Source organism: Bidens hawaiensis, unplaced genomic scaffold (assembly GCF_021521415.1).
Source record: "Bidens hawaiensis isolate Kalapana, Puna unplaced genomic scaffold, B.hawaiensis_p1.1 tig00004474_1, whole genome shotgun sequence".
Classification (NCBI taxonomy): domain Eukaryota; kingdom Viridiplantae; phylum Streptophyta; class Magnoliopsida; order Asterales; family Asteraceae; genus Bidens; species Bidens hawaiensis.
The window spans coordinates 1,979,282-2,051,370 of record NW_027491269.1 but is presented as its reverse complement, the minus strand read 5'-3'; the positions used below and the strand labels follow the sequence as shown (position 1 = coordinate 2,051,370).

The following is a 72,089-nucleotide window of genomic DNA, read 5'->3' as shown; positions in this document are numbered from 1 at the left end:
CGTTAAAAATACACAATCATTATTAAGTATTCAACTTAGTATCAATATTATCAAATTTGTAGATATGATTTACTTCCTTTCTCTTTCCTCTCAAAGATGCTTGATATAGTTCACATAGATATGAAGGTGTGCGGCATGTCTTTGCCCAGTGATTAGTACTTCGACATCTAAAACATGAACCTCCATCATTACGGGACGTACCAACATAATTTTAAACTTATTTTGCTGGTTAGCGTGGTAATTAATAGCACTTTGGCTACGACCACTACCGCATCCACAAGTATTTTTCCATTTAAATGGGTGGTTGTAATCACTAAAATGGGTTCTATTAAAATTGCTTCGGCCACGCCCATGGCCTTATGCCATTTATGCTCATAATTCTTATGATCATTATTATATGCAATATTTTCTTTTGGCATGACTAATGATCCTGTGGGACGAGCTTGATGGTTTTTCGTCAATAGCGCATTGTTTTTCCTCTACTACAATGAGGTGTTTGCTCAGATCATAGTATGTTTGAAACTTTTGCAACCGATATTGTTGTTGTAAATTTATATTTGATACATGAAAAGTAGAGTAAGTTTTCTCTAACTTATCGTCCTCGGTAACAGGTTGACCACAAATTTAAGCATTGAACATATATTTAAATGATCAAATGTGTAATTATACACTTTTTTAAAATCTTAGAACCAAATATTATTCCATTTAGCTCTAGTAGTCGAGAGTACTGAATCCGTTTACTGATCAAATCTGCTTTTTAGTTCTGTCCATTGAACACTTGGAATATCATAATTAAAATACTTCAACTATAGTATTTCATCAATGTGTTTGTGGATAAAGACATCAATTGTTGCCATATTGTATTCATCTAATGGATTACTTCAAATAAATTGCCTCTAACACACTCATTGATATGAGGCGTCTTTTGACATTCGTTGTCCAGGGTATATAGTAATCACTAGAACTTTTGAGAGCCAAAAATTCAAGCTTTGCAATATTTATTATTTTATTACTAAACACAAATTAGATAAATATTAGAACCTATATATGAATTGAGATAAAATACATATGTAGAGCTATAAACAAATAAACAAATAAGAAGCAACCAAGATTTTTGGGTGGGTCACTATACATTAAAATTGAAAGCAATATTAGCATTATGGTGGCTAACATCAAAACTGGGTGAATCAACTTTCAAAAATATTATCTTGAGTAATCTTGAGAAGAATATGTTTATAGTGGAAATTTTATAGCCGTTTTATAATGGCTATATGACCGTTTATCAACGGTTATATACGTGTGTGTAGATACACACACACGTTATATATATGTGTGTGTATATATATTAATTTGGATTTAATAGAATAAAAGAAACATAAATGACATGTCATTAAATAAGATATAAAATTAGTATTCATAACAATAAGAATGAACATTTAATATACATAAATAAACGTTAGTGCATGGATGAAAGTTAATGTGGATATATAATTGTGATTTTGCAAAAATAAAAGTTAGTTGACACAAAATAAAGGTAAGATGCATAATTAAATGTTAGCTACGTAATTAAATGTTAGAGACATAAATAAATGTATGATATATAAATAAAAGTTAGAGAGTTAGGGGAACGTAGTGGGCAACCTGATACATAAATAAAAATAGGATGTTTTGGTATCCTTACAAGAAAGTGGCACGTAGTGACCAAATCGACACGAACTTGTGATTTACTTTCATTTCCTTTCCTCTCATAGATGCTTGATATAGTTCACTGATGTAACACAAAGTGCACACCTTTTAGCATCAAATTATCCTCTTATTTTGGTGAAAATCCATGAAAATTCGTTGTATTTAGTACTTATTTGAGTTATTTATAAATTGGTAGGTCCGAGCGCCCGCCCGAAGAAGAAACCAAAAAGATGGCGTTTTTCGGACAAAAATCAAGAATCTGCTAAAGGTGCATGACCATGCTAGGAAAGCGCATGACTATGCAGAGCAGGTGCATGACCATTCTAAGGAAGTGTATGACCATGCTGAGCAACTGCACCATCATGCACTTTATGGGTATGATGGTGCACCTTTATCGGAACCCATGCACATATGATACCGTGCCAAAAGTGCATGACCATGCGTAGAAAGTGCATGACCATGCTGAGAAATTGCACCATCATGCTCTTTATGTGTATGATGGCGCACCTTTATCGGAACCCGTGCACATCTACTATCGTGCCAAAAGTGAAACTGCACCATCATGAGTTATTTGTGCACCACCATGCACTTCCGAAGAGACGAGCCAGTACCGAGAACAAGACCCATCAACTAAGATAGTGCACTAGCTAATGCCGGTATTGCACGACCATGCACTTTAATTGCATGACCGTGCACTTTTTTGGAACCTGCAACTCTGAATAGCCGAAAGTGAAAGTTTGACTTACCCAATTTAGTGCACGACCATGCACTTTTTATGCATGATCGTGCACTTTTTCCAGAATCTTATAAACACTCATTTTAACTTCATTTTGGTGTTTGGAGCCTTGGTGATTCTCTCTCAACTCTTGAAAATTAGTTTATGTGTTCCTTGAGAGTTTGAAGGCTTCCACCATCCTCAAGATCCATCATTCCATTCTTCAATCCTTGCTTGATATTAGTTTTCATTCCTTTGTTCTTGAACATGTTTTGTAAGCTTATTTCTAGTTTGGTTGTAGTTGTATTAAGCCTTATGGGCTAATTACTTATGCTATCTAGACAATGTTGAAACTCTTATTAACATGATATATTATCTATGCATGATTTTGGTAAAGTGGTTTTCTTTCAAGAATATGGTTGAATTTATAAGTTGATATTGATGGTGTTCATGCTTGTTATAGTTACATAACCTTGTTACATTGGCAAATATTTACGCATTCATGTTGGAAAACTATGTTCTAGATGTTTGTTTGTAAACTTTGAATGTTCATGTAATCTTTGTTTATATTACTAAGTTAGGAATGACTTGTAAAAATTAACTTGGTTATATAATTATGGATGAATATGAAACCCTACACTTAATATTGAAAAATTAATGAGTGTTGTTATGATTCTTGACTTGGTGATGACTTTCTAGTTAAAGCTTCATGAGTTTATATTAATTTCATGAATTTAGCTACTTTAGTGTAATATTAGGTGATTAGAATGTTGTTCATGCTAGCTTTCCTTTGATTATGAGACTTTGTTGTTTTGACAAACAAGTTAGTCTATGTATATCTCTTGATTGAAAACCCATCATGATGATTATTTTCTAGTATTAGGTTGCTTTATTGAAATCTAGTATTTATGTTTAGATTCATGATGTTTTGCCATAACATAGCTATTTTGTCATGTTAATAGAGTGGATTCTTGTCTAGGTAGTTTGTTGGATTGATTGTTTTTCTTATATTTTTACTTGCTTTGTTTTTATTGTATGCTAGTTTAATTAGTTAAATATCTAAATCAACATTTATTTGTTCGGTTGGTCATTTACAAAGATTTAGTACTAGAAAGTTGCCGTGTCCATGGATTGATACTCGGTTCTTACCGACACTTCATTACAAACGATAGGTACACTTGTCTTTCGTGTGTGGTTTAGTTGTAGGTGAAAACCCATTTTAAAACCAGATTTGTGTGAAACTTTTACTTAAATTATATATATATATATATATATATATATATATATATATATATATATATTCACACACGTCAAGTTTTTGGCACCGGTTCCGGGGATACGGTGACTTTTCGAGAACGATCCAAGTATTCGATTTAGCCTTGTTTATATTTTCGATCTATTTTATTTTACTTTATTTCATTTTTATTCATCTTATTTTTATTTCAAATTTTAGCGTCTTTTACTTGTTTAGTTACCTTTTTTTATTTCCTTATTCATCCCAAATAACTTGGTTATTACAAAGTTTTACATTTTTCTTGCACGGTAAGGTCTGATTTGCCTTAGTACCAAATCTTGAGAAAAACCGACACCTAAAACCTAACCTTTATATCAAGCTCGTACCTTTTTGGGTTCCGATTCGGTTCGGATCTAGACCAACACGTGGATATAGACATGTTTCTTGTTTGTATATGGGAATCAGCTGCAAATCACCCTCTTTCTTGCTCGGATCTGGACCCGGGATGAAGGATAGTGTTTTGGTGTGTTTTTTTGAGTGTGTGCAGGTAAAGATGGAAATGTGGGTTAGGGTTTTAGGGAAGTTAAAAGGTGTTTAAATAACCCTAACCCATGGACCTAAGGCCCATCACCATCTTTTATTCCATCTTTTATTGTCCAAGTCCACACTCTATTATTATTTAACTCAACTCAATAATAACAAACCATTAAATAAACGATATTCTTTTATTAGTTATAATAAAAAATAGAATGTTACATTTTATCTTTCAAGGGATGATCATGTGTATTTTCAATTATCTTTTTCATCATTGTGGACCCTGGATGACCTAATCTATCATGCCAACAATTTACGATACCAGAATCACAACAGTTTTCTTTGACTGCCATATGTGCTTGAGGCACATTATGTATACTGCAAACCAGAACGTAGCATTGGTAATCTTTCCAATATATGATTTCTTTTTACAATATGTAAATAGTTTCATTGTCAGCAGTCCTCGGACTGGGTATCATATCCATTATGATTTATATTCTTGAAAATCAACAAATTTGTGGTTGATTTTGGGGAAAATAGAGCATTTTCTTAAAAAAGCTTTGTACCATTTAGTAATTCTAAATAGATTTCTCCCACTCATTCTATTATGTCTGAAGGACCTGATATTGTATTAATATTTCCCTATGGTGGTTTAAATTTATAAAAATATTTTTGAGATTTTAGGATAGTATGTGTAGCACATTATCCGCTATACATAAATCAGCATCATTTGAATGATTTTTTGCTCCAATGAAATTCATTTTAGTCTACAAATAAAAAGAAAAGAAGTAAGTGCATATATTATTCATTTATAATGTTATAACAAGAAACTTTTATTTTGCATGAAATTAAAAACTAATTGAATATTGTTAAAACATAAATACGAAAAGAAATACACAACCATTATTAAGTTTTAACATTATCACTTTCAAGGTTCTAGTTCGTTAAAAATACACAATCATTATTAAGTATTCAACTTAGTATCAATATTATCAAATTTGTAGATATGATTTACTTCCTTTCTCTTTCCTCTCAAAGATGCTTGATATAGTTCACATAGATATGAAGGTGTGCGGCATGTCTTTGCCCAGTGATTAGTACTTCGACATCTAAAACATGAACCTCCATCATTACGGGACGTACCAACATAATTTTAAACTTATTTTGCTGGTTAGCGTGGTAATTAATAGCACTTTGGCTATGACCACTACCGCATCCACAAGTATTTTTCCATTTAAATGGGTGGTTGTAATCACTAAAATGGGTTCTATTAAAATTGCTTCGGCCACGCCCATGGCCTTATGCCATTTATGCTCATAATTCTTATGATCATTATTATATGCAATATTTTCTTTTGGCATGACTAATGATCCTGTGGGACGAGCTTGATGGTTTTTCGTCAATAGCGCATTGTTTTTCCTCTACTACAATGAGGTGTTTGCTCAGATCATAGTATGTTTGAAACTTTTGCAACCGATATTGTTGTTGTAAATTTATATTTGATACATGAAAAGTAGAGTAAGTTTTCTCTAACTTATCGTCCTCGGTAACAGGTTGACCACAAATTTAAGCATTGAACATATATTTAAATGATCAAATTTGTAATTATTCACTTTTTCAAAATCTTAGAACCAAATATTATTCCATTTTGCTCTAGTAGTCGGGAGTACGTGTCACACCCCCAAACCGGGCCTGGGAGCATAACTGCCCGTTGGTACCTGTTTTGTAAATATATCAGAGTATAAGGTTTATTATAATGGAAGACTTCTTTTAATTAAAATAATGTTATATTCGTCTAACTTAATTCGGGAATGAACACCCAAACTTAAATTGTTTTACAAAACAAGTAATTTACATAACAAGGATTTCGTTTATTTTTATATATCAAAAATTGAGTCATTCTTCATGAATCTTCTAACGGTATGACTCTATCCTTGTTTAGCACATCTTTTCCTTACCTAAAATGTTAAGTAAATACATCAGCTATATTGGGTGAAACGTATTGACTTAATAAAACAGTTTTAACAATCTTTATAATACATAGAAAGTTTTCTTATTACTTAGCAGAAACGTCTCTTATTTCTGGGACCATAGCCACAGTAAAATACAACAAACTGACATGCCCTCGACAAATTATGTCCATATTAAGGAGATTAGTTTGACCAGCATGTAACAAACTATATAAATTCTCAGGACCGCTGCCCATACTGAGAAACTAGTTTAATCTACATGCAACAGCATGTTTGGATCCAGACACATGTACTGACTATCTAAGTACTTTATTATCTAACATGTATTATAAGTTTTAGAGATCCTGACATCTCATGTAAACATTCAAAAAAATTTGGGTCACATAATCCATTTGCTTTGACGGACTTGTCAAGTCAAACCCAATGTCTAACTTGCCAAGTTTCCAGTAAAAGGTTGTACGTATTCTCATTTCAAAATCGAGCTTTAACTTCTTTCGTTTAAGCTGGATGAACGGGATTGATCAGACCTATAGTTTGATAACAACCATGTATTAATACTAGATCACGTAATCTGGTTCCAGATCTTGCATCTGGTTTAATCTGGTTTAACCTTTTAAATCTTTTTGAATAAAACTCTTTTGTTTATTCTAGGGTGACGTTTTATATAGCATGCTTTGGCCTAATAGGTTCAATAGCACTCACTGAGTTTCTCCATGTAAGTAAACGGATCCCTCGGTTGATTGGTATTTATACGAATTACTTTCCTTAGACAAGAAACCGGGTATACCGGCGATATCCCCCTTCCAGTTACTACATGCTCGTCAAAATATAATTTTTATTTGGACATTACTTCATCTAGAAATAATATCCTTATGAAAACGTTTAATCGTATATCAAAACAAGGTTATATATGATACCCTTGACTAGGGTTTAGCATATATAGAGATAACTTAGTGCATAAGTCACCTTAGATAGGCTAGACAATTTGATAACAACTTGGACAGAGGTTCAATTCTTTGTTTTGATTGCTTACGAACTTCCTGACTTGCAGGGCTTTGTCATAGCGCTTAGCAGCGAACAATCAAGTGTTCGAAAGAGAGAAAGAAGTGATTTTGGTGTGGGTTTTAGCTTGAACCCAAAGTTCCTATTTATAGGCTAAGCTGGTTACCCATCACGATACGCGATGGGTTTTTAATGTACCCATCGCGTATCGCGATGGGTCATTAAACCGCCATTTGATTTAAAATAATTAGTCGACATATCAGATATTTTCACAAGGGGTCGCGATACGCGATGGCCATGTCCTTGGGCCCATCGCGTATCGCTAAGGGCTCTTGAGCCTTGTACTTTCTCGTTTCGCCATGCAAAAATACTAAGGCGGCCTTTAAGCGGCGAAGTGCAAAGTGCGCCATCAAAGCACCACATTGCGCCTATCGCCCGAGCCCGTGCGCGTACGCCTGCGCGTTCGGGTGCCTCGCACCCTCCGCTAGGACCACTGGGTGCATAAGGGCATATAAGAATATTACTATGGAATTTCATCTCCTTATAAGGAGCTCAACATTTTTATCCATTTCCAATGTAGGATGAGATTTGCACACTTTATTTATATCCATGTTCAAGGATTCCACTTTCTTTTTTCCACCAATGTGGGATGCACCCTTCTTATCTTATTTTCCTTTTTCATATTTTACAAAGTTTATCCATAACTTTTTGGATTGAAAATTTTAGTCCAAAATATTTATGGATTTTTATGGGATCTTACATCCTCCCCACCTTTGAATTAATCTCGTCCTCGAGATTATTGGAACAGATGAGGGTATTTCTTCATTTCAGATTCGAGTTCCCAAGTGTATTCGGGTGGTTGACGCGAATCCCATCTTACTTTGACAATCTTAAGACGCCTCTTTTTGTGGAACTTAACCATAGAATCTTCTATTTGAATTGGTTGTTCCACAAACTTAAGCTTGTCGTTGACTTGCACGTCTTTTAAAGGCATAGCCAGCGTTTCGTCGGCTAAACATTTGCGAAGATTCGAAACATGAAATATGTTATGTAGGCCTTTTATTTCTTCAGGGAGTTCGAGTTTATTGGCAACCGGTCCAATCTTTTCTAGGATTTTAAATGGTCCAACGAATCGGGGACTCAGTTTACATTTCTTACCGAAACGAACAACTCCCTTCCAAGGTGATACTTTCAATAAGACCTTATCACCTTCTTGGAATTCCAACGGTCTGCGGGGTATGTCAGCATAACTCTTTTGTCTATCCTAAGCCGCTTTTAGTCGATCCCTGATTACTTGTATTTGGTCAGTAGTGTTTTGAACCAGTTCGGGTCCAGACATTTATTTGTCTCCAATTTCTGACCAACATACCGGCATTCGGCACATGCGACCATATAAAGCTTCGAATGGTGCCATCTGTATACTCGTGTGGTAACTGTTGTTATAAGAAAACTCCATCAATGAGAGATGAGTATTCCAGCTACCACCAAGATCGATTACACAAGCATGAAGCATATCTTCCAATGTCTGAATCGTCATTTCTCTTTGCCCATCTGTCTGCGAATGATAAGCAGTGCTTAAGTTCAGACGGATTCCCATAGCTTTCTGGAAAGTTCTCCAGAAGTTTGATGTAAACCGAATATCTCGATCAGAGATGATTGATAGTGGTACACCATGCATTACTACGATCTTCTCTACATAGAGTTGGGCTAGTTTGTCCATTGAAAATGATTCCTGAATTGGAATAAAATGTGCAGATTTTGTCAATCTGTCTATGATAATCCAAATGGCATCGTTACCTCGAGTAATCTTTGGTAACTTTATTATAAAGTCCATGGTTATCATATCCCATTTCCAGATAGGGATTTCGGGTTATTGCAAGAGTCCTAGAGGTTTTTGGTGTTCCGCTTTGACTTTTGAGCAAGTTAGGCATTTGGCTACATATATTGCTATTCTTTCTTCATGCCTATACACCAGTAAACGTTCTTGAGGTTGTGATACATTTTATCACTCCCCGGATGCATCATATACTTGGATTTATGAGCTTCCTCAAGAATCGTATCTCTTAGATTACCAGTTGTTGGTACCCATATTCTTTTGTCAAGGAGGAGAATTTCGTCATCCCCCTTAACCAGTTGATCAATGGTACCGTTCTCTTTTTCTTCTTTAATGCTCCCTTCCTCTAGAGCTAACTTTTGTGCTTCACGAATTTGACTAGTTAAGTCAACCTTAAGGGTATGTTTGGATGAAAGGAATGGAATGAAGGGGGAATGGAATGGGAGAAAAAATGGAATGGACAAAGGAATGAAATGTATCATTACCATTCCTTTGTCTTGTTTGGTTAACATTTTGGAATTAAATGAATAATTAAATTATGTTTTTTGGTATCCGAAAAAAATTTTAGGAATGAAATAGAAATAATAAAAATATTCCTATACCAAAATATATATATTTAAAAAAAAAAACCTGAAATGGTGACAGTGGTGGTAGCTTCTGGAGATGAAAATGGTGGTGGCGGTGGCGACGGTGGTGGTGGTGGTGGTGGTGGCGGTCAGGCCACGGGGGTGGTGGTTGTGGTGGTGGTGGCCAGGCAGTGATAGTGGTGGTGGCGGTTATTGTCGGGTGGTGACGGTGACATTGGTTGTCGTGGTTATGGCGACGATGGTGGCGGTGGTAGCTTTGGTGGTAAGGTGGTGGTGACAGAGGTGGTGGTGGTCAGATGATGGTGGTGGCTATGATAGTGGTGGTGGTGGTGGTTGTTAGATGATGGTGTTGTTGAGAAAGTAGGTTGAAAGAGGAATGTAATGAAAAAAAATAATGGGGTGGGAAGGAATGGTTTTGATGGAATGGGATTCCATGTGTAATGGATGATTCCATTCCATTGTGCAACCAAACACCTTTTATTTCATTCCCACGTAATGAATCATTCCATTCCGCCTGTCATTACTGCATAACAAACGCTACCTAAGTTCTAGTCAAAGGGCTCGAACACGCTTAGGTATCTTGTGTTCTTTTCGACTCAACGCATCAGCTACCACGTTTCCTTTACCTTCGTGGTATTCAGTTTCACAATCATAATCACTAAGCATTTCCATCCATCTTCTTTGTCTCATATTTAATTCCTTTTGGTTAAATATATGCTTGAGACTTTTATGATCAGTGAAGATGGTGAACTTGACACCATAAAGATAATGTCGCCATAATTTCAAAGAAAAAATTATAGCTCCCAGTTCAAGATCATTAGTGGTGTAATTTTTCTCATGAGTTTTTAACTGACGTGAGGCATAGGCTATTACCTTGTCTTGTTTCATTAATATGCTACCCATTCCTATGTGCGAGGCATCACAGTATATGGTAAAGCCATCTAGTCCTTCAGGTAGGGCTAGTATGGGTGCATTTTTCAGTTTTTGTATCAGAGTTTCAAAGGCTTCTTCCTGCTTGGGTCCCCATTCGAATTTAACCGACTTTCGGGTAAGTGAGGTTAAAGGGACAGCAATACGAGAGAAGTCTTGAATAAATCTCCGATAATATCCCGCTAAACCAAGAAAACTCCTAACTTGGGTTGGAGATTTTGGTTTCTCCCATTTGGTTATGGCCTCGATTTTTGTTGGATTAACCTAGATTTCTTTGGCACTTACGACATGACCTGGGAATTGAACTTCTGAAAGCCAAAACTCACACTTAGAATACTTAGCATATAGTTTCTCGGTTCTAAGTACTTCGAGTATGGTTTTCAGATGGATTTGATTATCAGATTTGGACTTTGAATAGATAATAATATCATCAATGAATATGATAACGAATCGATCCAAGTATGGTTTACAGATTCGATTCATCATATCCATAAATGCAGCTAGTGCATTTGTTAACCCGAATAGCATAACGGTGAATTCAAAATGACCGTATCGGAATCTGAAAGTTGTTTTAGGAATATCATCATCCTGAACCTTCAATTGATGATACCCGGATCTAAGGTCGATTTTTGAAAAGTAACTGGCTCCTTGAAGTTGGTCGAACAGATCGTCAATACGGGGCAAAGGATATCGGTTCTTGATTGTTACTTTATTCAGCTCACAATAGTCAATGCACATCCGCATCAATACATCTTTCTTTTTGACAAATAACACTAGTGCTCCCCAAGGCGAAGAGCTTGGTCTAATAAATCCTTTCTCTAATAGTTCGCCTAACTGTTTCTTTAGTTCTTTCATTTCGGTCGGGGCCAGACGATATAGCGCTTTTGCTATTGGGTTAGTTCCAGGTAGTAATTCGATTTTAAATTCCACTTCCCTGTCAGGCGGGATACCTGGCAATTCATCGGGAAATACGTCTTGGAATCAGACACTACCAGAAATTCATTTATTTTCTTAGGTTCAGATTCCTTGGTTACGTAAACCATGAATTCAAGACATCCTTTTCCCAAGCATTGGTTGGCTTTGATTTTGGATATGATACTGATTTGACCAGCATCTTGATCTCCAGCGATTCTTACGGTTTTATTATCGGGTGTCCAGATATCGATTGATTTTTGTTTGCAGTTGATGTGAGCTTGGTTGGCTGATAACCAGTCCATACCAATCACAATATCGAAACCGGTTATAGACATTGGTAAAAGTCTAATAGGTATATTATACCCAGCTAAGGATATTTTACCTTTGTTAAAAACTTTAGTTATTTTAATCAGTTACCCGCTAGCCGTTTCTATATCGTAATATATGTATAGTTTTCTAAGGGTTCGTTTATTACTTCACAGAATTTATGATTTATAAAACTCTTGTTTGCACCTGAGTCGAATAAAACCCTAACATAAACATTATTTATAGAAAACGTACCGGTAATTACGTCCGGCACATATGCAGCCTCTTATGTGTTTAGAAAGAAGGCCCGAGTGTTCCCTTTCTTGGGTTCGTTCTTATTAATATTGCTCGGTCCTGCTGCTGTGGGTGTGGTGGTGGTGATCTTTTTCTTTATACATCCATAATTGAAATGTCCCGTTTCACCACAATTATAACACACAATCTATATTCATTGACAATTGGCCTCGACATGGCCTGGTTTCTTGCAGTAGTTGCAAGTATTATTGTTTCCTCCTCGGAAGTTGTTGATTGGGTTACAACTCCCGGTATGACGCCGGTTACATTTCTTACAGAATGGCCGATTAATCAGTCTCAGTCCATTCTTCTTCTTTTGTCCAGCAGGCTCCTTCTTCTCATCTTTCCCTTTCTTTTCCGTTCTGTTACGAATCATACCGCTTATCAGATAACCAGCTAACTCCATAGCTGATTCAATTGTCGTGGGCATACGAGCTCTCATGAGATCACGGATTTCGATAGGCAATCCGTAAATGTAACGGGTGATCTTGTTGCATTCCAGAGTAACAAGATGGGGTACTAATCGACAGTACTCCAAAAATTTCGTGTTGTACTCGTTTAGATTAGTCCCGAACACGTGATGGTTCCAGAGCTTGGTCTGGATTTGATCCATTTCGTGAATCGGACATAACTTCTGGATGACCAAATTTTTAAATGTCGCCCAGGTGATATCATAAAGGTTTTCTCTTCCCTTAACTTTGATCAAGGGGTTCCACCATTCAAGTGCTTCTCCTTTAAACATCTGACAAGTATAATGTACCTTTTTCTTCTTCAGTGCACTTGCTGATAATAACTATAGACTCCATCTCCTCGAGCCATCTCAACGTAACTCTGGCTCCCTTATCTTCCGTAAACTCTTTTGGAGAATAAACTTTGAAAACTTTAAAGTCACACACTTTATGATTTGTTTTTATTTTCTTTGTTAGAGGTGCCTCCTTAACATTTGAACTACCAAAACTTTCCTCTCCTTCGTTCTCATTATCATTTTTGGGCAATGATTGAGCTGAATCGTTTTTATTTCTTTTAAGTTTGTGAGAAGTAGCATGACTGCTATTTCCCGGTTGTTGATTCTTTATCATTTCAACTAGCGGATTAACCGCTCTTTAATCATGTTTTGAATACCAGTAATGTATTCAGGTGGTATAGCTTTCATGCTTTCCTGATTTTCGGGTGGATCTTGATTTACAATTTGATTTGACATACTGAAATGAAATAACACGAAGTTCAACAACTGTTATATACATTAGACGATCTTAACATCGAGTACACAAAGAAATATCTTACACATAGATATTTTACAAATACAAAGAAATATCTTACACAAAGATATTTACAAATACAAAGAAATATCTTACACAAAGATATTTTACGAACAACAAAGTGAACATGTTAAAACATTTAAACGAGTTCGGATTTTCCTAATCCTTTATGTACTTCTTGATCATCTTTTTCATCTTACTACATTTTTGTAGTAATTTATTTCCTACCTTCTTCTTTTCACTGTCACCCATTGCCACCTTGTTCCTTAGATCATCTGTCTCGTGCAAAGCACGGTCAAGATGTTCATCTTGTGACTGAGGTATCATGTTCGGATACCCATACTGTGGAGGCAAGTCACGATATTCCATCATTATTATGTCGTAATGAGTTTTTGGATACGGAGATGAAGGCTTTTCGAGTGGTAGGTTATATAGGGCCACGGCGGTAGCCGCATTCTCCCTTATTTTATTTGCCTGTTCCGAGATGGTAGAAACTGCACCCTGAAAAGATGGAAAATTGGGCGGACTTCTAACCTTATAACCATGAATTAACTCAATATATGGATCCCTGGGATCATAGCAGGGTCTCATATGGAAAAACGGGTGACGACACATCTTGTCGGGTGGATAATTGTACGAATGACAATCAGAACCATCATAAGTGTGAGAATCAGTGGGATTTTGGATTGGTGATTTGAAATGCCAATTGATTTCATCTGTGTTGCACCACATCCCACTTATAGAGTTGGATTCCTCTTCTGTGGCTATTTCTACTTCATTCTTATTGAGGTCTAGGGTTATCTTTTCCTAAGGTGGGGATGATTCTTACCCTAGGTCTTCTAGACGATCCTGCAAGAGAATTTGTTGTGGGTTCTATGGGTTTACAAGGAGGGACTTTAAAATACCATTTATTTTTGTCGAATTTGAAACTATTATTATTATATTCTTCATTTCCATAGTTTTCTTGAACAGGCTGGGTTTTGGTTGAGAGTTCCTCTTCATCCGGGGCTGGCCAATATGAACGTCCAGGGTCAAAACAATGACAGTCCGTGCCCGGTGGATGAGGACAACCGTTAGCAACCCTATATGCTGCTTCGTCTGCTTCGTTATATTCGGATGGGTCGGAATTCGTAGATCCCCAAGTACCGATTGTACTGGAATATTGGTTATGACTTACTGACATATCAGTATATCCAGTAGGACTATAGTTGTTGTAACTGGATTCCTTAATTGAACTTTCTTGGTTCCATTGGCCTAACAGGGAATGACTACTCATTCCATCAAACAAACTTGATAGCACAATTGGTTGGGATTGAGTACCAAAGAACGGTACGGGTTCAGGGCCGTTCTTTTTCCGACGTTTGTAGGTTTTCAAACGAGAACCGGAAGACATCTATTGAGATGAATCAATTTAATAAGGAATAAATATCCCATCTTATCCCTAGTGCAAATATAATATACAAATAATGGTTAAAGCCTAGGTACTAACAATTAATTCCTAATTTGCTGAAACCAACGCCTCTGATACCAACCTGTCACACCCCCAAACCGGGCCTGGGAGCGTGACTGCACGTTGGTACCTGTTTTGTAAATATATCAGAGTATAAGGTATATTTTAGGGAAGACTTCTTTTAATTAAAATAATGTTATATTCATCTAACTTAGTTCGGGAATAAACACCCAAACTTACATTATTTTACAAAACAAGTAATTTTCATAACAAGGATTTCGTTTATTATATCAAAAGTTTAGTCATTCTTCATGAAGCTTCTAACGGTATGACTCTATCATTGCTTAGCACATCTTTTCCTTACATGAAATGTTAAGTAAATACATCAGCGATATGCTGGTGAAACGTATTGACTTAATAAAGCAGTTTTAACAATCTTTATAATACATAGAAAGTTTTCTTATTACTTAGCAGAAACGTCTCTTATTTCTGGGACCATAGCCACAGTAAAATACAACAAACTAACATGCCCTCGACAAATGATGCCCATATTGAGGAGATTAGTTTGACCAGCATGTAACAAACTATATAAATTCTCGGGACCCGCTGCCAATACTGAGAAACTAGTTTAATCTACATGCAACAGTATGTTTGGATCCAAACACATGTACTGACTATCTAAGTACTTTATTATCTAACATGTATTATAAGTTTTAGAGATCCTGACATCTCATGTAAACATTCAACAAACTTTGGGTCACATAATCCATTTGCTTTGACGGACTTGTCAAGTCAAACCCACTGTCTAACTTGCCAAGTTTCGAATAAAAGGTTGTATGTATTCACATTTCAAAATCGAGCTTTAACTTCTTTCGTTTAAGCTGGATGAACGGGATTGATCAGACCTATAGTTTGATAACAACCACGTATTAATACTAGATCACGTAATCGGGTTCCAGATCTTGCATCTGGTTTAATCTGGTTTAACCTTTTAAATCTTTTTGAATAAAACTCTTTTGTTTATTCTAGGGTGACGTTTGATATAGCATGCTCTGGCCTAATAGGTTCAATCGCTCTCACTGAGTTTCTCCATTTAAGTAAACGGATCCCTCGGTTGATTGGGATTTATACGAATTACTTTCCTTAGACAAGAAACCTGGTATACCAGCGATATCCCCTTCCAGTTACTACATGCCCGTCAAAATATAAATTTAATTTGGACATTACTTCATCTAGAAATAATATCCTTATGAAAACGTTTAATCGTATATCAAAACAAGGTTATAGACGATACCCTTGACTAGGTTTTAGCATATATAGAGATAACTTAGTACATAAGTCACCTTAGATAGGATAGAAAATTTGATAACAACTTGGAAAGAAGTTCGATTCTTTGTTTTGATTGCTTATGAACTTCCTGACTTGCAGGGCTTTGTCATAGCGCTTAGCAGCGAACAATCAAGTGTTAGAAAGAGATAAAGAAGTGATTTTGGTGTGGGTTTTAGCTTGAACCCGAAGTTCCTATTTATAGGCTAAGCTGGTGACCCATCGCGATACGCGATGGGTTTTTTAATGTACTCATCGTGTATCGCGATGGGTCATTAAACCGCCATTTGATTTAAAATAATTAGCCGACATATCAGATATTTTCACAAGGGGTCGCGATACGCGATGGCCATGTCCTTGGGCCCATCGCGTATCGCTAAGGGCTTTCGAACCCTGTACTTTCTCGTTTCGCCATGCAAAAATACTAAGGCGGCCCTTAAACGGCGACGCGAGCGTGCGAAGTGCAAAGTGCGCCATCAAAGCGCCACATTGCGCCCGTCGCCCGAGCATGTGCGTGTTCGGGTGCTTCACACCCTCCCCTAGGACCACTGGGTGCATAAGGGCATATAAGAATATTAATATGGTATCTCCTTATAAGGAGCTCAACATTTTTATCCATTTTCAATGTGGGGTGAGATTTGCACTCCTTATTTATACCCATGTGCAAGGATTTCACATTTTTTCCTCCACCAATGTGGGATGCACCCTTCTTATCTTATTTTCAATTTTCATATTTTACAAAGTTTATCCATAACTTTTTAGATTGAAAATTTTAGTCCAAAATATTTATGGATTTTTATAGGATCTTACAGTACTGAATCCGTTTAATGATCAAATCTGCTATTTAGTTATGTCCATTGAACACTTGGATTATCATAATTAAAATACTTCAACTATAGTATTTCATCAATGTGTTTATGGACAAAGACATCAATTGTTGCTCTATTGTATTCATCTAATGGATTACTTCAAATAAATTCCCTCTAACATACTCATTGATATGGGGCGTCTTTTGACATTGTTGTCCAGGGTATATAGTAATTTCTAGAACTTTTGAGAGACAAAAATTCAAGCTTTGCAATATTTATTATTTTATTACTAAACACAAATTAGATAAATATTAGAACCTATATATGAATTGAGATAAAATACATATGTAGAGCTATAAACAAATAAAAAAATAAAAAGCAACCAAGATTTTTGGGTGGGTCACTATACAATAAAATTGAAAGCAATATTAGCATTATGGTGGCTAACATCAAAACTGGGTGAATCATCTTTCAAAAATATTATCTTGAGTAATCTTGAGAAGAAGAATGTTTATAGTGGAAATTTTATAACCATTTTATAATGGCTATATGACCGTTTATCAACGGTGATATACGTGTGTATATATATACACACACAAGTTATATGTGTGTGTGTGTGTATATATATATATAAATTTGGATTTAATAGAATAAAAGAAACATAAATGACATGTCACTAAATAAGATATAAAATTAGTATTCATAACAATAAGAATGAACATTTAATATACATAAATAAACGTTAGTGCATGGGTTAAAGTTAATGTGGATATATAAATGTTATTTTGCAAACATAAAAGTTAGTTGACACGAAATAAAGGTAAGATGCATAATTAAATGTTAGCTACGTAATTAAATGTTAGAGACATAAATAAATGTTTGATATATAAATAAAAGTTAGAGAGTTAGGGGAACGTAGTGGCCAACCTGATGCATAAATAAAAATAGGATGTGTTGGTTTCCTTAAAAGAAAGTGGCACGTAGTGACCAGATAGACATGAACTTGTGATTTACTTTCATTTCCTTTCCTCTCATAGATGCTTGATATAGTTCACTGATGTAACACAAAGTGCACACCTTTTAGCATCAAATTATCCTCTTATTTTGGTAAAAATCCATGAAAATTAGTTGTATTTAGTACTTATTTGAGTTATTTATAAATTGGTGGGTCCGGGCGCCCGCCCAAAGAAGAAACCGAAAAGATGGCGTTTTTCGGACAAAAATCAAGAATCTGCCACAGGTGCAAGACCATGCTAAGGAAGTGTATGACCATGCAGAGCAGGTGCATGACCATGCAAAGGAAGTGTATGACCATGCTGAGTAACTGCACCATCATGCACTTTATGGGTATGATGGTGCATCTTTATCGGAACCCGTGCACATATGATACTCGTGCCAAAAGTGCATGAGCATGCTTAGAAAGTGCATGACCATGCTGAGAAAATGCACCATCATGCTCTTTATGTGTATGATGGTGCACCTTTATTGGAACCCGTGCACATCTGCTATCGTGCCAAAAGTGAAACTGCACCATCATGCGCTTATTTGTGCACCACCATGCACTTCCGAAGAGACGAGCATGTGCCGAGAACAAGACAGATCAACTAAGATAGTGCACTAGCTAGTGTCGGTATTGCACGACCATGCACCGACCATGCACTTTTAGTGCATGACCGTGCACTTTTTTGGAACCTGCAACTCTGAATAGCCGAAAGTGAAAGTTTGACTTACCCAATTTAGTGCACAACCATGCACTTTTTATACATGACCGTGCACTTTTTCCAGAATCTTATAAACACTCATTTTAACTTCATTTTGGTGTGTGGAGCCTTGGTGATTCTCTTTCAACTCTTGAAAATTAGTTTATGTGTTCCTTGAGAGTTTGAAGGCTTCCACCATCCTCAAGATCCATCATTCCATTCTTCAATCCTTGATTGATCTTAGTTTTCATTTCTTTGTTCTTGAACATGTTTTGTAAGCTTATTTCTAGTTTGGTTGTAGTTGTATTAAGCCTTATGGGCTAATTACTTTTGCTATCTAGACAATGTTGAAACTCTTATTAATGTGATATATTATCTATGCATGATTTTGGTAAAGTGGTTTTCTTTCAAGAATATGGTTGAATTTTTAAGTTGATATTGATGGTGTTCATGCTTGTTATAGTTACATAACCTTGTTACTTTTGCAAATGTTTAGGCATTCATGTTGGAAAACTATGTTCTAGATGTTTGTTTGTAAACTTTGAATGTTCATGTAATCTTTGTTTACATTACTAAGTTAGGAATGACTAGTAAAAATTAACTTGGTTATATAATTATGGATGAATATGAAACCCTACATTTAATATTGAAAAATTGATGAGTGTTGTTATGATTCTTGACTTGGCGATGACTTGCTAGTTAAAGTTTCATGAGTTTATATCAATTTCATGAATTTAGCTACTTTAGTGTAATCTTAGGTGGTTAGAATGTTGTTCATGCTAGTTTTCCTTTGATTATGAGACTTTGTTGTTTTGACATCTCTTGATTGAAAACCCATCCTGATGATTATTTTCTCGTATTAGGTTGCTTTATTGAAATCTAGTATTTATGTTTAGATTCATGATGTTTTGTCATATCATTGCTAATTTGTCATGTTAGTAGAGTGTATTGTTGTCTAGGTAGTTTCTTGGATTGATTGTTTTTCTTGTATTTTAACTTGCTTTGTTTTCATTGTATGCTAGTTTAATTAGTTAAATATCTAAATCAAGATTTATTTGTTCGGTTGGTCATTTACAAAGATTTAGTACTAAAAAGTTGCCGTGTCCATGGATTGATACTCGGTTCTTACCGACACTTTATTACAAACGATAGGTACACTTGTCTTTCGTGTGTGGTTTAGTTGTAGGTGAAAACCCATTTTAAAACCCGATTTGTGTGGAACTTTTACTTAAATTTTATATATATATATATATATATATATTCACACACGTCAAGTTTTTGGCGTCGTTGCCGGGGATACGGTGACTTTTCGAGAACGATCCATGTATTCGATTTAGCCTTATTTATATTTTCGATCTATTTTATTTTACTTTATTTCGTTTTTATTCATCTTATTTTTATTTCAAATGCTAGCGTCTTTTACTTGTTTAGTTACCTTTTTTATTTCCGTAGCCACTTTGTGTATATGTGTAAATTAAGATGCAAAGTTAGTATTCATAACAATAAGACTGAATATAATATACATAAATAAATGTTAGTACATGGATAAAAGTTAATGTGCATATATAAATTTTAGTTTACAGAAATAAAAGTTAGTTAACGCAAAATAAAAGTTAGATGCGTAATTAAATGTTAGATCCGTAACTAAATGTTAGATTCATAAATAAAATTAGAGACATAAATAAAAGTTAAAGAGTTAGGGGCATGTAGTGGCCAACTTGATACATATTTAAAAATGGGATGTTTTAGTGTCACTAAAAGAAAGTGGCATGAAGTGGCCAACTCGGCACAAACTTGTGATTTACTTCCTTTCCCTTTCCTCTCAAAGATGCTTGATATATTTCACATAGATATGAAGGTGTACGATATGTCTTTGCCTAGTGATTAGGACTTCGACATCTAAAAATTAACCTCCATCATTCTGGGACGTGCCAGCATCATTTTAAACTTATTTTGTTGGTTAGCGTGGTAATTATTAGCTCTTTGATTACAGTCACGACCGAGTCCATGATTTCTGGGATGTACCAACATCATATATGGTCGCTGCCACCACTTTTCGGAAACAAAGACTTGCTATTTTTGTTTTAAAGTTTTACTTTATTTCATTACATTATTTCTATGTATTAGTTTTAGTTTAATTATTAACTAGGTATATTCCCGGCGCATTGCGCTGGGTTAATGTTATTAATAGTCGTACGACTTATTAAATTGTGTGTGCGGCTGCGAATTGAGATGAATTCAATCGATGCCGGGTTACGAAACAGGAAATAAACCTAAAAAAACTTTGTTAATGCCCAAATACAACAAATTAACAAAACAAAAAACGCGTGTTGTGTTGGCGAATCGATAGCACTTTGGTTGGTATCTTGTTATGGCGTCAAAAGTAAAGCGAAACATAAAGTCAACCACACCTAAATACAACTATTTAACACATTTAAGATATAAAAAATAGCTACAAACAAAAAAACATGTGCGTTGCAGTTGCGAACTAATACGATTTCTTTGATTCCAAAATCAACAGACAAAAAAACATGGTAAAAAAATCACGTATTGCGCATTCGAAAATTTATACGATTTTGGTCGAAATCGGTGTTGTCGCACTAAATCGTAAAAAAAATCGCTACGGTTTGTACTTTTATGCACATAAGAGCAAGGTTGTAACCTGGTTTTAGCTCAGGGGATTTTGGAAATTTCATCATAGACTCACGCACTCAACATCCAAATGCAAATATAAAAACGCTCGGTTATCCCTTAAAAATAAAATAATAATACACCCTAAGGCACTTAGCATTAGAAAACACATAATTATAAATCAAACCTATAGATTTTATTTGGTTTTTAACATTTTTTTTTCATCCAAACTTTTTTTTATTGGTTGTTTCAACCCTTCTTGTAAAATAATATCAATTAATCTTTTTTCTATAACATTAATTAACCCACCAAAAGAAGAGCAGAACTTTAAGTAATTTTACACCACCGCTTCGCCGCCGCTGTTCGTCTATTAGCATCGATGCCACTGTCACCATTACCGAACTGTACCATGGAGTTAGCATGGTTCCGACGAATAGCCGACAACGATGTGGTTTGAGTGCGGAATCGCCATGGCGGTCCCCAAGAGCGGCAATAGATGTCGTTTGGGTTGGTTGAACGTATCATCACTGTTAACTGGGAGTTGTGACGTCACCATAGATTGTGGTGGAGGCGTCGTAGATGATGCTAGTAATCCTAAATTGTTTAAACTTGCAGAAATCCTACATAAAATAATAATAAAACATTCAAGGGTCAGCAATTGTAACTTCAACCTCAACTCAAGGTTCAATGGTAATCGAGGTGATCTGCTTCACGACATCTGTTGGACCTTAAAAAAAGTTTTAATATATGCATTCACCGAAGCAAACATCACCTTAAGTGCACTCTCATTGTTCGTCCCCTGCACAAACGGTGGCACCGTAGTCTCTGAAATCGAATAGAACTTATAACAAATAGCAGCTCCAATTTCGTCATAATAAAGGGTAATTTTGGGATTGGGGTTTCGAGCAACAAAACCCATGTCCAATTTACCGGAAAATATATTTAAGTGGGTTAGCGTTAGGGTTTGGACATGGAATTGGGGGATTTGGGGATGTAGGATTAGCTAGATGATGATGCCGGTGATGAGGATGAAGTCGATGACGAAGGCGAAGAAGCGGTGAACGAAGGGGTTGGTGTTGGAGTATTATGGGTTTGTGGAGATGTGGAAGTATGTGGATTGGGGTTGTTGAGTGTAGGTGGTGGCGGTGGTGGGGTAAGATGGGTCGTCGGTGACGGCCGGGATTGATCGGACATTGATTGATATTATTATTATACTATATAATCACTTGGAAGAAGCCTTAAAAAATAATGAAATTACAAAAATGCCCCCGTTACTGTAGCAATACATTTTCCTTTAATATATAGTGTAATACTGTAATGTAATGTTTAAATATAATATATATATATATAAATTGTATTAAACAAAAAAAAATAGAAAAATGAAGAATGAGATGAATTATCATACCCTTAAGATACCGTGAGCCTAACCTAACTAGAAATTTAGAAGCGCACAAAACCGGTTCAATTAACGATGAAAGTGATTATGGTTGTAAAGTATCGATCATTATTATTGATAAACAATGACCCTATATATAGGGAAGAATACAACCAAGAAATAAGGAAAGGATATACACAATGAATACAATGATTATCTCTAAATAACTAACTACAATCTATTCATAATTTACATAATAATTGGCTGGCTAAGACACCCCCTCAGTTTGAGCGGGCGGAGGACAAACACTCAAGCTGGACCGAAATGATTGGAATAGTTCACGAGATAATCCTTTGGTAAGTATATCCGCATACTGCATAGAGGATGGGACGTGAAGAACTTTAATGTGCCCAAGACGAACCTTCTCTCTGACGAAGTGTATGTCAATCTCTATGTGTTTTGTCCTTTGATGTTGAACCGGATTATTGGACAAATAGACCGCTGAAACATTGTCACAAAAAACTAATGATGCCGCATTAAAGGAGTGTGAAGTTCTAGCAGCAGATTCCTAATCCAAGTCATTTCTGCAACCGCATTTGCAACTCCCCTATACTCAGCTTCCGCACTGGATCGTGAGACAGTAGGCTGACGTTTAGCAGACCAAGATATAAGATTGTCACCAAGGAAGACACAATAACCCGATGTCGAGCGTCTCGAATCTGGGCAACCGCCCCAATCAGCATCAGAATAGGCAACCAAGTCATGTGAATCAGATCTCATGATCCGTATACCATAGTCAATTGTTCCTTGCAAATAATGGATGATACGCTTCATAAAGGCAAAGTGAGGATCTCGAGGCTCATGCATGAAGAGACACACCTGTTGAACTGCATATGACAAATCTGGACGAGTAAAAGTTAAATATTGCAGTGCACCCGCCAGACTCCGATATAATGTCGGATCCGAAAATAGAGCTCCATCTGTAGCACTTAATTTAGATGAAGGATCAACCGGTGTTAAACAAGGTTTGCACGAGGACATGGAAGCGTGGGTGATTAGGTCTTTGGCATATTGGGTCTGTGACAAGAAAATACCATTCTTTTGCTGAGTAACCTTTATTCCCAAGAAATGATGTAGAGGACCCAAATCAGTCATGGAAAATTCCCTTGAGAGCGTGCCAATAATGTTGTTTAAGAGACGGTCATTAGAAGCTGTGAGGACTATATCATCAACATATAATAATAAATATGCAATATTAGACGGGTCCTGTTGATAAACAAATAAAGACTGATCACAGGTGCTGCTACGAAACCCCTTGGAGGTAATAAAATTAGAAAAACGGGTGTACCAAGCCCTCGGTGCCTGTTTAAGACCATACAGTGATTTCTTCAACCGACAAACGTGGTTAGGAAAACGTTTATCATAAAAACCGGGTGGTTGATGCATAAAAACCGTCTCATGTAGTTCCCCGTGTAAAAAAGCATTCTTTACATCAAGTTGATGAATAGGCCAAGTCCTTGACACAGCAAGAGACAAAACCGTGCGAATAGTGGCTGGTTTGACCACGGGACTAAATGTCTCATCACAATCGACACCAACTGTTTGTGAATTTCCATTAACCACCAACCTGGCCTTATAACGTTCCAATGATCCGTCCGATTTAAATTTATGCCGAAATAACCACATGCAACGAATCACGGGACGGTCATGTGGGCGTGGAACAAGCTCCCATGTTTCATTATCCTGTAATGTCGTATACTCGGTTTGCATTGCATGCAACCAATTTGGATCAGTTAGGGCTTTGGCATAGGAAGTAGGGACCGGGGAAAGGGAGATGGTGTTGTGTATAGATAAAGCGTTGGACTGGGATTTGGAACGAGTTGTCATGGGATGTTGGTTAGTAATCGGACCGGTTGGCTGGATAGGATGGGGCTGGGCTTGGGCCGAAGCTGGTATGGTGGTAGAGGGGTTGGTCAAAGGTGGTGCAAGACGAGGACGACGCGAGTATGTGAACGGGTATGGGGCCGTGACCGGGTTGGGTGTGGGCAGGTTAATGTTGGGTGTGGGCTGGTTAATGGGCCAATGGAATGTGAATCCAGGTGGGGTGGTGTCGTCCAAAAAATTGTATGAGGTAGGATGACGAGGAAGTGTAAACGGGAACACGTGCTCATCAAAGGTCACATGTCGGGAGATGTGTACCTTGCCTGTGGTAGGGTCGAAGCAACGGTATCCCCGAAAGTTAGGTGGATACCCTAGAAAAATACATCGGATGGACCGATGGTGAAGTTTATGAGGCTGAGTAGCTGATGTGTTAGGGTAACACGCACAGCCGAACACACGTAAGTGTTCGTAATCTGGGTGACGAAGATAAAGAGCAAATGTAGGTGTGTAAAAATTTAGGCGTTTGGTTGGTAATATATTGTGAAGATAAGTGGCGGTGTGTAGGGCTTCAACCCAAAACGAAGGAGGTAGATTCGCATGAATTAAGAGAGCCCGTATAATGTCGTTCAGGCGGCGAATCATACGTTCTGCCCTTCCATTTTGAGAGGATGTTTGAGGGCAAGAAAAACGGAAAAGCAAGCCGTTTTGTTAGGCAAAAGTTTTAAACGCTAAATTGACAAACTCACCCCCTAAGTCGCATTGAAAAGTTTTTATTTTGCGGTTAAATTGGGTGAAGATTAATTGATGGAATCTGGCTATTCCTAATTTACATAATAATTGGCTGGCTAAGAAACGATAGTGCACTGAAAACAGTTCGCTTACAGCACTGCCGGCGTCCTGCACTGCATGACCATCCCCATTGTTCGCTGCTACGGGTTTCAGTTTATTTATATGTCAGTGTTCAATTGGAACTATTAGGGTTTCAAACTATCTTGTTGATCAATTTATGGTATTTTCTTGATAGAATTAAATTCATATTTCAATTCCAATTCATTTGTCAACCAAACACATTTAACGAATTCTGCAACCAAGAGAAGGGTTTTACATTTCATTCCATAGAATTTCGCGAACCGAACGCTCCTAAATGTGGAAAAAGTATAGGCCTCATCTATTTCTACTCCTATCTGAGAGCCTGCAATTCTTTGTGATGGAATATGTGGTTCATGCAAGAAATAATTATATGGAATTTCGGTGTCGCAAATCAACCCTGTGTTAGGAACCATATGAATTACAGTACTTAAGGAAGTTATTACTTTTAGAGAATGAAAAGTGTTTTAAAATGATTTCAGTAGTTCATTCTTAAGGTTGAGTTTCTTAAGCCATTCAAAGGATATTGACTGCACATTCGCTTTTAAATAATTGGTTATCTTTAGCTCCTTTTGTTCCAAATGGCTCCGTATTCTGCGTATTTTGCTACGCTACTGAAAGCATAATGTGGTTTTGTATATGGTTAGTTTGTGATGATAATCTTACTTCTTTTGGTGTTTCAAACCTCTCTTATTAATTTGTCTTAAGTTTTTAAACAACTTGTGCCGGTTTCTACCTCTATCTCAATCTCAATCTCAATCTCAATCTCAATCATATAGTATCTTCTTTTGCAGCTTGGTTGCTCAATATGGGTTCTTTGTAAATTATGCTTTCTATCTCAATCTCAATAATATAGTAGCTTCTGTTAGCTATATGGCTTCTCTTTGTAAAATATGCTTTCTTTTAGGATCCAGAGATTCAATAACGGGCTATAGAGTATGTTGCTTCAGTTGAAAGTCCCTACATATGTGTACGGTTCGGTTTCATGTGTTATACAGGTCGGTTGAAACCATGGGTTGCTCACTCCCGCTTAGATTTTTTTCTGCAATTTTTTATGTCCAATTCCGATCAACCCGAAAATAATTGTTATATAGTCAAACATTTCCAACTATAAGACTTATAGGATAAAGTTAAAATAAAAAGGGAGATAAAAGTAAGAAGTATAAGGACTTGTGACCTAAAAAGAAATTTCAAGAAAAAATAATAAAAAAATCATAACTAAAAATATAAATCAAAATAAAAAAATAAAAAAACTAAAAATGTTTCTCACGTCTTTCTCGTAAAAAAACGAAATAGCCACAATGTCGAGAAACAAGATAGAATGATGAATATAGGGTTTGGATCAAATACAAATGAAACTAACGTGCTAATAGTGAGAATCACGTAGAGTAATTATATATACAAGTAGATAAATAATATAATTACATCATAGAGTAATAATGTAATTACATCTAATTACTCTATGATGTAATTACATTATTACTCTACTTGTATAACACCAGTTGATTCTCAAAATTAACACGTTAATTTCATTGTACGTTAACTTTCCCTGATGAATATAAACATTAAACACAATGATAAATAAAAAAAGGACACAATATAGCGTAAAATATAACACCATGCTGAGTAAAATATAACACAATGTTGAGTAATGTAATACATTGCCAAGAAAAAAAACACAATATTAAGCAAAAAGAGACAATTACTGACAAAAATAAACAAAAAAATACAATAATAAATAAAAAGACATATTTTTCCTTAACGTTGTGTCTATTTTTTATAACGGGGTAAACATTTTTGTTTCTTTTACTTTTTTCGTTTTTTTTCTTTTTTTAATTTTGAGTTATGATTTTTTTATTAAATTTTTAGAGATTTTTTTTTACTTATTATGTTTTGTAGAATAGCTTAACTCTCAGACTATATGGTAAAGTTAAAATACAAATAGAGACAAAAATGAGAAGTGTGAGAAGAATTTGTGACCACACAAAAAATCCCTTAAAAGTATTTTTAGAACGAGAAAGATGGTGGAAACATTTTTGTGTTTTTATTTTTTCGTTTTTTATTAAATTTTGAGTTATGATTTATTTATTTATAAAATTGTTTTGAGTGATTTTTTGTGTGATTAGAAATCCTTCTCATTTTTTTTCATCTTTGAAAAATAACTTAATTTGAAAAATAACTTAATCCCGGACTATAATAGTTGTTTTATACAAATTTAAAGGGTGTTTGGGCTTCCTTATTTTTACCTCCTTATAACTTATTAACTTATGTAAGTTAAAAGGGTGTTTGAGTAATGTAACTTTTTTAAGTTTTTAAAGAAGAAAAATAAGTTTTGATAAGCTAAAGAGTGTAACTTATCAAAAACTCTTTATATAAGTTAAAAGAAGGTGTACGTAAGGAATCCAAACATAGGCTTAGTAGACTTTTTAAATTAAGTTAAGATTCTAAAGTTTATAAAGCGTTACAGATACATTCATTCCAATATGTGGATGTGATTACCAAAACCCTTGGTCTCTTGTGACTGAAAACAAACAGTGCACCTTCAGATGCCGCTGCTACAGGTTTCAATTTCAACCCATTGCTTTTTACAATTCATATGCATGTGCGTACCTCATTTTGCGTTCAATCGAAACCATTAGGGTTTCAACTTATTTTGTTCTTCAAGTTGTAGCTCAAATAAACTTGACGCAATTGTCTAGAAATGCCTTCCTTTTTGCATTTTAGCATTTCTTCTCTATGTAGTATGTGAATAAAACAATTTAGTTATTTAAGATGCCTCCTTAAAAATATATATAATTTTTAGCCCGACTCATTTTGACCTGTTATCCAACCCACGTATGTATGTATGTATGTATGTATGCATGCATGCATGCATGCAGATTCACACTTTCCTGTTAAAATAAACCGCCACCAGTTGGCAATTAGGATCCAAATCATACAAGAACCAACAGTAGTTATTGGCCACTGTTGTCAGAATATGACAATCTATGAATCTAAAGCACGATCCTTATGGGCCTGCCATCAACGTTCCGTCTTTTTTAAGGAGTTTGCTGTTGTTTCAGTTTCAGTTTCTGCATACATCCCAACAGTTGACTTTGAAGGAATCAATTTCTTGACCATTGATTTGCTGTCAATGGCATTTCCGGTGTTAAAACAGCTTTTTTAAGAAATAAATACTAATAATCGAACTGCGCTCTAGAAATCAAACTTATTAACAAGCACAACAGCAATCTTCAACTCCGGATCATTGTTAACCTTCAAGGGGTGGCTGGTTTTTTGCATTGACCCCTTGAAGGCCATATCGCTTTACTTAGTTAGCAGGGTATTGGTGGGGCCCTTTGAGTTTTCCCTAAAGGATTCTCTTGGTCAACAACAAAAGCTTGAGATCATTGTGTATGTTAGATTAGGTCTTTTTAATAAGTTGTATAAAATCTGAATTTTGCATTTACAACTTTTGGTAGGCCTGTAAACGAACAAGAACGGAGCATGCTCATTTTAGTTTATTTAACTTTAACCAAACAGGGTTTTTTTTTGGTTCGTGTTCGTTAAGAAAATGAATGTGTTTGTGTTCGTTTGTTAACATTATGCTGTATAAACGAATGGTTCAATAACATTAACGAATGAACATAATTGAGCTAAAATGAATTAAAAGTAAATGTGAACATCAATGTGTTGGGCCTAAAACGTTATTAAAACTAGGCTACATTGTAATGGGCCTAAGTATTTAATTGAATACATTGATAACCGTAAACGAACAAACTTAAATAAATACAAACTAACAAACATAAATGAACATAAAAGAACGCAAACAAATGAGCGAACAAATATAAATAAACGAACGCTCACGAACATAAATGAACGAGAGAGATATGTGTTCATGTTCATTTGTTTAACTAGTTGTACAAAAAATTCTGTTCACGAACATAAACAAACCTCTCACTAAACGATCCATTGAACATTCGGTTCATTTACATGTCTACTTTTGGAGAACAATTTCTGTGGTTGGTTTGAGTAGTATGACTATTAATTAAACGCTAGCATTGAGTTTGTCTTTCATTTGTAACTTGTACATTTATCATACTCCATTCACTACATCATTCATTTCACCCTTTTGCAATAGATTAAAAAGGAGAAAATTTTTTGGCCATATTGCCCAACCAAACTTGTATTATTAATGATCGATTCTGACCTGTTCTTCAAAGTTTCCCTTAATAGGGTTTGTTATAGCAGATGATTATGTGCCTCTATTAATGTTTTTTAATCTTAACTTTGAAGGATCATTGTGTAGTTTTGATGATTTCTCAGCTTGTCTTTCATGACAACTACCAGACATTTTGGTAAGGGTATCTCAAATGGCACTATTTACCCGATCCACCATCCTAAACAACCACCTTTACATTCGTTTTTACGGGCAACCCGTTCGCACATTTGTCGACGCCCGAGTCAAATGGGTCCGAGACCCATACTTCGACTTCGCAGTCGAAAAAGAAAAAAACTTAAATCAAATCATTTCACTCAAAAACTTAATCATTTCACAACCCTCTAAAACCACCCCCCTTTCAACCATATCCGCTTACAAAACCACCTTTAACCTCCCGACCACCGCTCTTAATTTCTTCCAAAAATACCCTTCCTTGTTTCAAATCTTCCAACCATCAAAACCATCCTCCCTCCCTCACGTCAAACTCACCCCGCAAGCGCTCACCATTCACAACGAAGAATCCAGGATTCTTTACTCGACCAGTTACAAAAAAGATGTAGCCGAGCGATTAACAAAATTATTAATGCTCACACGTGCGGGAAAACTTCCCTTAAACATTATTGATTTATTTCGCTTTGACCTCGGTTTGCCACATGATTTTATCCTCACATTACTTCCCGACTTCCCGGATTATTTTCAGATTTGTAACATGAATTCAAACATGTTTGGTTTAGAGCTGGTGATGTGGCGAGCCAATCTTGCAACCTCAGATCTGCAGAAAAACAGTGCGGGTAAAAAGGGAATTCCGATTAAGTTTCCGATTAATTTACCTAATGGTTTTGATTTGGAAAAGAAAGTGAGAATCTGGATGCATGAATGGCAGAATCTGCCTTACATATCACCGTATCAAGATGGATTCTTTTTATCACCGAATACTGATCAAGCCGAGAAGTATACAGTGGCGGTTTTGCATGAATTAATGCATCTTTTTATATCAAAAAAGATTGAAAAGGAGAATATGTTGATGTTAGGGGATTATTTGGGGTTTGGGCCACGGTTTAAACGGGCTTTGGTGCATCATCCCGGGATCTTTTATGTTTCGAATAAGATTCGAACGCAAACTGTGGTTTTGAGGGAGAGTTTTAAGAAGGATATGTTAGTCGAAAGGCCTTTGTTGATGGGGATTCGGTATCCGTATCGGTATTTTCATCTTATGAATCAGAAAGTGAAAGCAAAGAGGTTGTTTAACGGTGTTAATAAGCGAGTGAGTGGTTATGTTAAAGGAGGTTAATGATTAGACGTAGCAAAATAGGCCGGTCGTACAGGTTGGATAACGGGTCAAAATGGAAATTTTGAAGCTGGGCGGGTCGGGTCGGGTTATTCTATATTGCTGTGAGTGTGGATTACTAATCCCATTGTCTGAAAAAGGTTTCAAACACCTTTTTTTAAATGTGCCATTATCATTAGCACAAAATATGTATGGGGCATTTGGAGTGACAATCTTGACTTCAAGGCTATGTTTTTATTCTGATGTATTTAATTTGATTTTATTTATGTTTATAATTTTTGGATATGTAGAGTGAGTGATGATATGATATGATGTTAGAGCGTTTCCAATTGGTGTTTTTCGCTCCCACAAACGGCTGTTGTGGCTAAAGTTGCACCTACTTTATTGAGTCCGCAGTCGAGGGATTCACAGTATTCTTTATGCAGTGTATGCTGCTATTTTTATAAGATGCTCAAGTATTTTGAATGACGAATGTGAACTTGTTATTATGTGGTTGAAATTAACAATGATATATATTCATTTCTATTGAATCAATTGACCATTTTTAGAGCCTTGTTGTAGTTTTTGTTTCTTTTTTATTTTCCTTATCAACCCTTTTTATGTCTCTTCTTTTGAAGATCTTTCTTTCAAGGATTATCCTTTCTTCCTTCCAAGTCACCAAGTTATCATCTTCAAATGGATTCCAAAGGTTTTTCTTTTAAATTTTAAATTAAAGGTGTTATAACAGTTTGTTTTGAATTTTTTTTTTCTTTTAATGATACTACAAAATTTCTGCATTTTGCCAATCTTTTGTGTTGCTTTTGTAGTTTTCCAAGTGCTTATTTATATATATAGGGGTGGGGGTGGGTTGAAAAGGTTTCAGATAAAAAGTTGTTTCCTAGGAGTGGTAAGAACCAATATAATTTTGACATTTGGTATTAAAACATATAGTGAAAAAATAATTCTAGGAAACTATGTCGGTTATAATGATGAAAGAGTAATTCTAGGAAACTATGACGGTTTTTGGTAATTTTAAATCTCAACCATTGATTGATATGATTCAATGGCTATGATTTATTCTTAGTCTTCCTAGAAAACTACTTATTTTTAGAATAACCCTCCACGGGGTGGGTTAATATAAAAAGAAATAGTTTTCTAGGAAGAGTAAGAATCAATCTAGGCCATTGAATTTATGATCTAATGGTTGAGATTGGTAGTTTTTAAACTACCAAATAATTTTCTAGAATTAAGGATTTATGCTATATAGTTTCTTAACTCTAAATTTTGTGTTATTCCTACTCTTCTTACAAAACTATGTATTTTTATTTTAACCCTTTTCTATATATATATATAGGAAGACTAAGAATAAATTATAGCCATTGGATCATGTTAATCAATGGTTGAGATTTAAAATCACCAATAACCGACATAGTTTCCTAGAATTACTCTTTAATCATTATAACCGACATAGTTTCCTAGAATATTTCTTTCATCATCATTTGTAATATCAAATGTCAAAAATTGATTGGTTCTTACAATTCTTAGGAAACTCCTTATTCTTATTTAAACATTTATATATATATATATATATATATATATATAGGGGAGGGTTATAATAAAAAAAAGTAGTTTCCTAGAAAGACTAAGAATAAATCATAGCCATTGGATCATGCTAATCAATGGTTGAGATTTAAAATTACCAAAAACCGACATAGTTTCCTATAATTACTCTTTCACCACTATAACCGACATAGTTTCTTAAAATTGTTCTTTCACCATAGATTGTAATGCCACTTGTCAAAAATCTATTGGTTCTTACAATTCTTAGGAAACTTTTTCTTTTTATTTGAACCCTTTTCTATATATATATATATATATATATATATATATATATATATATATATATATATATATATAGGGGAGGGTTATCCTAAAAACAAGTAGTTTCCTAGGAAGACTAGGAATAAATTATAGCCATTGGATCATATCAATCAATGGTTGAGATTTAAAATTACCAAAAACCATCATAGTTTCCTATAAATACTTTTTCAGCATTATAACCGACATAGTTTTCTAGAATTATTCTTTCACCATAGGTTTTAATGCCAAATGTCAAAATTCTATTGGTTCTTATCATTCCTAGGAAACTTCTTCTTTTTATTTGAACCCTTAACCAACGAAATTTTGACATTTGGCATTACAAATGGTGATGAAAGAACAATTCTAGGAAACTATGTCGGTTATAATAATGAAAGAGTAATTCTAGGAAACTATGTCAGTTATTGGTAATTTTAAATCTCAACCATTGATTAGCATGATCCAATGGCTATGATTTATTCCTAGTCTTCCTAGGAAACTACTTATTTTTAGGATATATAGATTTAAGTTCAATAAAGAAATCAAATTATTGCAAGAAATGAAAGAAGTGGCTTCAACCAATCACAAGTTTTCTTTTTTATTTTTCATTTAATTAATTAGTGGGGTAAATTAGTAAAATTTTCATTTGTTTGATTTGGTAACTATTAAATTATATTAGAGTTACAAATCATATTATTTTTTTATGGATTTGTTTATTTTATTCTATTTGTTTATTTATTACCAATCAACTTTCAAATTAAAGTTCACCGATCATCCTTTGTGATTTATTTTAGTTATCGTATTCAATTTTTTATTTCTAGATTATTCATCGATCAACTTTCAGACTTTCATTAAAATCATTTATTTATTTATTTATTTATTATTATTATTATTATTTATTCATCGATTTTCTTATTATTTGTCGATTTCCATTTGTTATATATATATATATATACTACCTACCACAATGAGTTATGCATAAAAAAACATATACATTTAATTAACAAATATGATCGAACCTACATAAATTAGTCAATAGACATATATATAACCTACACAGTGAAATAATCCTACGCAGAGTAACTATATGATCATAATGTATAATCCTACACAGACTAAGTATATAAACATATAGTCTTACACACATAATACAATCCTACACTGATTAACTATATACTACGCATACTCATACTAGCATAACATACAAAAGAAACACAAAAAATATAATAACTAATAAATAATGTAACTATAACATTGAATCCAATTGTTTATAATTCATAACCTACACAACAATGTGATATTCTTACAATTAATGCTATGATTTTATAAACTGCAAAAGTTATTCATATACAGTAGCAAAATTAGTCCTACACCTCATAACATAACAATAATTTAAAACAAAACAAATTAGAAAAATGTTGTTTGAGATTATTCGAACACACCGTAATATAGTTAATCGTACACAATAACATAGTTACTCCTACATTATTTTGCGAATATTAACAATAATACTATACGTTAACTTTAATAAACGTGCCGATACCTATAGACATTATAAACTAACTATTCATTATCTTGTTTCCGCACAAAATAATATGACACTCTCAATTTTAATAATAACTTCCAAATCACCATATCATATAATAAATAATGTAAGTATGACATCCGATAAATTCTTTAATAAAATATAAACTACACATGAACATCGTATTCCTACACTAATAAATACTACCTTGTAAAACTACAAAAAGCTATACTTACAAAATTACTCCTACACTAGATATATATATATATATATAAAATAAACGTTTATATCCTACACTAGATAAAAAAAAACTCGTTGCTTAATCAATAGTAAAGAACAAAAGCATTGAAGAAACAATACAATAAGAAAAAAAAACTAATTTAGGAATATTTTATTAGAGAGAGATGGTTAATAAAAGACAATTTTATAAAACGTTTTTATTGGAGAGTAACTTTAAATATAGAAATTTGACATTTAAAATAGACACTGACTCCTTTAAAGCAATCCTTTTAATGCTCAACAAAAATGACTAAATTACCCATTTTATATTAATAACCTTATAAATGACTTGATAATTATTACAATATTGTCATTATCAATATCTACCATTGATTAAACAAAATCAATGGCCTAGATAGACTTCTCGCACTTCTCGCAGTAAAACGACTTCTCTCTTGAATCATCCCCTACATATATATATATATATATATATATATATATATATATATATATATATATATATATCAGTGGACCCAATTCAATTCAGTGGGATCTTTCATTCACATTTTGCTCCACCAAGAACGTTTTATAAAACTTTTTGACTCCCGAATTTTGAGTATCCTACTTTCACACAATTCACAGGGTTCAACAAGCAATCGATATTTCACGATCAAGGGTGTAATACTCTTTGGAGTAGCGGTCCTTATATATCGTATTAACAATCGAAATATGGTCGAAAGAAAAAATCTCTATTTGATAGGGCTTCTTCCTATACCTATGAATTCCATTGGACCCAGAAATGATACATTGGAAGAATCCGTTGGATCTTCCAATATCAATAGGTTGATTGTTTCGCTCATGTATCTTCCAAAATGAAAAAAGATCTATGAGAGTTCTTTCCTGAATCCGAAATATATATATATATATATACATATATATATATATATCAGTGGCGGATCTAGACTCGAAACCAAACCGTAGCGCTCAAAAAAAATTTTCCCCATATTTAATACAATATTAACGAAACAAATATAAATAACATGATGACAAATAAATTTAAACTAACCGGTTTAACGAGCAACAATGGCGGATCTAGGTTGGGTTGTAAATATATCCTCTTCGGTTTTTGATAGCTTGAAACCGAGCCATTACAAAAACCATAAGTACAGTCCACTTAGCTACTTTTCTCTCCGTACAGTCCACTTAGCTACACCTCGTCGGAATTACAACGGTCATAACATAGACGGCCGGAAAATATTAACGGTACCTCGCCGACCAACCCGAATAACAGTAAATATACTACAAATATCTCCCCCTCTCTAACCTGCCTCACCGTAACTCCGATACACAACCATCATCGTCGGCAGCCACACAAACGAAATCCACATACCTCCCACCCACCCACCCATCTACACGCCACCACACATCACCACCTTGTTGGTGTTGAGAAGATCTGCTCTTCCCGTTTACCGTCACCATCATCATCGGAAGTACTCCGCCGCACAGCCGGTTAATTCTACTCCGGCAGCCACCGCCGCCACCTGAATTCCAACAACTATTGGCCGGTTAATTCGCTCCTCGCATTCACCATCATCATCGGAAATGAAGTGATTATTATTATTATTATTATTATTATTATTATTATTATTATTATTATTATTATCTACCCGTATTATTATTACTATTATCATATTATATTATTATTATTATTACTATTATTATTGTTATTATTATTGTTATTATTATTATTATTAATATCCACCGCTCTTACTCCCTGCTTTTGTGCTTCGCCGAAGAGGAAAGCCACCGCCTCACCTGCCCACACCATTTCTTTGGCGAGAAGAACCATCAACTACCGCCGTTTTTTGACCTGCCATCGCCTTCGGGCTCGTGATTAAGAATCACCGGATCTGTTTCTGTTTCTCCGGCAGAATCACCTTCGAAACTACCGTACAAGCTTCCTCCGGCAGTGTGTTCGTGTCCACGGGAATAAAGTTATTATTATTTTTTGCTGCCGTTGGGGGTCCCAAAGCAAAAGAGTGAGCTTCTTGTAACCTGGCTGCCGTTGAGCTGTATCTGCCTTCATCATCTTCACGGTATACTCGTTCCTTTCTCACTATTATTATTATTATTAGTATTATTATTATTATTATCATTAGAACATACGTGATCCGGATCCTTTGAGTTTATTTTCATTTTAAGATCTCTTGACTATTATTGTTATTGCTACACACTATTATTATTATTATTATTATTAGTTTTTGTTACTATTATTATTATTATTATTATTATTATTATTATTGATTTGGTGTTCTATTGCTTGTGTTTGTGTGATCAGTTGCAACCATAGAGCGTATGAACCATGACTATTACTTGAGACCATGTCCTGAAAAGAGGGGTGTAGGAAAGAGTAAAGATAGGGAGCGTATATTGCGTTTGGCTTCTTGGAATGTAGGAACATTAAATGGTAAGTTGCTAGAATTGGTAGATGTGCTTAAAAGACGTAGGGTTCGGATAGCATGCCTCCAGGAGACTAAGTGGAAAGGACATAGAGGGGCTGAGTGTAATGGGTATAAGTTGTGGTACTCGGGGTCTGATGGAGCTAGGAATGGAGTGGGGTTTCAGTGGCTAAGGAAATACACACTAGTGTGGTGGAGGTGATAAGACATAATGACAGGATTATGGTGTTGAAATTAGTACTAGGAGAGGAAGTAGTGGCAGTAGTCTCCACCTACGCGCCTCATGTAGGCCTAGGGGATCAGGAAAAGAGAGAATTTTGGGATTGCCTAGACGCAGTGGTAGGGGGCATACCTAGGGGGGAGAGGATTTGCATAGGAGGTGATTTTAATGGACACATTTGTAAGGCTAACGATGGTTTTCAAGCCGTACATGGGGGTTTCGGTTTTGATGATAGGAATGAGACCGGAACAGATCTTCTAGAGTTTGCGGTGGCACATGACCTAGGTATTATAAATTCTTATTTTAGGAAACAAGATTCTCATTTAATCACTTTTAGCAGTGGCGGACGCGACACGCAAATTGATTACCTTTTGATGAGGCAAGGAGACCAACGTTGGTGGAAGGACTGCAAAGTCATACCTGGGGAGGCAGTTGTGACTCAACATCGACTACTAGTGACAGATATAGCCTTCAGAAATAAGCTGACTGTTCGAGAGAAGAAAGGTACACCGAGAATTCGATGGGGAAATTTGAAGGACGAAAATCTCCTACTGTTTAAGGATAAACTCATACTGCATACGCGGGCTCGACTAAATGGGGACTCAACTCATAAATGGGAAGCTATGGAGACAAAGATCATCCAAGTAGCAAAGGAGACTCTCGGGGTCAAAACAGGAAAGACAAGTGGGCATAAGGAGTCTTGGTGGTGGAATGACGCAGTGCAAGACAAGATAAGGGACAAACAAGGATGTTTTAGGGAGCTAATGAGGTGCACGAATGAGGAGGAGCGAGTGGAATTGAGGGACAACTACAAAACGGCCAAGATAGAGGCGAAGAAGGCGGTGGCGGAAGCAAAGAAGGCGGCCTTTAAACGGATGTATGAAAGTCTAGAAACAAAAGAGGGGGAACATGCTATGTTTAAGATTGCCAAAGCCAGGGAGCGTAGAAGGCAAGATCTAGGACCGGTGAAGTTCATAAAGGATACAGATGGGCATGTACTGGTCAAGGAGCAGGACATCAAGCTAAGATGGCAAACCTATTTCCACAATCTTTTTAACAATGGGAGAGCTTACCAAGAAGAACATGACAACACAAACTTTCAACGACAACAATCGAATAACTGCTACTGCCGACGGATCACTCGAGAAGAGGTGAAAGATGCACTTAGGAGGATGGGAAGTTCTAAGGCGGTTGGCCCAGACAACATACCCATCGAGGTGTGGAAGTGTCTGGGGGAGGAAGGAGTCATGTGGTTAACTACTCTGTTCAATAGTATTCTCAAATCAGGTAAGATGCCAGACCAGTGGAGGAGCAGCGTTGTAGTTCCTATCTATAAGAACAAAGGAGACGCCCAATGTTGTGGTAACTACCGAGGAATCAAACTACTAAGTCATACTATGAAGCTATGGGAAAGAGTGATTGAGGTTAGACTTAGACGAGAAACTCAGGTTACGGTCAACCAATTTGGCTTCATGCCTGGGCGTTCCACCACAGAGGCAATACACCTTATAAGAAGATTAATGGAAAAGTATAGAGAGAAGAAGCGTGATCTACATATGGTGTTTATTGACCTAGAAAAGGCCTACGACAGTGTGCCACGACAGGTGCTCTGGGAGTGCTTGGAGGGTAGAAGAGTGCCCAGGAAATACATAGAGATAATTATGGATATGTATACCAGGAGTGAAACAAGTGTCCGTGCGCCAGTGGAGGATACTGATTTCTTTTCTGTAGAGGTAGGTCTTCACCAGGGGTCAGCGTTGAGCCCGTTTCTTTTTGCAGTAGTCTTGGATGAGTTGTCAAAGTCGATTCAGGGGACTCTCCCGTGGTGCATGATGTTCGCAGACGATATTGTGTTACTTGCTGAGAAAAAACAAGAGCTAAACATGAGGCTTGAGGAGTGGCGAACAACCTTAGAGACAAAAGGTTTAAAGATTAGCCGATCTAAGACGGAGTACCTCCACTGTGATTTTGGTGGGATAAACGACAATGAAGACGCACAGATCACAATTGAAGGGCAGGTGGTCCCGCAGGTAACGAAGTTCAAGTATTTAGGATCATTTGTACAGAGCGATGGGGAATTAGACAGTGACGTGACCCACCGAGTTCAGGTAGGATGGTGTAGATGGAAAGCAGCCACAGGTATATTGTGCGACAAGAGTTTCCCGACTAAACTAAAGGGAAAATTCTATAGGGTGGCAGTTAGACCTGCAATGCTATATGGAACAGATTGTTGGGCCATCAAGAAGGCACAAGTGCGGAAGATGGAGGTAGCAGAAATGAGAATGCTACGTTGGATGTGTGGGCACACAAGGCTAGACCGAATAAGAAACGTTGTGTTTCGCGAGAGATTAGGGGTGGCGAACATAGCAGACAAGATAAGAGAGGGGAGATTGAGATGGTTTGGACATGTAAAGAGAAGACAGACGACGAATCCTGTTAGATCCGTAGAAAACATTACTATAGAGAGGAGGAGGGGTAGAGGACGACCGAAATTGACTTGGGATGAGAGGATTAGGCATGATTTGATAGACCTAAACCTCTCCGAGGACATGGTTGAGGATAGGAATTCGTGGAGAAGTAGAATTAAAGTTAAGGATTTTTAGAGAGAATTGAATACCTTAGGGCTTAGACTTAACTTATTTACGTCACATACCATAATGGTATTTCCCTTACATATATTATTATTATTATTATAATTATTATTAGCTTTTATATAGCTGTTAAACTGTGATCTTATTATTAATATTATTATAATTATTAGTAGTTTTTATATAACTGTTAAACTTTGATTTCCTTTATTTTGCTTCATACACATGTACTTAGAGCCGAGGGTCTCTCTGGAAGCCACCTCTTTATTTCTTTGGATAGAGGTACGATGTGCCTACATCCCACCCTCCCCAGACCCTACTTATAGCTTTGCTGTCGGTGGGATTTTACTGGGCATGATTGATTGATTGATTGATGAAACCGAGCCATTACATCTTCTTCATTTACTTTATCAAACGTTTCTCTTTTGACCGCAAACTAAAGCATTGTTCAAATACTCATTATCCATTTGATTGCGCAAGTCCGTCTTGATAAGCTTCATTTTAGAGAAACATCTTTCAACGGTTGCAGTTGCAACCGGTAAAACCAATGCTAGCTTCAATATTCGATAAACCAAAGAAAAAGTTGTGTGTTTTCCAGTTTCCACCATTACACGAGCAAGATCACCCATTCCACCCAGTTTTGCAAAATTAGCATCTTCCTTTAAAGTGTAATAAAAGGTTGTAAGATCACCCGGAATACACCCTTTTTCTTCGTTAGTAAAATCATTCGGATGCATCTTTGAAAAATCCACTATCTTAGATATGTCAAACTTGGAGAACGAATCACAAGGATTTAAACCCGACATATTTTCTAACAAAGTAGTTGAGACCTCACTAAATCTATTTCCAAGTTCTTGAATTTGCATATCCAAGACCGTGCTATAAACTTCAACCTCAAAATGATGTCGATTAGTAAAAACTTCAACCTCAAAATTATTTGGGCTTTGGCTTTTGATTAGGTTTAAAACATATGTTTGGTTGGGCTTAAAATCTTAGCGGTAACGTTTTTTTTTTTCCAGCCGTAACGAAACACGAAAATCGACAAAATTTTTATTTTTTTACGCTACCCGTAAAAAGTTGAGCCGTAGCGGAGGCTACGGCTCAAGTATATGTATGTCCGCCCCTGATATATATATACATATATATATATATATACATATATATATATATATATATTATGACCTAAGATATTTTTAACGTCTAGTTAATGTATATTTGCGTACCAGAAAGCTGACGACGATTCAATTTATTTGTGGCACATTTGGATGGCATCTACACAGCATTACAAGGCTACGTTCGTGGTGATGGACTCCACGATGGGTAATGGTTGGCCTTTTAAGTTATAAATTTTTTTTTCCTTTGGTTAAAATGAGACATTCATAAAAAATTATATATTAAAACTTTTATAGTTTCATTTTTTTAAGAATATGTTTAAAATATATAAAAAATTCATTAGTTTTAAACGGTTGCAATTCCCCTTATTAAAGGTCACTAATCTTAAATTTTGTTTCATTTTATGTATATAATAGATAAAAATCATGGGTTTGATAGCCGTTATGTATATATACATAGAAGATCAGGGGCGGAACTACGGTTTGAGCCTAGGGGTCGGCCGTACCCTGTGATAAAATAAGATTTAGTGTTATATATACGACAAAATCTTGACCGACCCCTGTGAAATATCAAGAAAAGAAGAAAAGACAAAAAGTAGAAGAAAAAATATTGCCGGAAAGATTTCCAGCAATGTAAAGTTACAGCGGGAGCTAAGAAATTGATTACGGGAAGAAGAAGATGCTAATTAATATTTTATTAAATGTGCACTTATTGTCAACACACTTTCTCTAGGGTTTGCCTAAATGTATCTCTCTGGTTGTTTGTCATACCCCCCACCCCGGTTGGAAAAACCAATTTCATATTAACCCTTGAAATCATATAATTACCAAATTAGCACAAAAGTAAGGATTTAATATTATTTTTTTTACAAGTTGCGTTTTCTTTTTATGATTTCGAGTTTAGGGTTTTGGGTTTCGGTTTTAGGGTTTAGGGTTCGGGTTAGGGTTTAGGGTTCGGTTTCGGGTTTCGGGTTTAGGGTTTCGGGTTAGGTTTCGGGTTTCGGGTTTAGGGTTCGGTTTCGGGTTTAGGGTTTAGGTTCGGTTTCGGGTTTAGGGTTTAGGGTTTAGGGTTCGGTTTCGGGTTTAGGGTTTAGGGTTCGGTTTCAGGTTTAGGTTTTAGGGTTTAGGGTTTTGGGTTTCAGGTTTAGGGTTTTTGGTTTATTTTGTAAAAGATAAAATGGTAAAATAAGGATATTATTCTACTAAAAATTTAAAAAAGATATTATAAATATTTATGATATTAATATTAAAAAAATAAATTAATAGTAATACTCTATAGTTTTTAATTTGATATATGTAGTGGAGGTTATCAAATGAAAAGTAATGTTGTAGGGACTAATATGTATATAAATAATGTTAAGTGCTAATTGTAATTTATGTAATAAGTTCAGAGGGAAGTATATTTAGTAAAAATGGAGTAAGGTGGGTACGTTTAGCGGCACCATTTTCTCTATCTTTTTGTCTTTTACAATAATTTAATTTTTTTTTTCTTTCTTATAGTACATAGAGTTTCTTGAGTTACTCAAGTTTTTTAGCTTTTCTTTTATGTTTTTTTTACATTATTATATTATCTTGTAATTTTATCTCTTTAGTTTACACGAAAAATACTATGTGTATATATATAACTTTTTGGCTTTATCTTTGTTTTTATATATAAAACAAATAAAGTTTATTTATGATTTTTATAGCATGCGTAAATAAGTGGGTTTTTTTGTATCGACTCAGGGTTTTGTTGTCTCAATGCACTTTGTGATTAACTTAATTTTGTTTTGTATCTATAACCTTATTTTGTTTTATCTTTCTTTTTATGTAACCCGATCCGAAGATACCGAAAAATTTTCAACGATAGACGACCGATTGCTAAAATTTCCGACCCCTGTAAAAAAATTTTCTGAATCCGTCAATGTAGAATATGAGTTGTAAACCAAACATGCTATAGGTGGTCTGGTGGTGTGTGTTCCTTTGTTTCTATCTTCCTACCTGGGTTTGATTCTTGCAGCATCTAGGTTTTCTTTGTTTTTTATTTGGTTTTGTTCGATTATTTTATAATACATGTAAGTTACGTTTCAATTGCTAAATTAGTTGTAAATCGGTTTTTAAGTTAGTACTTTAAGATTATGGATTTTAAATAATAACTGTATTTTAGTTATATAATAAAAGAAATCAACGAACCAAACATGTATTGAAGTTATTTCAGACATAATACAACTGGATTTGTTGTTTTTTCTTGATGGTATCGTCACGAACCTAATGATACCTAGGGTATATTTAGCAAAACTAGCTGGTAGTTGTAGCTGGAAACTGTTAGTTGTAGCTGGAAACTGTTAGTTGTAGCTAGTAGTTGTAGCTTTTTAGATATATTTAGATGTTTGACAAACTATATTGAGCTTTTAATAAAATGTATAAAATGGCATAACTAAAAAATAATATTAATTGTATTTATTTTGAAATGTTATTTAAGTAATTTAAAATACTAAAAACTTGTAGCTTTTTCTAAACACTACTAATAGGAGTTTTAATCTTGAATTTTTTTTCTCATGACCTAAAAGCTTTAAGCTCCTTCAATCGAACAAGAAGTTTAATTGAGCATGAGCTTTTTCTTAAAAGTTAAAGTTAAAAACCCCTAAAAGCTCTCAACCAAACATACCCGATACACATACTAAATTTGTGTAGATGTGTTGCCGCATCACCCGCATTTTTGTTTCTTTTATTTTTTAATTTGTTTTGAATACTTTAACGTGACAAAATTACCTTTTGGGTCAAGTTTTGGTATCGTAACGAACGTAGCTGATACTGACCGAATTCGCTTTGACTCGTAGCTGATACAACCCGTGTTGCGCCAGGTAAAAACCTAGTTTATATTAAATTCATACGGCTATATTTCTCTTAGCAAAACCACACAATCTATCTTTTATTTTTCTTTGCACTTTAAACTTTTTTAATCTTAATGTTTCTCTCTTTTCTTTCCATTGGTCCTCACACAATCATGAGCACAACAACATGGTCACAATGAATTTTAAACAATACCTAAATCCTTTAATAATCAAATTCGACATGATTAGTGGAACACATACTATATTTATGTTTCGTAATAGTTTGATTTATGTAATAATTAATTAGTTTATTTGTTCTTTTTTCCTTTATAATCATGTAATATTCAAGCACACAAACCAAACACAGCATTTGAAGTTTGTGGATGGTGCCGCTGAATTTGAAACATTTAGGGAAACTTCGAAGAAGGTGGGCATGCTTGTTGTGTTATGCACTACATCTCACCAAAACTGTGCACGGAAAACAAGTACAACAACCTATATCCATTCAAAAAATCTTAAATTAACCTCATCAATTATTTATTTATTATCAGATAAAAAATGCTTTAACGATACTACGATGACTTTCTTTATTAATTTACTGGTTCAAGTCTCGTTCATAACATAATGTGGTTCGCGAGTCACAATGGGCCTTCAGGCGATAAGTTTCCCTTTAAATTGATGGTTGGCTAGATCACTCGTGCTGTTTGTGATTGTGAGTGTATATCACCATTTACCAAAGTGTACCCAAGTCTCCGGACTTTGTTGGACTTTCAAAGAAAAAGTTTATTTATTTAACTTCTTTCTTTTTTCACACTTCTTAATCTCAGTTTACGTGTACGTTTAAATACATTCAATCATTTCCACCTTTTAATTTATTCTTATGATAATAATGACTAGGTTGAGCATCAACATAATATAAAAATCAAAAACGTTTATTACTTCACCTAATATTTAAAAAATTATTTTATATATTTGTTTGATAGTTCTGCAATATGTTATAGTCTTTGTTTATCTTTAGGTTGTTTTAGACGCATGCATTAAGGAGCTTTATAAAGAAAAATTGGATTTTAAAAATCTCAACTTAGTGCAGTTGATCGATAATAATTTCAACTTTAAAAATAGCCGTCACTGGTCCCAACTTTCATACTATTTGTTTTCATTTGACCTTCGTTAAAAAAAATTAACGACGTTAAGTTTTTTTCAAATTTCAGATTGATATTTTAGGGCTTTTTATCAGAATGAGAATATGAATCGATTGATGTAAAACTTAACTCGAAATGACGCTTTAAACAGTTTGATTTTTGTTAATTAAAAGTTTAAACATCATAATTGAAGCATCCTTTAATCGTTTGGACCACCGTTTGATGATAAGTTTAACATCAATCGACTGTATCCTCATTCCGATCAAAGCTCTAAAATATCAGTTTGAAATTTGAAAAAACTTAACGTCGTTAAGTTTTTGTTAACGGAGGTCCAATGAACACAAATAGTGTGAAAGTTGGGATTAGTGACAACTATTTTCAAAGTTGGGATTATTATCGGCCAACTGCGTTAAGTTGGGATTATTAAAATCCAACTTTCCTATTATAAATAAATGAAAGTTTAAACTCCATCCATATCTATACTATATATAATGAGTGAAAGATGGGCAAATTAAGACGGTGGATTTTAAGGGATTTACAATTATTTAAGCAGATGGTACAACTACAAAGAGGGAAAAAGTGGTAATTGCATACTTAAATATCACGTGTTTTACATCTTTGTCAATGATAGTTACCATCTTAGTCCTTCAACTTTATTCATGTTTTTGTAAATTTAGAGAATAATTATAAATTTAACCTCTATCTTTTGCATATTTACTATTTTTAATTTCACTTTTAACCCAACTACTCCCACGATTTTCAAACGGTCATAACTTTTTCGTACGACAATATTTTTAAAACAAAATTGTACTATAAAAATGAGCGTTTAATTCTCTTTAATTTGAGTATGATATTGTCATAGTTTGTTTAAGTTATAAAAATGACAATTTTTGTGGTCCAATTTTGATGGTTTTGGGTTAAACCATGAACCAAATCATTAGTAATGATATTTTGTCGTCGAAAACTGAACCAAAACGTTGAAAATTGAAACCAACCAAAACGAATCATTATCAACGATTTGGTTCCGATTTGGTTTGTACTTTGATATCAGTTTGAGTTTAAAATAAGAATGATTAATCCAAATATATCAATAAACGTACGGTTTCACGTTTTTAAATAAAACAATAAACGCCCATAAATCTATTACATAATTACTAAGGTCTGTGTTTCCCGCTGCATCGCACGGGCACCCGTCTAGTATATGACAATATACGACAGGATAATCTAATATGTGTAACAATATTTGTGTTGTCGCTTATTTATCATACTGCATGCGATTGTCATCTATACAATACATATCAAGTTCATACAATTGTCATCATTGAATATATAAAATTGGTTCTTTGTTTAACACGCACATGTATATATGTGTATTTATAATTGTATATATTTACTAAGATATGACCTTAAATTTGATGATATTTATATGACTAATTAGTTGACTGTTAATTACTACAGAAATGCTGTATTATATTTTTCAGTCATTACCATTTTTTAACAATATTGGTGATATTTCATTAAGAAAAAAGTTAATATAAACATGTGATTTAGAATCAACACATACCTATCTTTGTACGTAAATATGATTTTTTTTGTTAATTTATAATAAGTTAAGTATTTATTAAGAAACCCCATGGTGTGACTGAGAGATATTAAATAAATAATTTAAGTTAGAAGTTGGTAAAGTAAATAAAATAGACACGTAAAGTAAATCTACATCATCATCTAGAGAAGTATATATGAGTAATGTGCTGGCCCCACTCGTCACGAAATCACAGACGAATAAAGTAAAACATAAATAGTTTCACTTTACAATTTCATTCATTTTGTGTTCTAAAGCATGGGTGATCGTATTATTTTAACTTATCATAAATATCACAATTTACAACATCTCCACAATTTTAACGCCCAAGAGACGCATTCAATGAAAGATCAAGAAATATAATGACCAATTGTTACAAGTATATAAACAAACCGGTGGAAGTATTATTAAAAATTATGGATAAACTTATGTTAGGTATAATATTAATATGAGTAAAATAATATGAGATGTGACCAGAGAGGCAATGCAAGTAATTGACTAGTTTTAATGTGTAAATAGTAAACACGTACGAATTCATAGATCTAGTATATATATTTGATATCTTTCTGAATCGGACTCTTTCACTTTAAACTAGTATTTCCTTTAGACTATGGGGGTGTTTGGCGGGCCAAGCTTATATTTTTGTGTTTATGCTTATGTCTTTTTGAAGCTTACAGCTTATTTTATATCATTTGATAAGCCTTTTTTAAGTGTTTGGATTAGCTTATATTTTATAAGTTGATTATACATCTTAATAAATTGTTAAATCCATCATTTTTAATTTGTTATAGTAATAAGTTACTTCAATATTATTAATCCATCACCATTTGAAGACAAATGAGTAATTTGCCTCCTTAAACAAATAAGCTAAAAAACCATCTTCAAATAAGCTTCTACAAATTAGCTTATATAAGCTTATAAGCCTAAGCTAAAAAAGCTAAACCAAACACCAAATGAAGCTTATTTTATAAAAAAAAACTAAAAAAGCTATAAGCTTTGTTAAAAAAGCTAGGCCAGACACCCCCTATGTGTAGTGGATGGGCTACATAATGGGGCGTTTTGCGCAATGTGACACCCAGTTAGCAAATGATATGTTTTTATTTTTGGAGTGTAATGGTGTTGTAGCCTAATATATATATTACACCCACACAACATATTAAATTAATAATATTCTCCACACCAAATCGCCGGACAAAAATTTGTCGCCCCCCCCCCCACACACACAAAATCGCCCCTTTTGTAGCCGGGATCGGTGTTCGCCACAAATATCGCCCCATTTTTCTTGTTTTGTCACCCTACTACAAGTGGCCTTATACTCCAACTTAACCTTACTCTCCTAATAAACAAAAAACCATCTAATACAACATGTCTTTTTCTAGCTCATTTTAATCTTATGTGGCAATTTTCTAATCCCGCAAATTGTTTTCATTTAACACCAAATTAAACATTTGGATTCTCCATATTTAATTAACATTATCATTTAAACTGTCATTTCAAAAACTTATTATGTGTGCTTCAAAATCCAAAATCTAATATGATATTGAAAACTCTGATAAGATGGAGATTGATCAGACGCTGAATAATAGTAAATTTGACATTATTAAACAATTACGTTTACTTCGTTTACCTCTTAATAAGGATTGGAATTTATTTGTTAAAAAATTCTTATGAGAATATTTGAAGAATTCGTTGGCCGTTCAAAAAAATAATAATAATTCAGTATAGAAATGTTTGATCATCTTGTTACAATAGTACATAAAAAGTTAATTTTAAAATGGTTAAATGTGGTTTACATAACGATTTCAAAACTGTATTAAACGTCGCGTTGCAAAATGTATTTAAAAGGGTTTAGAAACCGGTGTAAAATGGTATATATCTAAAAACAACACTTTAAAAGCCGGTGTAAAATGGTACACAAAACAACGCTTCAACATAAAAGACGCTTCTTTGTAGTAAAAAAAATATCGAAAAGACTGTTGTAAATGATTTAAAAAATAACGTTTCTTTGGCTATATCAAACAATTCTTCTACACATTTGTCATTTTTTAAAATTAAATTTATATTTGTATTACCAGCGTATTGTAGTAACTAAAAGCCCAAAATCCAATCTATATACATAAAACACTTACATTTATACAAAACTTGTCTAACCTATAAATAAAATCTAAATAAATATATATACAATGTTATTTTATATCCCCACATTTCTTAAATGTTTTCTAGACAGCATTCTTAAAATCTTCAAAATCGTATATGCATATTTTTCAACAATTTGAACAAGAAGCCATATTTCATTCCCTTCTTCTAGTAATACTTTGTCCATCTTTGGTTCAACTAAAGACAAAAATAACAAATGTCAATTCCACCAAAAAAAGGAATACTATAATATTCATCAAAACAAGGAAACCAACTCTATAATATATGTGAAAATGGATCATTTAGCCGTTTACATGAGACTACAACTTTATTATAGTAGGTATTGATTCAAGCATTTTATCATACAATTAGTGTGCATTAGTAGTTACATATGAAACAAACATTTTTAAGGTACAATATATATGAACATAATACATAAAAGTTACAACACGTAATAAATTCCGTTTGTCTATAACACAAATTAGTGTATGTGAAAGTTATTTTGTGTGGCTCAAATTGTAAAGGATTAGAAAAAAAGCCGTTTTAACATTGTTCAAAACAGACAATGTTGACCACTAACATCTCCTTTACATTGTGTAACGATATATAATCCCCATTTATGTTATTTATCAAACACTTTGTGTGCATTATATTTTCCTTTAATTGTATGTTTTTTTCATTATCAAATAACTCCAAAAACAATATATCACTCTCTTTTTTTAATATTAATTATCCAAGCGAATAAAACTTCAAAAGGTGAAAGAACGAGATGCATACCTATATTGAATTATTACGGAAAAAGCTTCTTCCTTTAATCAACTAATTTATTTAGCGAATGAAGGCAATCACTGAATGGATATGTAATCACGTAACTAAAGCAGATATATAACAATCAACAAGCTCACCATAACGATGTCCCTATACATATGCAATATTCCAATCGGTAAACATAAGCACAAAATAAACAAATCATTACTAATACATAAAGTAAACTGATATTTACAACTTTAACATAAAAAAATCAAGCCTGATAAACCCAAACTAAAATTATATACACAATCAACGAAGTATACCTTGTTTTAAACAAATTTCAATAGGCGCATATGCAATTTGAAGAGTGGATTAAGAGAAAGAGAGAGAGAACTTGAGAAAGTCATATTTAAAGGTTAAAGATGGAAAATAAAATTTATGAAAATTTTTAAATGAGAGAAATGAAAGCACTATACATTAGTGGGAAGGAACCTCAATATTTTAAACAACGCTACATACAATAAGTTCAATAAACAAAAGTAGTTTTCTCTTATTTACAACAGTATACAATAGTGGGAGGGAACCTCAAATATTTAAACAACACTAGTTTTCACAAAACAACCTGCTTTTCAATAATTTCATTAAACAACGCTTGTTTCTTCTTATGTACAACGGTATCCAATGGTGGGAGGGAACCTCAAAACTTTAAACAATGCTAGCTTTTAATAAACAACGTTACTTTACAATAAGTTCAACAAAACAACGCTAGTTTGCTTCTTATCTACAATGGTGTGAGGGAACCTCAAAACTTTAAACAACGCGAGTTTCAATGAACAAAGCTACTTTTCAATAAATTCAAAACGTTAGTTTCTTTCTTATTTACAACGGTATTCAGTTGTGGAGGAACCATCAACATTTTAAATAACGCTAGTTATCAATAAACAACGTTACTTTTCACTAAGTACAATAAACAACGCTAGTTTCTTCCTATTTACAACAGATTTAGAAAATTGTTCTTTTTAAAACGATGAATTACATCTTATTCAACAGTGTTGTAAAACATTTTTATGACCGGTATTAATAGACGTTTTTATAGTAGTGCTAAATTAATAAGTTAGAACAAAGAATTACAAATTTATGTATGACAAGAGTCTACAGATTGTAATTTGTAAGTATATTTTATTATGTGTCGCGTAACATAAATAATTAAACTCGTAATGAACATTTTGCATAACATAAAGAATTAAATATCCTTTTACGTGTGCACTCTACTAAAAACGAGTCACTCACATGATACCATTACTTTTATATATATGTTAAGCATTGGTTTATTACTACAAAATACAAAGCTACTTTAAGAAAATGCCAACATCCATCTTTCTAGAAATTGATAATATGGGAGGCGACATTTTTGTCGTAATTTTGCACCTTGAATTTAAGTATGACCAAATATATGTTATTTGTAATTTTATGATATGAACTGAAAATGTTTGTTTTATTATCACCCGTGTAATACCCAGGATCTAACCTAGTAATTAGATAAAACAGAAAGGTTCTATTAATTGAACAATAAGTGATATATGAAATTAGGCCAAATGATTGTATTTAGGCATCAAATTGAGCCGTTCAACAAAAAAGGTATCGAATTGACACAAAAGGTTGGAGTGAAATGTCACAGTGTAATAGAAACAATTATGGTAGTTGGTGTAACCGTTGTAGACTGCAATTACATTCGGTATCAGAAAGCGTACATCGGTGGCAACCCCGTCGACCATCAACCTTCACTGTTTCTAATAAACTTAAAAGTCACTATCGACCTTAAGTTTAACAGTGACTTGTAATTTTCAAAAATCTTTTCCAAGACACTATTTTACTTTCATGTCGATCCAATGCATTTTTGCACATCCTAACAGGCTAGACCCGTGAGCCTGCTAGGTGATGCCCCTAACTCGATAAAGGTTGATGCCACGTTGAACCCCTTAGGTTTTTGAAGCCATAGAGGTTCACTGATACCAAAGACCCAATAGTCATCAGCTCTTTGCTTCATACCTAATGGAAGAGGATAAATAACATGTAGTCTTGGACAATGTAACTTGTACTCATGTATACTATGAATTCTCATTAGTGCTACTAGTAAATTCCAATTACCAAAATTGTTTAATGACACTAAAATCAATAACAAAAACAAAACTTTGATACCTATTTGTTTGAGATTAATGATTCAGTTTAAAGGCATGTTCAACACAAAACACTTTTGAGCGAATAACTGTGGTGCCACAAACAATTTAGAAGAGGTGCTTTTAAGATAAAGTGAAAGAGAAAAAACGTGACACTCATGCGATTAAGTAACTTTGTATACTAGATAAAACAATAGATCGTAGTGTTTATACGGTTATCATAAATTACACTTAAAATTGTTGTGTAGGTAAATATATGCATCATAGTTTATACTTAGAATCTAGGAGTCGAGATTAGCTAACCAATTATTATCTGTTTATAATTTTTAAATTAATTAACACACCCCAATGTTTAGGCCATGTGGTATACTCTAACCCATCTTAATTCCACATAAGCTCCACATCACTTATTTTTTTCTCTTTCACTCTATGTCATCCAAAGGAAATGGTTTAACCCATTTAACACATAATTAATATAACAAATCAATTAGTAATTAATACATAATTAATACAAATTGTTCCTTTTAACCCGTTAAAAGCATAACACATGGGTCATTTTAATACACTTAACACAATTGGGGAGTGACTTAATCCATTTCTAAAGTGCCATGACACTTTAACCTATGTAAAAGTTAGAGTTACCCCATAGCCTTATGTATATATATATATATGTGATGCTTTATTTTTAATATCAAACGAAAATACAATGAATTAATAAAAACTATTGAAGTACTAATACGAAAATATCAGATTTATTTATGTTAGGTATAATGGAAGTAAAATAATTGAGATGTGACTAGACAGTCTAGCCTGGCATGCATACGCAATTGACTTGTTATTTTTTCTATAAAAGAAATGTTCAATGCATATTTTTTTTGAGTATAACGTAAACGGAAGATCTAGAACACCGGCCATTAAACTTGTTACCTTAGACTAAGGGGTGTGGGGCTCCAGTGGATAAGAGGGGTGTTGGAGCCCCTGGCCCCTGGTGTGGAGAGGCTCCAGCAGGGGCTCCAGCGAATTTTTTTTTTGTTTTTTTTATAAATATATTCAAACAACATATTATTAAAAAAACACATAAATTATTAAAAAAAACACCTATTAATAAAAAAACACATTAATATCTAAAATTCAATTTTTTTTAATTTAATAATGAGCCAACGGCTCTTTTTGCTAAAAAAGAGGCATTTTTATGTTGTAAATTAAAAACACAATTAATATATAAAAACAACATTAATAAAAAAAATACATTAATAACTAAAAATTAAAAAACCAACAAAAAAAATAAAATAAAAATTAAAGTACTAAAAAGAAACATTCTTCTTATTCTTCGGCTTGGTCTTCTTCGATCAACCTCTTTCGGATACGTTCCTTTTGCTTTTCCATTAGCATTTGATCGACCAGATGGAGGTGACTGAAGTCTTTAGTAAGAAAGTCCAAATCTCTCATTCGAGTTTTTTCCTTTTTGTCATAAGAGACCACCTCCATGGTTTTGTTGAATTTATTGAGGGATTCAACAAGATTGGTGATGTTTACGGCTTCCCCCTCAGCCGGTTTTTTCCCCTTGGCGTCCCTTCCCAATGGCCGCCTCCTCGGTGGTGAAGACGTTTCCTCATCCGCAATGTTTAGGTTGAATCTAACGCGGCAATCCGACCCTGTTGAAGTGCTATGCGCTCCAGACGAACTAGTTTTAGTCCGTTTCGGCCCTACTTCCGCATCCAAGTCCGGCGCCACCAGCTCAACCCACTTGGAACACTTTTTCAACCTGTCCCACAACTTTAAATCGTCCCACGTCTTCACCACCCCATACCTCCGCAAACACTCCTGCTTCCACTATTCGACCGTGAAATTGTAAACCGCCAAATCATCACTGCCACTTGGTCTCATACGACCGTTGTTCCTGTTGAAAAGATTAGTAAACAAGCCGACAAATTTTCTGATTTCGGACCACCGACCCGAAATCATATCGGCGTTCCGCTCTATACTCCCAACGAGCATGTGGAACGTCTCTCTAACCTTTGTCCAAAAAATCTTTCTCTATTGGTAGTCGGCTGCAAAATGAATAAATAAATTAGATTTCCATTTAACTTTTTTATTAAAAATCTAAAATAAAAACGTTAAAACAATTACCGCAATGCCGATCCTCAGAAATGACTATCCAAACCCGACACAAGGCTTCATTCTCATCCGATGACCACGGAGTGGTTTTCCGTTTCGTCGTCGGAGCCGGAGCCGGAGCCGGTTCCGACCCGTCCGTTGCAACTGGTTTTTTCCGGTGGACGCGTCTTTTTGGTTCCGGAGCTTCACCTTGTGATTTTTTTGTCTCCGGAACAACAAAGTTAGGAGACGGTTGTGTGTTGGATGGTTGAAAGCCGGATGATTCTTGCGGCTCCGAATAAAACATCGGTTGGTGCGGTGAGAAACCCATAAACGTGTTCAATGAATCGCCGTCAAGATAATCTGAATCAAGGTTTGGGAACCAATTTCCAGCCATTTTTTTAAAAAAAAGTTGAGAAGATGAATTGATTTTGGGTGAAGGTTTGAAGTTTTGGTATAAAAATGGGTTAAATGGAGTATAGTTTATATAGAAAATATTTTTTTTTTGTTTTTTTCGGCTGGTCAAAAGGCCCAACGGGTGAAAAACCCTCAAAAATTGTGCCCTCCTCTCTCTCTTCTCCCGCTACCATGCTCACGGCTATCTCTAGCGCTCCTCTAGCGCCCCGTTGGTATGGTATTAGCGCCTGGGGGCGCGAGCGGAGGGGCTCTAGCGCCCCCTTTGAAGCCCCCACACCCCTCAGTCTTATAAATAGTTAAGGATTATGAAATTCTTTATATATGACTTAAAGTTATAAAAGTGATGTTTTTGCATTAATCTACAACTTAATTGGCGCAAAATCTTGTTCTACGCCCATGAGCATAAATCTTGAATTTTTTTTTAAAATGGAGTTTATTTAAAAAAAAAGGGAAATAGAGAAAGTAAAAAAAAAAAAAAAGGCAAATGATGTATCCTCTGCTGGCAGCAGAGGATCAAGAAGAACTAGTTTGAAATTATAGTAGGATCCGTCATTGGCAGGAGATGATCGATCATTGAGAGCTAATCCTTCGCTGCCAATGGCGGATTAAGAGGAACAAGTTTCAAACCCCATTTTTGTTCCGTTTTCTTCCATTAACTTCAAACCCTCACCTAACTAAATTTTGTTTTTTTACCTGCTGTCTTCAAATTACGGGTGTCGGGTCAAACTTCTAGGCGAAGTTTTACCGTCTGTAATTCCGGGTGTCGGGTCAAAGATGACATGTTGACCCGTCTTAGAATACTAATAAATGAGGTGATGTCCGGATTGGATTAGGATAAATTACTTTTCGGGTTTTTTGACCAAAAGGGAAAATATAGCGAGGCGTTACTTTCGGCTAACAAAAGGGTAAATAAAGATGGAAAAATTACCGGGGTTTTGTGCTTTTTACACGTGTCGAGTTCCGAGCTTCAACACGCGATGTTGGTCTAACGTATGTCTGAGCAGGCAGTGTTAAATAGCCTTACAAAAGTGTCATATTTGAGGCATGAACTTAAAAATGGTTTAAATGGGATTAAGTTTATTGAGGATTTATTAGATTCACTCGAGTTGTGTGAAGAACAGAGGCGTAATTTGCGTAAAATAGAAGAAAACGGAACAAAAACGGGGTTTGAAACTTGTTCCTTTTAATCCGCAATTGGCAATGAAGGATTAGCTCTTAATGATTGATCCTCTCCTATTAATGGCGAATCCTACTCCATTTTCAAACTAGTTCTTTCAAATTCTCTGCTGCCAGCAAAGGATACACCATTTGCCTTTTTTTGACTTTCCCCATTTTCTTTTTTTTTTTAAATAAACTTCATTTTGAAAAAAATTCCATAAATCTTGCTAAGTTTTGCGTCTAGTGACACATGTTCAATTGCAATTAGTTTTTAATATGATATACAAACGTATATAATACATACATTTATAATTTAGGGAAAAGACTAATGACTACTTTATTTTATATCTTTTGAACGATAAACAAAAGTCTGCCCGATCAGGTACATTCATTGACAACATGGCTCTTATGCCTGCAATCCGAGATATCATTAGTAACATGACTCGTTAACAATTCCAGATGAAAACCAATCACATAACATTTTGTTATAAACGAGACTCGAACCAGCAACCTCACTTAAAAGAAAATAATTGATGTACATTTAGAACACCGCTACTTTGGTTTGTTTTTATTTTAATAACAAGTCAAATTGATATCTTTTAAGAAAAAACCAAGGTAAAATTTTCTATCAATTCTTATATAAGTAACATAACTTATAACTAAGATTTTATGTCATTTATAAGTTAAGAAAAATAGTTTAATAACAGGGATGACTGACACGTGGAGATGACATTCTCTATTGTTTGTTTCCAGAACACTCTCATCTTCTTTATAAAGGACACTGAGCTAGCTTATTCTATATACATACATTCACATTTCCCATACAAACATAAAACCTTAATTCGTGTGTGTAGATAAGAGGTCCATCAATGGCTAAGGGGTTGTCTTCATCTTCATCTTCGGAGCAGTTACCTTTGCTGTCACTGAATCATGTGTCGTTCATCTGCAAATCTGTAACTCGATCAGTCAAGTTCTACGAGGATGTTTTGGGATTCGTCCTCATCCGACGTCCTTCCTCCTTCGATTTCGAAGGTGCTTGGTAAGTGCTCATATTTACATGTTGCTCCAAGCACAAGTTTACGTTCGTGTATATGCACATATACATATAATATATAAGAAATTTCATACGTATATCTCTAATTTTTAAACTTTCAAAACTACGTATTTTCTCAAACAATGTTTAAACAAAAAGTTATGATATGCACTAAAAAGTTGTGTTTTGAGGAAACATATAATTTTGCAAGCTTATTACGGGACATATGTAATTTCCTACACGTTTTTATATCACATTTAATTTGATTCATCATTTAATTATGCATTTATTCATGTTTATGGTTATGTATAGTGACGAAAGTAGGACTTTTTTGAAGATCACAATTGTTTTATATAAATCTTTATATCGATAAATAAGGATGTTTTATCGAGTCAGATAACCAAAAAATCTTTTTAACTGATTAACTCAGGTACTTGGCTATTTTGGGTTTATACACGAAATATAGGGTTTTGGATTTGGTTTGTTTCGTTTGGTTTTTCTGAAACTGATTTCAATTTCAATTGGTGGTTTTTTAAGAAAGGAATGGTTTCCACAAATTCTTTTGATGTTATAACTTTTTTTTTTGAGCGACTAAATTTTTGCATTTTTAAAAAATTGAACTAATTACCTTCTATTTTACACGTTAACCATTTTATAATTATTCCATCAAAGTGAACTTGACATTTTGATGTTATAAATTAGATATGCAAAGTAAAAATATAAAGAAAACAAAATACTTTAAAGGGTATGCCCGCCCTTGTTTATGTAAAACATTTATGAATCGTTATTATGCTGTCGAGAGTTCATTTCATTAGTACCTTTTAAATTTCTACCACAAAAGCATCCAAGAAGTTTATAAAATTTGTTAAGAAAAAAACTAAAGACGTGAAGGCGTCCAAATAATTTATGAATCATCAGACATGTCGAGTTCAAAAAGGTTTATGAATAATTACATATTTACGACCTTAGTTTTTTCTATCCTTAATTAAATACTTGATTTCCTTATCACATGTTTCTTTTTTTTGTTTTTTCTCTTTTAAGGTTTGTGGATAAATACAATTATTTTTTTTATTCTTTGATAATAATAATAATGACATCTTTTAAGTTACAACATGTTCATATGCATTTTGGTTGACGATTCATATATTTAAAGGGCATATATTTAAAGGGTGCAGGACTCTCTTCGAGAATTTAAATACTTCGAAAGCAAAAATAAAAAAAGTCCGTATTTTATTCCTAGCGTACATGTATAAACTTTTTATCGACCGGTTTATTATAAGTAGAAACCATTCTGATCATGTACTTATCTCATAAACCATTGCAAATAATCTTATTTTTAGCACAAAAAATATATATGTAATATGTATAAAAAAGTTTATGCCCCCAAACCTTATGTGCCTCGGCCGATGGTGCGGCTCCCACACCCATTAGCCTCCCCTAACAAGGTGGTTTAGTACTTTAGTTGTACCAACTTATTTTTACTATGGCCTGGTCCATTGTAGTCGCTACCAATTGTTGTTGTGTCACTAAAGCGTGTCGGGGAAGATTTTGCCATCTTATCAACACAACTTATAGTGAAAATTAAATTACACTCACACAATTATTTTAATTTTTTGATTCAAAAATTTACTGCAAGTCGTGATTGTATTTTCATTTTATACGCTGGACGTTTGTTCCAATTTTTGCCACGTCCATAAAGGTAAAACGTAAAATTGCGATAGGTTACCTACCAAATCAGAAATTAATAAATTCTTATGCGCAATTGTCATCAAACTTCTTTATATATACTTGAAGCATTAGTTGTGTATATATTCGATCATTTTGATGTGATCCAAGAGTTTTTAAAAATTGAAATGTAGGTAAATTAAGTATAGGGGATACATTATTATTCTATCACTAGGAAGATAGTATACTAAAATATGAACACCGACAAAAATATTGTGTAAACTGTAAACTAATGGAACAGAGGAAAGTACTATTTTGGCATACCTTATCAATACTTTTAAAAATATACTTGAAAATCAAGGAAACATATAATAAATTAAATATATAATATCCAAATTCAGAGAAGTATAGTATAACGTTGGAATGCATTCACTTCTTTTTTAAATGCTTATCCTGACATAATTTCCAAAATAATATTAGATCTAAAAATACACTGTGACACTCAGTTCTTAGACGTAAATATAACACGTATTTTTTTGACTAGTGTTACTTTACATAATTCACATGGAAATTGTTTTTGGATTATTAGTTCATGACGTTTATTTGTTCTAACATATATTATTTCTTTGTGATTAAACAGGTTATTCAACCATGGCATAGGAATACATTTACTAGAAATGGACACAGCTCCAGAAAAGAAAGCAGTGATCAATCCAAAAGACAACCACATTTCGTTTCAGTGCACAAACATGGATCTCATAATAGACAAACTGGAACAAATGAGCATCAAATATGTGACCGCCGTGGTCAAAGAAGGCGTTGTGGAGGTCAACCAGTTGTTCTTTCACGACCCCGATGGTTACATGATTGAGATATGCAATTGTCACGTTCTTCCTGTTCGTCCGATAAAAAACTTCCCGACCATCACACAAATCAACCGTTCAGATTCCTCGTTTTACGGTATCTTAGTTCCCGACAAGATTTAACAAATTTTATTTTGTGACATGCATAATTTGTTGTGTATTATTGCAGAGAAAGTAGTGGGATCAAAGAATCAGTTTTGTGGTGAGGATGAGGCGTTGATGATGGATAATTTGCTAGTTGATATGATGGGTATTTCATTTTGATTTAGATGTCTTTTAGTTTCACCAAGACACCAGTTTTGTCTACAATTGGTTTGTAATAATGGTCTTTATTTATATTTCATTTTTTTTAGTTGGAAACAGCGGATTTTAATAGTGTGCAATGTACGTGTGTATAGTGGTGGCTTTTTGAAAAAATTGTATTCGTATATTTTTCCTTGTATATTTTCTGGTTTCATCAATTAAATTGAAGAATTTTGTAATATATATGGAACGTACACAACCATTTGGTCATAATATCTGTAATTTGAACAACTTTGTACACACAACAAACAATGAGACTATCCGACTATATATGTGAGAACATGAAGCCTGGACCTACGGGTGTTAAACCATACGTAAGAGTTAAGACAATACCAATACAATAGTAAGAATACCTATAATCTCAACAACTGCAAGATTGATAATGCGATTTGAACCGAACCATGGACTATCCGACTCGACCCAAGACCGAGTAAGGAAGTAGAAATGGAACCGGACCAAACCATGGGTTTTGATCGCTCCATTTTTTTTGATCGCTCTCAGATTCAGTATTTTGGCAACAATAAGAGGACCATGACCGATACTCCCTAGTTCGAGTCTTGTTTTCTCAAGTTTTTTATTCAGTGATTCATACTCCATGTATCGATCTCAATGGGTAAGCAAATGAGGTGAATTATAAGGATTGCAATTTTAATTAATTCAATCTTGAACACAACTCTTTGATAAAATGTATGCGAGTTATGCCTCCTATTTGAGATCTATATACCTTATATTATATAGCAATATTGTAATCACAATTGACTTGGCTTGTAAGTTGTAACCAAAGATTGGAAGGCATTGTAATTGTTATCATCCATAAGTCGATATACATGGTTTCGATGTCTTGCTAAACATATGTGTATTGCAAGTTTTATAATCCTAATCACTAAGAGTCCTCACTTTTATTGATCGTGTATTATTACTGAATTGATTTTTATTGTATAAGGATCAAAGCTGTGGCTTTGTCAGTTTGATTCTAATAAGGAATCGAAGACGAATACACAAATCTGATATGAACAGATCGAAGAACAAGAATTTACTCAATAGTGATTTTGTTAAACTTGATCTAAGAATACATACATTTGACACTTGACACATTTCCATGTTATGTTATATAAACAACTAGGTTATGGACCCGTTTAATACACGAGTTGGGACAATGTAAATTATATAAATATAACTCTATAAATAATTGAAATAAAATTAATATTGCGTGTTACATTAAATGAGAAAAAAAACTGAATTACATAATGATACCTTTGGTTTCTTGCTAAAGTCTGCGAAGAGAATCAACATGTTTTTGTCCCTCTGGCTTTTGATACCTTTGGCTCCTTGGCACCGGAAGCTATCCGTTTCCTAACCAGGGTCCAACGGGTTGTGCATAGCAATGTGTCGACTCCAAAGGGGCAGGTGTATGTCTTTAGCAGGATAGGGTTTGCAATTCAGAAAGGGGTGGCGGCGCAGCTTGTTGCCCGCCTACCTGCTATGTTGATGTAATATCTATTTAAGCCTTTAGTTTATTACAAAAAAAAATAATGATTTAATTTAAAGATCAAAATATAAGTAAAATTACTATATAACAACCCAACTTAAGTTAGAAACATAGTAAACCAAAATTGCAGGTCATCTGCATATTATTTTCTTTCGTCAAATGTATAAGCTCTCTCTTTCTTGTCATTACCATTCTACCAAATATATATAATAAACCCCTTAATGCCCTAAATGCATGAAAGCAAAAGAATATCATAATAGGCATATTAAAATGGTTGTAAAAATATGAAAGTAATACCAACAAAGATAAACAATTATTATCAAGTATAGTTTTACTTGGAATATCATATTACTCAAAACCAAATTCAAGTGTACTTTTGATCCGAAATCAAACATGATGTGTCCGAAGCCAACCTTTTAATCCGTCATCAAAGTCATGACCTGAAACTTGAAACATGTATTGACCCGTTTACTCTTTTAAAATGAAAATGCCTTTTGAATTGAAACCACCTCGTCCCGTATCAAAATTTTATGAACCTATTATCACTCTTTTGCAGCGAAACATTGTTCATAAGTTTCCCCTTGAAAAAGATAATGACCCGAAATTAAATTAAACCCGAATTGTCCAAAATACCTTGATGCATTTTTACAAATCTATAACCAAAAAAAAAAATAAAATAAAAAAATCAATCTGCACAAATTCTAAAAACAGTGTTAATGTTAATTAGTTATTTATATTTAGGCCCTTGCATTAACCTATTTTTCTGTATAGGCCTTTGCATGTAATTAGTATTCAGAGCCGACTCTTAGGCTATGTGTAGTGGAGGGGCTACAAATTGGGGCATTTTGCGCCGTGTAGCGCCCAGTCAACAAGGAGTGAGGATTTGTTTTTGGGGTGTAATGGTGTATGGGCTACAAATAGTAATATATATATATATATCACACACACATATATATATATAATAATATACACACACAAACCACACAGACATGCTGGGCGACAATAACCCCCCGCCCCCGCTCCTTTTCACCCACATATCACCGGGGGGGGGGGGGGGTTCCTCCTCCTCTCGCCCCACTACGCACTGCCTTAGGTTGGGCAACCCTAGAGACCGCCCGAGCATTTAATTTTTGGGGACACAATTATATATATATATATATATATATATATATATATATATATATATATATATATATATATATAGATATTAGGCTAGATTTTTTTTTACCAATGACCCATTTGAGATATTGGGCCTAAGGGTCTTTTTATTCGTTACTCGTTAGGGCCTACGAGCCTTTTCATTTCAGCTCGGTCGAGGTATTTAAATTCTCGGATACGGCCCAGTTAGTATTTTATTTATAGCCCTTTCTCCATCTCTATATATAGAGGGCTTATCTCTTGTAATCAGTCACACTTTTTATATAATCAAATACCAATTGTTTACATTGTATCAGAGCTAAGGATCTCGGTTCAAACTTGCAAATACCAATTGTTTGCATGGTATCAGAGCTAAGGCTACTGGTACAAAACTGAACCCATTACTACTACTGTTCCAAGTCTGTTTTCATGCAACAAACTCATGTTCCATATCTGTTTCACCTTCCTTAATAAATCCCTACTCTCATAACACCTGCCTATTCTCAAATTCTTTTTTTCAAGACACTATTACCATACACCGCCGTTATCACCTTTAGAATCATCCTAGTAGAGTTCCTAGAAAGTCTGCCGCCATCAGATCCCGCCTCTGGCCACCGCCTGCACCAATTCCCCATTAAAACAGAGTTTGTTTCAAGTTCTGATCATTGTCGTACCTCCCATTCCTGATTCTGCCACCACCCCTGCCATCCTCTCTCGAAATTTGTTTTCAGCCGCTAGCAACATTCACTTCCTGCTTAAAGAAGTTCGTTTTTGTTGGATTATTATTTCGATTAGTTTGCGACTATTAGATTTCTGATTTGGTGATATTTTCTGTAACACCAAGATCTTGGGCAGAATATGCCGGGATGGTACTTACAAAATTGCTCATAAGCTCGTAACGCTATTAAAGTGATAGTAAAAATTATTATATTATTTCACAATGAAGTTAGTACACATTGGTTTGAATCAAATAACAATACATCGGAATATAAAAGATAACAATTTATTTAAATAATCCCAAAGGTCCAATCTAGTTATCTTCGTTAATTAGCACTTCATCAATCAACATGTAGATTTTGTCAACACGAATGCTTATGAGGTTTCATTAGTTTAATATATAGATAATACAAAAATGGTTGTCGATTCACAAGATACAGTGAAATATAATCCAATCAAAAAGAGAATGGAAACCGCCAAAATAACGTCCTAACCTAAGGGAATGATAATGATGCCCCCAAGCAGGGGAACGATAATGATACCCCCATCCATTTCAACCGAAGTTGAAGAATAGGTAGCGTGAGTATGTCCTGTCGGACCCTCCCACTTTGTGTTCGAGTTTGCAACTAATCACCATTAAAACAGTAAACACATTGCACATAGTCACACATAGCCATCATAAATAATATGAAAGAAATATTATTAACATGCATGAAATCATTGCGAATAGGTTAGTAAACAAAGAGTAAGAATTAACGAGAACACATGGTAATGTGCTACACCCAAAATATTAATAAAACACGGAAAATAGGGTTATGAAACTCACTCTATAAATTTAAGCGAGTGAAAGACGAACTAAGTAAATAAGTAAGCTGAACCTGACGAGTTTGGTTCTAGACAAGATCCTAGATAATAATTTTAAGATAAAAAATAATGTTCATGGAAAATGGGAGACTAAGTAAAAGACATGGATTTGGTTAAAAGTTTAGAGTTTCAAAGACTTGAAAGAAAAATATATATAATTCCTATGATTTGTTATTATCTATACTATATATAAAGTATGCGTCAGAGATCTCTTAAATTTTAAGAGGTATCAAAGTATTGCTTTATCTACAACACATAGTGCATCAAAAATATAGAACTTAGGGGTAATTAAGTATTTACTCACAAATGTGTTATGTAACTTTCATTCTTTCAAAATATACTTACAACTTTGGTCCCTCAACTTCACTACCTTTTTTGTAAAGTTTAATAATAGTTACACATAGGGTCCCTAATTCAATACTAATTACCCCACGACTTTTTGGGGCCAGGTCAGAACACTGCCGAGTCGGAAAGGGTTTGGGGCCAAAAAGGGGTTGGTTTAAAACAATAATTTATTTCAAGTTACTGTATATTTCAGGTTTTCCTTTTGGTTTTCATTACAGGTTACGCAGATACCATTGTTTACATGTACCGAGGCCGATAAACACGTGTTCAGCACCACAATGCACATAACTTAATCTTGGAAAGCACTCAACACAACACCCTACGCCGTTAATCACCATGAATTACACACGTGGTGTTGGTTAAGCATGTTTTAATGTCGGTAATGTGCATTCTTGTCTACGTGTGTTCAGTATTCGATTACACGCAACTGGCTTTGCATGAGTTACTTGTCCAATTTTAGGCTACGTGCGCACTGTGATCAGGTGACATATGTACCGACACAAACTATGCGTTCAATGTGGAGTTGTGCGCGCGCTCCGCTGCATTGCGCGACCACCCAGCTAGTGTTTTAAATAGAATATCTTTTAGATAGGTTAGTGTAATATATTTTATAAATGTCACACCCGACCTCATGGGCCTAGTCGTGTGACCAATACCTGTACCGTTTTTGTTTACTTATCAAAGTTTGGTCACGCAACGGAAAATATATACTTTTATAACATAGGGATTTAAATGCCTTTTTTTACAAAATTACTTGCTTTATAAACAAGTTACATATGCTTCCTTTACGAAATTAGCTGAGCCATCAGCTGCACTATATGCATAGGGATATTCTATTTCCACTTGGCATTTCCACCTTCATACCTTACTCCTTATTACCTGAAAACATTTTTAATAATACGTCCGGTATATGTTGGTGAATAACACCGACTTGATAAAAGGTTTTCATAATTGTTATGACACAACACCAATAGTGTTCAACGACTCAATGGGTCTCAATTCCATCTCATCGGAACTAAACATACGCACCACCCACTTGGTGGACGGTTACGCCCCCTAGAGACAGTTACTTGCCTAATGGTCAGTATGTCTATAGCATTCCCAGTACATTTCATATATGTAAGGATCCAGGCACATGTGTATTTTAGTCTGAGCATCTAATATTATCTTGTATTAATAAGTTGTAGAGGATTTGAACCAACCCTCATATAGATACATTTATAATTCTTTAAATATAGATAAATGTCCATAATTTTAAAAGATTATATATTATATACTTTGTAAAAAGGTATACGAATTTACATAAAAAAGGGTATTCACCTTTTAATAAGCTGTTCAGCTAACAATTTCTTTGTATTTTATGAACAACTACCTCGGACTTATAGTTCGAGAATAATAGTTTAATAATTTATTTAAGACCTTTAGTGTGATTTATCCCTTTAAACCTTGATAAAACATTTCTTTTTAATATAAAAGTAATTTTTATTCAAAATGATTGCTTTAGTTCATATGAAATTTGGCGTGGAATGCTTTGGCCTAATAGGTTCGAACACTTTTATCAAGCTCTCCACGAAAGTAAATGGATCCCGCGGTTGATTGGGATTTATAAGAATTACTTTCCTTATACAACAAAACTCGACTATTGTAACATTTCAGATTTTCGTATTCGGGTCATCCAAATCAATTTAGTATGTTTATTACTTTAATGTATTCATATAACTTTGAGTTTAATACTCAAACACCCCCTAACTAAAATTTAACCCATTCATACACTCTCCACCATTTACCAAGGACTAGTTTGCAAAAAAATAGAAGAATATATTATCATCTTAATCATCCCGTTGCCATCTACTCCCCCTTGTTTCTTGTTCCTCAATTCTCGTAGTATTTGTGAAATTGATATTGCAAAATCCTTTGGTTACCTTAAACGATTACTACCGACACTACAAACATGCTAAATAATCACAATTAAATATCAAATTTTTCGTTTCTAAATCGTAGCAAACCGTCCTAATGAAGTTTAATATGCTATATAGACATAATGATAATTCAATCAAACGTTACCACACACACATCTTAACCTCGCGACCTAAACCCCTCAAACAAATTGTGTCTTCAAAGCAGCCTAGCACCCCGTTCGTGATCAAGGTAAGCCGAAACCTAATTTCACCATTCACCCTCAATCTGTAACAACTTTAGGTAATTGTTATATGCAAATTGATCGTTCTTCATCATCTAACAAAAACCCCAAAACAATTTTAACCATCACTAAGTAAATGATCTGATTTGGTAATATAGAGTTTTGTTGGGGTGTCATTGTATTTAAATTTTCCAATTCGTCTATTTATCTAGTTTAAGCGTTGGCTTGATGGCTAGCGCATGTTTTGTTATGGACACGAACCGGCTTGGGGCGCGGGTTCGAATCTCCCAGGACCGATTCTGAGTTATTATTATTTTTTGCATCAATTGTTTTTGATATGGCTACTTAAAATTAACACTATTTTGATAAACCAAACCCCGGTTCACATTTTCCTTGTTTGAACCCTTATTTTTTATTCTATACACACACAAACACACACACGCGAACTCACATACACACATGTATTACATATTATAAATATGATAATAATACTTATCTCACTCTAGCTTAACGGAGCATATTATATGTTCAGGATGAATTTTCATTTAACTTTTCCGTTAAAATATGTGTATATATATTATAGTTATTTTGTTTATCGAAAATTAAAAACGTATTCGTTATAACAATAATAATAATAATAACATTAATAAATATAACATACATAATAAGAATGATAGTAAACTGTAACATCCCGAAATTTCTAAAGTAATATTTATTATATTATTTTGTCGGGTGAAATAAACGAGTTAGTGGAACGATAATAATAATAGCAAAATATGAAGACTTAGTAGGATAATTAGATGGGATTAGATATGGACCAAAAGGAAATATGGGCCTTCGGTCCATGGGCTTAAGGGAGTATAAGTACCCCCTTAAACCCCAATCCTTTCCATTCCATCCATTTATCCATCCTAATCTCTACACACTCCAAAACACACACAACCCGAACCAAGATCCAAAGGCGAGGACCCGAGCTCGTTGGTGCTAGATCGTCGTGACGAACCAAAGCAACAAGACCAGCTCGTGTTCGTAGTTCGACTCATTTACGGTACGTTATATCGAGAACCTGTTCGTTTAGGTTTGGATTAGTATATAAATGATAGATCTGTGTTTGTATGGTAAAAACGAATCCAACAAAGCTAAACTTACTGAAAATGGATATGATTTGATGGGTTAATCGATTGATAAAAGAACCCGTAACCTATATGCCTAAATCGCACCCTTTAAACATCGATGTTAGGTCGATTTGATGGTTGGGTTTGTAGGCGCTGGTCAGACGATTCCGTGGATACCTAAATCGAGTTATTTGGTTAAGAAACGAAGATGATTAAGGGATTTAAGGACGAACAGTACCTGCAGCTGGACAACTTCGCCTGCAAGCTAAGTTCGCCTGATGAACTTCGCCTGCAAAGCTAAGTTCGCCTGATGACAACTTCGCTGCAAAGCTAAGTTCGCCTGATGACAACTTCGCCTTCAAAGCTTAACTTCGCCTTCAAAGCTTAACTTCGCCTACGGCCAAGTTCGCCTAGCTGGTAACTTTGCCTAAAGCCAAGTTCGCCTAAGGTTTAACTTCGCCTAAAGCTAAGTTCGCCTAAGGTTTAACTTCGCCTAAAGCTAAGTTCGCCTAACTGATAACTTCGCCCAAAAGCTAAGTTCGCTTAAGGTTTAACTTCGCCTAAAGTTAAGTTCGCTTAGAAAATAAATTAAAAACCTAATGGAAAATGTGTTAAGACAGCTCGACCCCAGCCAGGGGCTCTGCCCCTTGGACCCTGCTAGGGGCTGCCGCCCCTAGACCCCGCTGCCAGGGGCGCTGCCCCCGGACCCCCGTTCGTTGTGGGTTGTATAAAGATAGAAATACAACATGAGTAGTAGTAGTTAATTGATACATGTAAATATTATACAGTTAGCCGTGCACAACTCAAGAAGGGAATAACGATTAACGGAGAGCGTAACAGGATTCAGGTGAGTTTCTAGCTCCATTTATGTGTTATGTTTTCGGGGCTGTGTGCATACTCGATGTGTTGTTAATACATTTATCCTAAGTGATAAGTGTATGCCATATGTGATATATGTGATGGATATGAATGATTGCTTGTCGGTACGCGAACGATCTTCGGATATTGCGCGTACTGTCAGGTCAAAAATAAAGGTACGAATATTATATATCGAAGATGTATGAACATTACAAATGAATACTTGTCGGGGCGTGAACGATCTTCGGATATTGCACGTATCGACAAGAGGTATGGTTGTTAAATGAATGATGTAAAGAACGCCTAGAGTGTTCTTATGCTATAATGTAATTATTGTATATGTGAAGTATGTGTATACAGGTACACGAATGGTATGTGAGTTCTACGTTCGACATAGTAATTTAGGAAGGAAAATCCCTCTAGCTTTTGTCGGACATAGACTCGGCTGGTGATGGCGTAGTTAAGGACTGCGGGCCTTATACGTAATGTAGATGATAGATGTAAACGTAGATAGGGACGGTGGGCCTTATACGTGTTACAGATAATAGACAACAACGTAGTTAAGGACTTCGGGCCTTATACGTAAAGTAGATGATAGATGTAAACGTAGATAGGGACGGAGGGCCTTATACGTGTTACAGATAATAGACGACAACGTAGTTAAGGACTGCGGACATTATACGTATTATAGATAGGCATCAGCATAGGAAAGGACTGTGGACCTTATACGTGCTGTATTTGTATTGTGGTAGCATAGGGGAGGACTGCGGACCTCGTACGTGCTATGGTTTAGGTTGCAACATAGGGAAGGGCTGTGGACCTTGTACGTGTTGTGGATGTAGGATGGTATAGGGAAGGACTGCGGACCTTGCACGTACCATAAATGATGAACATAGGTAAGGACTGCGGACCTTTTACGTGTTCACGACCTTGAGTACAGGTATAGACGGCGGACTATGAACGTACTCTCGGTAGACTGAGGTTAGTGATTGTAGATATGTATGTATGTATGGTAGTAAGTATGTATGTAGAACAGAAGGGTAACTAGTTAGGTATGGATATGTATCTTCGGATATGTATGTATGTGTATGTATTGTATGGCGTCCGATTAACTAGAACTCACTCAGCGTAGCTGACTTTTAGTATGCACGCAGGTGAGTAGAATGAGACAACTAGCTTGAGCGGGCACATGGTGGGCGAATAGGAGACTGGCATTTGAAGACTCAAGATGTTTTAATGTAATTGACGTTTATTTTGAAAGACAAGAATGTTTAATTAAGGCAAGTTTTGGATTGTTGTAACATTTCATGAAAGTTTTTATATTCCGCGAAAGTTTTAATGAACTCTGATTTGTAAGAACTGTGTTTATGAGTAAATCCGACGCTAAAGTAAGGCTACCGGGTTCGGGGCCTTACATAAACTAATCAAACGTTTACTTAAAACCCGATCAAATCCCAAAAATTCATCATATTATTATTTCGTTTATAATTAAATGTGTTATCATTAACAACTAGGAACTCCTGTCGACACATCCCAAGAAGCCCGATTGCATTTAACTTAATTTCTCTCCTAATCTCATCCTCATTAATCCGTGATAAGGTGAGAAGATCATTCCCCTCTTTTTACAATCTTTTAAACGTTTTAGGGACTTTTGCATACCTAAACCATACTTTTATATATTACATATTATTCTCAATATCGAACTGTATTTATTGTTTGTGTGCAATTGACTAGTTGGTACTTGTCTACTTGCTCAGTGCTTATTTATCGCATTCAGAGATGTAACAATTTAGATTTTTCGTTTAATATTTTGTAGCCGTTACCCGACCCGTTTCTATGTTCGGGTAATTTTATCAATAAAATATCACACTTATTGAGTTGTTATTATTATTATTATTATTTTATTTTTATTGTTTATTATATTTATTTAATATTCAATAATAACTTTGAGATATATACAATTTACACTCTAGACTAAAGTTTAACCTCATTATGTATCCTTATCTATAGTCAAGGGACCCTTATGCAAATATGCCAATAATATTATCCAACCGAATCCATAAACCCATGATCCAACCATTAACCCATGCCCATTTTGTTTCTTGAGCCTTAATCTTAGTGGTAATAATAGAATTTATCATATAAGATCGTTCACCAAGCCTAAACGATCTCACCGATACCTTTAGTTAGAAAATCAAGATCATTTGGATATGTATAGCACATTAACCAAACCGTCAATAACCATTTAGGTATTATACCATTAGTGTAAGACCCTAGTCCCGGTGCCCTAATTTGGCGTTGGATTTACTCATAAACACGTTCTAAATATCAGAGTTAATTAAAACTTTCATGGAATATTCATAAAGGTCAACCATTCATTACAAACATTCATGACTTGTCTTTTAAAACATAACATAAAACACAATATCCAAACATCATGACAAATCTTCAGATGCCAGCCTCTTCAATCCTGCCATGTGTCTCCCTCATGCTAGCTACTTCAGTCTATTTACCTGCGTGCATACTAAAAGTCAACTATGTTGAGTGAGTTCTAGTTAATACAGGTAACATACAATACATTCACATGCTTACTTATATACGCATCCGAAGGATTTTTACCTTTCTTCGTACATTCATACTTTCATTCTTTCTTTCATACATACATATATACATACATTTCGTCATATAATCTTCGTGGAGATTATTAGGGTCTGTTCCCTACATTCGCAGATATTGTTAGGGTCTGTTCCCTACATTCGTAGATATTATTAGGGTCTGCTCCCTTTTAAACCATACCTTCCGTCCGTTCTATAACCATACATACCTTTCATTATATATTCATACTTTCATAGATACTCATTTCATTACTTACTTTCATACATACGTATTTCATACTAGGCATACTACACATTATCTCCCATGTCGATACGTGCAATATCCGAAGATGGTTCACGCACCGACAAGCATTCATTCATAACATTCATACATACTATCACATCAATCATTATAGCATACACTTACCATTTAAGGTAAGTGTATTAACGTTCACATTGAGTATGCACACAACCCCGAAAACATAAAAAGAAAGTGGGACTAGAAACTCACCTGAGTCCTGTTAGGTTCCCCGTTAATAGTTATTCCTTTCTTTAGCTGTGCACGATAACTGTTTAATAAACACAATATCAAATACTGCTCTAGCCATTCTTAACTGCCTGCTTAATTAGTCTTAAGCGTCTAAGCCGGTTTTACTTCATTGATCCCTAAGCGTCTAAGCCGGTTTTACTTCATTGATCCCTAACATAAAAAGAAAGTGGGACTAGAAACTCACCTGAGTCCTGTTAGGTTCCCCGTTAATAGTTTTTCCTTTCTTTACCTGTGCACGACTAACTGTTTAATAAACACAATATCAAATACTGCTCTAGCCATTCTTAACTGCCTGCTTAATTAGTCTTAAGCGTCTAAGCCGGTTTCACTTCATTGAACCCTAACCGGTTAGTTAATCTTTATACATTGACCCTTGATGTGTATCTTTCATTAATTTATAAAGTCGAAGGGCTTCTATGTAATTAAACCATTTATTCAAAGTCCAGGGACCTTTATATCATTTTATCAAACTTCATTCGTCCTTTGACTCTTAACGAATGGGGGCTCGTTCATTGACTGGACTAACGGATGAGCATCTAATGAATGTGAGCTCATTCGTTAGTCTGGTCTAACGAATGACCTCTCAACGTATGAGGGTTCAATTACGAATGGGCTACTCATCCGTTACATCATAACGAATAGGTCTTTCATAACGAATGGACTCGTTCGTTTGATCTGGCTAAAGAATGGACCTTCCAACGAATGGGGGTTCATTCGTTAGTTCTCCACAACGAATGGCATAACGAATGGCAGTTCATTCGTTATTCTTCCTTAATGAATGGGCATAACGAATGACAGTTCATTAGTTATTCTTTCTTAGCGAATGGGCATGACGAATGGCAGTTCATTGGTTGCACGCACCTTGGGTTAGGTCAGAGAATGTCAGAACATTCACTGACATTCCCTAAACATTCCTTTATCGTCGGCGCCGCCTTTCCGGCGCCGTCAACAACGGAAAAGCGGGATCTCACCGGAAAAGCGAGATCTCACTTGTTTTTCCACCTTTCTTCACCGTTTTCGTCCAGTTTGATCCGTATCCGAGCTAGGGTGACTCCTAAGATCGTCTTTCTATCGGTTGATACCCGATTCCATCTGGACCTCGTGACTTTAACGCTTGAGGGTGTCGGTTCATCGTTTCGCGACTAGATCTAGCGGGTTTGGGTCCATATAAGATCATACTATCATTACCTTGGATCAATGCTCGGTTTTTCCTCCTTGGGTTCGGCTAGAGAAAGAGAAAAATAGAGAGAGAGAGAGAGAGAGAGAGAGAGAGAGAGAGCTTATGTGTGTGTTTTTGGTGGTGTATGGAATGAGTGGAAATGAATGGATTAATGAATAATTATTGTTTATATATTATGGGTCATGGGCTTAAGCCCATGGTCTTTCTTCCT

The 72,089-nt window shown here is 34.7% G+C and overlaps 2 protein-coding genes across 2 annotated transcripts; both read left to right on the top strand.

Moving 5' to 3' along the window:
- Nucleotides 1-27,802: 27,802 nt before the first annotated feature.
- LOC143626659 (protein WHAT'S THIS FACTOR 9, mitochondrial-like) lies at nucleotides 27,803-30,903 on the top strand. The gene is made up of 2 exons (XM_077096661.1): nucleotides 27,803-27,866; nucleotides 29,581-30,903. The coding sequence occupies exon 2, from the start codon at nucleotides 29,658-29,660 to the stop codon at nucleotides 30,795-30,797; it is 1,140 nt and encodes a 379-aa protein (XP_076952776.1). The 5' UTR covers nucleotides 27,803-27,866; nucleotides 29,581-29,657; the 3' UTR covers nucleotides 30,798-30,903.
- Nucleotides 30,904-55,758: 24,855 nt separating this feature from the next.
- Nucleotides 55,759-58,983, top strand: LOC143626658 (glyoxylase I 4-like). The gene is made up of 3 exons (XM_077096660.1): nucleotides 55,759-56,064; nucleotides 58,364-58,683; nucleotides 58,756-58,983. Exons 1-3 carry the CDS (start codon nucleotides 55,895-55,897, stop codon nucleotides 58,848-58,850), a joined length of 585 nt encoding a protein of 194 aa, XP_076952775.1. The 5' UTR covers nucleotides 55,759-55,894; the 3' UTR covers nucleotides 58,851-58,983.
- Nucleotides 58,984-72,089: the final 13,106 nt, after the last annotated feature.

Bases quoted from the DNA above. Each gene is read 5' to 3' on its own strand.
- LOC143626658 (XM_077096660.1), top strand. From the start codon at position 55,895: ATGGCTAAGGGGTTGTCTTCATCTTCATCTTCGGAGCAGTTACCTTTG. The intron at 56,065-58,363 runs GTAAGTGCTCAT...GTGATTAAACAG, and splicing joins TTCGATTTCGAAGGTGCTTG to GTTATTCAACCATGGCATAG. The intron at 58,684-58,755 runs GTATCTTAGTTC...GTATTATTGCAG, and splicing joins TTCAGATTCCTCGTTTTACG to AGAAAGTAGTGGGATCAAAG.
- LOC143626659 (XM_077096661.1), top strand. From the start codon at position 29,658: ATGGCACTATTTACCCGATCCACCATCCTAAACAACCACCTTTACATT.